The following is a 72,089-nucleotide window of genomic DNA, read 5'->3' on the forward strand; positions in this document are numbered from 1 at the left end:
GCCATGACAGAAAACGACGACAAAGAGCATATCAAGGTAATGGACAGAAGGAATTTGGACTGTACAGTACCAATGACGGCAGACCTAGCAGACCGCTTAGTGCGCTTAGGACAATCAGAAATAGCATGAGTGGAATCACCACAGTAGAAACACAGACCATTCAGACGTCTGTATTCCTGCCGTTCAACTCTAGTCATAGTCCTATCGCACTGCATAGGCTCAGGTTTAACCTCAGGCAGTACCGCCAAATGGTGCACAGATTTACGCTCGCGCAAGCGTCGACCGATCTGAATGGCCAAAGACAAAGACTCATTCAAACCAGCAGGCATAGGAAATCCCACCATGACATCCTTAAGAGCCTCAGAGAGACCCTTTCTGAACAAAGCTGCCAGCGCAGATTCATTCCACTGAGTGAGTACTGACCATTTCCTAAATTTCTGACAATATACTTCTATATCATCCTGACCCTGGCACAAAGCCAGCAAATTTTTCTCAGCCTGATCCACTGAATTAGGCTCATCGTACAGCAATCCGAGCGCCAGGAAAAACGCATCGACACTACTCAATGCAGGGTCTCCTGGCGCAAGAGAAAATGCCCAGTCTTGAGGGTCGCCGCGCAAAAAAGAAATAATAATCAAAACCTGTTGAATAGGATTACCAGAAGAATGAGGTTTCAAGGCCAGAAATAGCTTACAATTATTTTTGAAACTTAGAAACTTAGTTCTATCTCCAAAAAACAAATCAGGAATAGGAATTCTTGGTTCTAACATAGATTTCTGATCAATAGTATCTTGAATTTTTTGTACATTTATAACGAGATTATCCATTGAAGAGCACAGACCCTGAATATCCATGTCCACACCTGTGTCCAGAATCACCCAAATGTCTAGGGGAAAAAAAAAAAGTGAACACAGAGCAGAAAAAAAAAAAAATGATGTCAGAACTTTTTCTTTCCCTCTATTGAGAATCATTAGTTAGGCTCCTTGTACTGTTATGTTTGCTAATGACAGGTGTTATGAAGGCAATCCAGAAACACAGTGTGCTTAGCGATCAGAGCGCACACAGTGATCTGACAAATACCCAAAAATACAAGAACGAGCTCTGAGACGTGGAAACTCTGTAGACTGCACACCTGATCCTATCCTAAACACAACTAAAAGCGGCTGTGGATTGCGCCTAACAACTACCTAGGCAACTCGGCACAGCCTAAGAAACTAGCTAGCCTGGGCGTGGCCTAGCAGGCGATGTGAACAGACGTGCAACAGAGCTCTCCCGCTTCATTATCTCTGTATTAACCCCTTAGAGGCGCCGCCGAGCGCAAATCATACTCTCAGGAGTGCACATAGTCTCGGGGAGCGAGGTGTGACCCGAAGGAACGGAATCTTATCTGAGGATGACACGCAGGAGACAGAAGGAGCTGACAGCTGCGGGAAGCTCACAGGCCCAAGATGGCGCTGAGACTGCAGAGGAGGCGGCGAGGGCAAGCGCTGCTTATCAGAGGAAGATGGATGTGATTGCTAAGTTGGAGCGATTTGCCAGGTCAGAGGAGGCTGTAAATCTACAGTCAGAGGCTGGAAGTGTGGAGTCTGGAGCAGCTGGTGCCCCCGGAGATCAGCAGGAAGGAGGGGCTCAGCTACAGTGCAGTGGGTCAGACCAGGGATCTCCTACAAGGGCCGCAGGAGCTGTTCTGCCTGCACAGTCTGACATGCCAGAAATGGAGGAGCCGACTCTGAAGGACATATTTTCAGTGGTGATGTACTGTAAGTCTGCCCTGGGGGCTCTAAACCTACGAGCGGATGAATTAAAGGGAGAGATGGTCGCTTTAAACTCTGCTATGCGTAAAGTTGAAAAGAGAGTGGAAGAGGTGGAAGAAAGGGTTGGGAGTGCAGAAGATAGGATTGGTGAATTGTTAAACAGGGAAAAAAAGTATATTCAACGTATTGCTGATCTGGAGTTTAAGACTGATGACCTTGAAAACCGATCCCGCAGGAACAACCTAAGGATTGTGGGGGTCCCAGAAAAGGCGGAAGGGAGCAACCCCACGGCTTATATTGAGGCATGGCTAAAAAACGCTGTGGGTGGAGATGGCCTTACTAAGATGTTTGCCGTTGAAAGAGCGCACCGTGTGCCCACCAGACCCCTCCCCCCCGGCTCGGCCCCAAGAGTTATCTTGGCTAAAATTCTGAACTATCAGGACCGAGACATTTTGTTGAGGAAAGCCAGGAATTGTGATGAGCTGACCATTGATGGTAATCGGGTCTCCCTTTATCCGGATTACTCTGCGGCGGTCCAAAAGCTTCGGATGAAGTTTGGAGAGGTCAAGAGGAGGTTGCGAGACTTAGATGTCCGTTATTCAATGATTTACCCAGCAAAATTAAGGGTGGTGGCTCTGGATCGGGTGCATTTTTTCCAAAATCCAGAGGAGGCGTCACAATGGCTGGATCTCAATACTAAGCATGTCAAAACGGGGCAGACCCGCTGAAACTGATTTAAGTGCTACTGAGGCAATTGTTAACCCTTCACTGTTATGTTTGGTTTGATAGTTAACTGGTACTTATACTGTGACTTTATGGTATATTGATATCATCAGGTTGTGTTCGGCGGCGCAACGAAATTTGCATTTTGGCTATGGTGGGCGGGGGAGCTGAAGGAACGCAGAGTTTTTATCGTTAGGCTGTGAAACAGCGTTCCCAGATCTCAAATTGAGAGGGAGAGTTTATTTTGATATTCTAAGAGTAGAGAGGAGTTGGGTGGGCTTAAAGAGAGGGGAGAGATAGAGAGTTATTTCAGTTGGGAATTGGGGATGGGGGGGGAGGAGGGAGGGGGTGGGAGTTGGGGTTGAGACCTTAGGGAGCTTGAACTCATTCATTGTTTCTATAAGCTATAATGGGTGGGGAGGTTAAAATCCTAAGTTGGAATGTTAGGGGCCTTGCAAATGCTACTAAAAGAACAGCTATTTTCCAATATGTACTGAAACAGAGGCCTTCAGTGATATGTCTGCAGGAAACTCACCTAGTGAAGGAAAAGGTTGCTATTCTACAGAAGAGATGGGTGAGAAAGGCGTATCACTCAACGTTCTCAAATTATGCCAGAGGTGTGTCAATTTTGATACACGTTAGTGTTCCGTTTGAAGAGATTGAGGTAACCACCGATAAAGACGGCCAATTTGTGTTTTTAGTATGCAAGATATTTAACAGGTTAATTTGTATTGTGTCAATTTATATTCCACAACCATATTCCAAGAAAAAGATACAGGAGATTCTGGAAATTACGGGTAGGTGGGATGGGGTGCCCCTCCTTATAGTGGGGGATGTGAACAATATATCTAATGATCACTGGGACAAGGGTAGACATGCAGAGTTGAGAAGTGAAGGGAACTCTACTCCTTTTGGAAATTATCTAAGAGAAATAGGATGGATAGATTTGTGGCGGGTGCGTAATCCTAGGACATATGCCTACTCATGTTATTCAGCAACATACGGATCTTTATCTCGCATTGATGTGGCTTTGGGAAATGGGGGGGTGAATAATCTAATACATGAGGTGGAGTATAGGCCTAGAGTAATATCGGACCATAGCCCAGTACTGGTCTCTGTACAAATGACTGGGAAGAGTGGTCTGACGGGGTTGGGATGGAAATTTCACCCCTCCTGGCTACAGTATTTGGATATGGAACAGGTGGGAACTGAACTCGGGGAGTTTTTCAGGATAAATGAAGGGAGTGCGGGGAATCTTGTAGTGTGGGACACCATGAAGGCATACCTGAGAGGAATTTTATTCCGGGACATCTCGAGACATAAAACTAAGTCTAAAATTCAAGACAATGCAGTGATGGAGGAACTGAGGGTGGCGGAAGAGACACTGGCCTCTCAGAATTCAAGAGAAGCACAACTTCGTATGAGGGCGGCTCAGGTAGCGGTCGATGAACTCCATATGCGTAGGGCAGATAGGTTGAGAGCCTTTCAAAAGGAAACATTTTATTCTGAGGGAGAGAAGGTAGGACATTTGCTCTCGGTGGTGGTTTCTGCGCAGCGGGATTCTTCACATGTATACTCCATAAGAACAGAGGAAGGTAAAACGGTTACTCAGGGGGGGGAAATTTTAGACGTTTTTCGGAGATTTTATAGTAAATTATATTCCTCTAGGGTGGATAAAAGTCCTGAGGAAATGAATAGATATCTGAAAGAGGTTGACTTACCCAGACTAGGTAGAGAGGAAAGGGAGTGGATGGATAGACCGCTTGGGGAGGAAGAATTGAAGGCGGCTTTGGCGAATATGGCGGGGGGCAAGGCTCCGGGGACGGACGGTATCCCAGTAGAGGTTTATAAAATTCTTAATGCAGAGTTAATGCCCAAATTGGAGCGAGTGTTCTCTGAGTCGTTGGAGAGGGGAGTGCTGCCCCCATCAATGAGAGAGGCCATCGTGGTGGTTATTCCTAAAGCTGATAAAGATCCTCAACAGCCGGAGTCGTATAGACCAATTTCACTTCTAACGGCTGACATAAAGATTTTGGCGAAGGCCCTGGCGAACAGGCTGACCCAAGTGATCGATAAATTGATTCACCCAGACCAGTCTGGCTTTATGCCCAATAAATCCACGGCAATTAACTTGAGAAGGCTATTTTTAAATATGCAAATTCCTGCAGACAATGCCGGAAAAAGAGTTGTGGTGTCTTTAGATGCCCACAAGGCCTTTGATTGTGTGGAGTGGAGTTACTTGTGGTCGGTACTGGATCGCCTGGGGTTTGGTCCAAAATTCATCTCCTGGGTTAAGTTGCTGTACTCGTTCCCAATGGCAAAAATTAGAGTTAATAATAATTTGTCAGAGAGTTTCCCGCTGTTTAGGGGTACCAGACAGGGGTGTCCGCTGTCCCCGTTGCTCTTCGCTCTGGCCGTGGAGCCGTTAGCGGCTAAAATAAGAGGTGCTCAGGAGGTTAGAGGTTACATCTATGGTAGGAGGGAAGACAAAATTGCATTATATGCTGACGATAATTTGTTGTTCCTGGAGGATTCTGAAAGGTCCCTGTGCAATGCGGTTGCTTTGATTGAGGAGTTTGGTCGGTTTTCGGGTCTCACAATAAACTGGGATAAGTCTTGTATGTTGTTGATTGAGGGGGACAGTATGGGCAGTGGAGAGAGGGCGATAACCACAAAATTAAAGATTGTTCAAAAATTCAAATATTTGGGTATTCAGATTGCTCTTCCTCTAAGTACCTTTGAGGAACTGAATTTAAGTCCATTAATGCAGAAAATTCGTACCAAGATTGCGGCATGGAACAAATTACATTTATCGGTGGTTGGTAGGGTGAACCTCTTAAAGATGATTGTAATGCCACAGTTGTTGTACGTGCTACATAACTCTCCCATTTGGATTACACAATGCAGATTCCGTAAGATTAGGTCTTTGTTTGGGGAATTAATATGGGGAGGAAAGAGTCCTAGGTTTAAACAGGAGATACTTCAGAGGGCCAAAACAGAGGGGGGTCTTGCACTTCCTAATCCATGGCTATACTTCTTAGCAGCACAGTGTCAACATCTCAAAGGATGGGGGGAGGAGGCAGGGAGTGTGCAAATACCTAATAGCTTGAGGTTCTTACTACAGGCAGACGTTTTGAGTGACAGTTTGGAGGGAGGACAATTCAAAAAAATGGGTTCACATGGGTGCACTATCAAATTAATTCACAGAGTATGGGAAAAAGTCAAACTCATTAGGGAAGTGAGTGGGTTCACCAGATTCTCGCCTATTTGGGACAACATTTATCTACCGGAATTTAGGCAGAGGGAGGGTTTTCACTTTTGGTCTGCAGCAGGTATTAAATGGCTGGGGCAGCTGATAAGTCAGGGCAGACTTAAAACATTTGAGGAGTTGCAGGAAGAATTTCAGTTGCCACGGTCTGAATTGTTCCAGTATAATCGTATCTCTCATGCTTATCAGGCACAGAATAAAAGAGGAGCCATAGTGGTACAGATTGATCTCATGATCGACTATATCCTTAAGAATAGCTGCACGAAGGGGGCGATTTCAGAAATATATGGGTTTCTACTTTTTTCTTTCCTGGAAAAATATCCCATCCGAGCCAAAGGGAAATGGGAAGCTGAATTGGGAATAATTGACAATGATAGATGGGAGTCGGTCCTAGAATATGTGCCCAAGATATCAATGAGTGAACCAGGCAGGCTATCACAGTTATTCGTAATCCATAGGGCCTATAGAACCCCTGACAGGTTGTTCAAGGCTGGGCTTAGGCAGAACTCGGACTGCCCTCGGTGCTCACAATCCCAGGCGGGGATATTGCATATGATGTGGCAGTGCCCTAGACTGTCCTCCTTCTGGATAGTTGTTTTAAATCGTATTGAACTGGTGTATGGATGTTCTGTCCCTAGGGTTCCACTGACTTGCATATTGGGATATGTGGAGGAAATTGTTACGGACAACATGTTTAAAATAGCTATTGCACGATTGTTATTCATTGCTAGGAAATTGATCGCCAAATTTTGGATTAGAGAGGAACCTCCAACAAGAAGAGACTTTCTTAAGCAAGCGGAGCATATACTTACTTTGGAGAAAAGTATCTACACCAAAAGGAATAAGCTGGACATCTTCCACAAGCTGTGGCAACCGTGGATGGACTTGAATTAGGATGATAAATGAGAATATAGGGAACCTAGTATTCAATGGAAATATAACGGATGTTTATTCAAATGGTTGTATGATGATGGGAAGTGGGGTGGCTCTGGCTGAGGTCTCGGGTTGGGCAGGGTGGGGGGGCTCTGGGTCGGGGGGGAAAAAGTTATCTGTAAATGTTTAATGAAACATTGCCATGAGAAATATTCTGATTGTTTATTCTTTGCGGATAATAAAAATCTATCTGATAAAAAAAAAAAGAAACTAGCTAGCCTGAAGATAGAAAAATAGGCCTGACTTGCCCCAGAGAAATTCCCCAAAGGAAAAGGCAGCCCCCCACATATAATGACTGTGAGTAAGATGAAAAGACAAAACGTAGGGATGAAATAGATTCAGCAAAGTGGGGCCCGATATTCTAGGACAGAGCGAGGACAGTAAAGCGAACTTTGCAGTCTACAAAAAACCCTAAAGCAAAACCACGCAAAGGGGGCAAAAAAAACCCACCGTGCCGAACTAACGGCACGGCGGTACACCCTTTGCATCTCAGAGCTTCCAGCAAAACAAAAGACAAGCTGGACAGAAAAAAAGCAACAAAAAAGCAAAAAGCACTTAGCTATACAGAGCAGCAGGTCACAGGAACAATCAGGAGAAGCTCAGATCCAACACTGAAACATTGACAAGGAGCAAGGATAGCAGCATCAGGCGGAGTTAAGTAATGAAGCAGTTATTGAGCTCACCAGAACACCTGAGGGAGGAAGCTCAGGAGCTGCAGTACCACTTGTGACCACAGGAGTGAATTCAGCCACAGAATTCACAACAGTGAACTGCGTCACTTATCAAAGTTTGGCGGCTGCAGGATGTGCCTACGCAATTGTTACAAAGGGGACTGAGGGAAAAAAAACGAGCACGAATGTTGATCGGTGAACTGCGTCACCAATCAATGTTCGGCTGCTAAATGTGTGCACGGAGGCAGCGCAAAGGGGATGGAGGGGGGTAAACTGGGGGAAGGGGGATGGGGGAATTGGGGTGGATGAAGCGAGACGGGGCAGGGATCAGGGATCAACACTTATGTTTGTTGTCAGGTGGCACAAACAGGAGTGAAAAAAAAGAAAACTGCAGGCACGAGCTCTGATAAGTGAACTGCGTCACTTAACTAAGTTTGGCGGCTGCGGGATGTGCACACTGGGGTGGCGCAAGGGGAGGTGAAAAAAAGGAAACCAGCAGCCACAAGCTGGGGCTGAACTGCGTCACCAATCAACGCTCGGGAACTGCTAAATGTGAGCACAGAGGTGGCGCAAAGGGGGGTGGAGGGGGGTAAAAAGAGGGGGAAGGGGGATAGGGGATTGGGGTGGATGAAGATAGATCAGGCAAGGTTCAGGGTTTAACACGGTACTAGTCTCTCTTCTTTCTTCTTGTAGTTCCATGATGCCGATACAGTTGAATGCAGTGCGCACTGGGGGCCCCTCTGACTTATGGCCCGTAGTGTGGCTGTGTGGGCTGGGGCCCCCTGGAGGAGCGGGGACCTTTGTCTGCCAGCCTTAATAGCGTACAGTGTTAGATGCAGCTTGTGGCTAACACTGCCTGCTATTAAAATGAAATGAATATTCACCCTTCTCCATGCCCATGGGGGCGTGTGTTGTGAATTCTGTGGCCAAGCTCCCTCCTGTGGTCGTGAGTGGTACTTCGGCTGGTTCTGTCTATGAGCTTCCTTTGGTGGATGAGAGTGGTACTGCGGCTTCTGAGTTTCCTTCCTCAGGTGATGAGGTTAAGTCGTTAGGAGCTGCTCTATTTAACTCCACCTGGTGCTTTGATCCTGGCCTCCAGTCAATGTTCTAGTATTGGTCTTGCTTCCTCCTGGATCGTTCCTGTGGCCTGTCTTCCTGCATAAGCTAAGTTCTGCTTGTGTTACTTTTGTTTGCTATTTTTTCTGTCCAGCTTGCTATATTGGTTTTTCTTGCTTGCTGGAAGCTCTGAGACGCAGAGGGAGCACCTCCGTACCGTTAGTCGGTGCGGAGAGTCTTTTTGCCCCTCTGCGTGGTTGTTTGTAGGTTTTTGTGTTGACCGCAAAGCTATCTTTCCTATCCTCGGTCTATTCAGTAAGTCGGGCCTCACTTTGCTAAATCTATTTCATCTCTATGTTTGTATTTCATCTTTACTCACAGTCATTATATGTGGGGGGCTGCCTTTTCCTTTGGGGAATTTCTCTGAGGCAAGGTAGGCTTATTTTTCTATCTTCAGGGCTAGTTAGTTTCTCAGGCTGTGCCAAGTTGCATAGGGAGCGTTAGGCGCAATCCACGGCTACCTCTAGTGTGGTGTGATAGGATTAGGGATTGCGGTCAGCAGAGTTTCCACGTCTCAGAGCTCGTCCTATGTTTTTGGTCAATGTCAGGTCACTTTGTGTGCTCTGAACTTCAAGGTCCATTGTGGTTCTGAATTACCTGTTCATAACAGGCGTGGGTAAGGGTGAATATTCATTTCTTTTTAGCAGCGAGGACAGGCTTTAGCCACAGCAGATGGCCTCTGCCTCCTGTCACCCGCGGCTGCACCGCTTTCACCGGGGGCCCCCATAGCAGCTGCGTGGTGTGCCACTATTAGCGACACTCCACTGGCTGGGGGCCCCTGAAGCAGCGGGGGCCCTAGGCAGCTACTGGCCCTGTATGCCAGCAGGTGTGAGTGCCTGGGCCCACTGGAGAATCCTCCGGTTCTCTGGTGGGCTAGTCCAACCCTGGTTATATGGTAAATAAACACACAGCCAGAATAAAATCTTTTAATTGAAATAATCACACAGACTCCTTTATTGAATTTTTATTTACCATACTTACTGTATCGCCTAAACGCCGACTCCCTCGATCTCCTGCAACAAAAATAAAATAATAAACCAACATACCGTATATACTCGAGTATAAGCCGACCCGAGTATAAGCCGACCCCCTTAATTTTGCCACAAAAAACTGGGAAAACTTATTGACTTGAGTATAAGCCTAGGGTGGAAAATGCAGCAGCTACCGGTGAATTTCAAAAATAAAAATAGATGCTCCAAACCGTTCATTATGGCCCCATAGCTGTGCCATATAGTGCTCTGCACCGTTCATTATTGCCCCATAGATGCATTATAGAAAGGTGTGCCATATAGTGCTCTGCACCGTTCATTATTGCCCCATAGCTGTGCCATAAAGTGCTCTGCACCGTTCATTATTGCCCCATAGCTGTGCCATATAGTGCTCTGCACTGTTCATTATTGTCCCATAGCTGTGCCATATAGTGCTCTGCACAGTTCATTATTGCCCCATAGCTGTGCCATATAGTGCTCTGCAGCATTCATTATTGCCCCATAGCTGTGCCATATAGTGCTCTGCACCATTCATTATTGCCCCATAGCTGTGCCATATAGTGCTCTGCACCGTTCATTCTTGCTCCATAACTGTGCCATATAGTGCTCTGCACCGTTCATTCTTGCCCCATAGCTGTGCCATATAGTGCTCTGCACCGTTCATTTTTACCCCATAGCTGTGCCATATAGTGCTCTGCACCGTTCATTCTTGCCCCATAGCTGTGCCATATAGTGCTCTGCACCCTTCATTCTTGTCCCATAGCTATGCCATATAGAGCTCTGCACCGTTCATTTTTGCCCCAGAGATGCTTCGTATAAAGCTGTGCCATTGCTGCTGCTGCAATAACAAACAAAAAAATGCCATACTCACCTTTCTTGTTTGCAGCTCCCGGCGTCTTGTCCCGGCGTCTCTCCGCACTGACTGATCAGGCAGAGGGCGGCGCGCACACTATATGCTTCATCGGGCCCTCTGACCTGCACAGTCAGTGCGCAGAGACGCCGGGAAGATGGAGCGGCGCCCGGCGTGTGGAACGCGGACAGGTGAATTAAAAATACTCACCTATTCCCGGCGCTCCTGACGCTGTCCTTTCCTGTCACACTGTCTTCGGGTGCCGCAGCTCTTCCTGTCAGCGGTCACTGGCACCGCTCAGAGGAATGAATATGCGGCTCCACCCCTATGGGAGTGGAGTCCATATTCATTTCTCTAATGAGTGGTCCCACATGACCGCTGAACAGGGGAAGAGCTGCGGCACCCGGAGACAGTGTGACAGGCAGGGGCAGCATCAGGAGCGCCGGGACTAGGTGAGTATGCCTCAGCGCCCTCTCCCCCTCACCCGCTGACCCTGCCGCCCACCGTGACTCGAGTATAAGCCGAGAGGGGCACTTTCAGCCCAAAAACTTGGGCTGAAAATCTCGGCTTATACTCGAGTATATACGGTAAATACCTCCTGTCTGCTGTAGTCCATCACCGAGTTTCCCACCACGATCTCACGTGTAGAACAGTCACATCGGGATATGTGACCGCTCTACACAGCCTCCGGTGTTACATTGACAGGAGGTAATCCTCCTGCAGTGTTTCACTGAGGCTGCCGTCACACTAGCAGTATTTGGTCAGTATTTTACATCAGTATTTTGAAGCCAAACCCAGGAATGGGTGATAAATGCAGAAGTGGTGCATATGTTTCTATTATACTTTTCCTTTATTTGTTCCACTCCTGGTTTTGGCTTACAAATACTGATGTAAAATACTGACCTAATACTGATAGTGTGATGGCAGCCTGAGAGTTCACCGGAGTTCGTGCTCTCACTTATGGCACTACTGCATGAGAATTTTCTCACGCAGCTGTGCCGCAAGTGAGAACCGGAGCTGATTATCTGATGAACTCCAGTGAACTCTCACAGCAGCGCATTAATACACTACGGGAGGGATTACCTCCTGTCAGTGTATCGCCTGCGGCCGGGTAGAGTGGTCACTAGGGTTGAGCGAAACGGGTCGAGATTTTTCAAAAGTCGCCGACTTTTGGCAAGGTCGGGTTTCATGAAACCCGACCCGACCCCAGTGTGGGGTCGGCCATGAAGTCGGCGATCTTTTGAATCTGGAATTGGAATTCCGATACCGATTCCCGATATGATTAAGATATCGGGAATTGGTATCGGAATTCAGATTAAAGTGTAAAATAAAGAATTAAAATAAAAAATATCGCAATACTTACCCTCTGACGCGCCCTGGTACTAACCGGCAGTCTTCCTTCCTTAGAATCAGCCTTCCAGGACCTGGCGGTGACGTCGCGGTGACGTCGCGGCTTGTGATTGGCCGCGCGGCCGCCCATGTGACCGCTCGCGCGACCAATCAGAAGCCGTGACGTCACCGAAGGTCCTTCAAGCGCTGATTCTTAGGAAGGAAGGCTGTCGGAAGGAAGCAGGGCGCTTCCGAGGGTGAGTATATACCTATTAGGTATATACTCACCCTCGGAAGCGCCCTGCTTCCTTCCGACAGCCTTCCTTCCTAAGAATCAGCGCTTGAAGGACCTTCGGTGACGTCACGGCTTCTGATTGGTCGCGCGAGCGGTCACATGGGCGGCCGCGCGGCCAATCACAAGCCGCGACGTCACCGCGACGTCACCGCCAGGTCCTGGAAGGCTGATTCTAAGGAAGGAAGACTGCCGGTTAGTACCAGGGCGCGTCAGAGGGTAAGTATTGCGATATTTTTTATTTTAATTCTTTATTTTACACTAAAATATGGATTGCAGGGCCTGAAGGAGAGTTTCCGCTCCTTCAGACCCTGGGAACCATGGAAACCCAATGCACTGCATTGGGTTTCGAGTTTCGGACGACCCCGACCCCGACTTTTTTATAGGATCGGCCGATTTCACTCGACCCGACTTTTGAAAAAGTCGGGTTTCGTGAAACCCGACCCGATCCTATAAAAGTAAAGGTCGCTCATCCCTAGTGGTCACATCTCCCGATATGTTCCACACGTGAGATCGTTGTGGGAAAACCTGTCCCACGGCAGATCCTTTTATCAGCAGGTATGCACACAGCGCTAATATTCTATCTATGACCTCTTCAATATGGTTTTCATATAGATATACTTGAGCGTTTACTCTATCTGTACTATGCACTGACACTTTACTTTATACCTATTGGGCAATCTGATAGTCGGCACAGCCCTATACCTATTGGCTACTTAGCACCCCTCATAGGTATTAGTACATGGCCTTATATTAAATACATACCAGTAGTCTTTAGTAGGCACATTTACTATTCCCTGACTCTCTTATATCTCCTTGAGACTTCTCCACATATACTATTTGCTGAGATATATAAAGAAAATTTTTTTCACTGGCTACAGCTACGCCTTATTTTTGGTCATTTTTCTCTGTAATCCAGAGCCTGCGGTTGCATGTGCATTAGGCTACCAGTCTATTATTATTTTCTTCTATATGCATATATAGTGTTATACAATATGGATTGCTTTGGGTCCACTCTGTCGTGTTTTCATCCCCCTTGTTTTTTGTATATTTGAGTATTATTCGTATTTTTGTCTCTTAAATATTGTTAATAAAATTTCTCATATTTTATTCTTGGCATGTTACTTCCCTCTTTGCTTGGGTATACGTTCTTTCGGAGGTATGCCTTATATATTGATTGGTCTATAATTTTGGGTATCCCGAATTACATAAGAGCTGGCTGGACCACAGACCTGGAGGACACAGTACCCCGGCTGGGGACTACATCTAAGAACTGTGAGTAAAAGTGTGGAAACTGCACTCTGCTGTACCCTCTAAATTATTGCTGTGTCACTTGCCCTGCACTACAATATTCACCATTGACAATAACACCTTAAATGCCCTGGGACTAAGCTCTACCTGTGGAGAGCTGTAACAACTCTGCTGCATCACCATCAGCCCCAGCAGTCCCTTTAAGTAGCGTCTGCCATCCGTAGCCGAGTACCACAGGTGGCGTCATGAACAATTCCCCTATAAACTTTATTTTTCCCCTTTTGTTGACTTTTATTGGATGCCCAGGGCCACAGACCGGGTCATTGCTGCTGTGACACATGCCTTTAAGAACTGTCTGACCCGGCCCGAGTACCCCACGGTCCTAGCGGGCGCTCCACTGAGAAGCAGAATTGAATTCACCACAGCATGTGCTCACCAATTCAGGATTCCCATTGACTAACATTGCTTGAGCAATCCTTGGGGGTTTGGTGCAATTCTGTGCAGAAAAACGTTGCAGAACCGCAACGTGCGCACATAGTCATAGGCTGCTGAACCCAAACAGTGACACAGTAAAAAGGTCTCTGGTATGAACCCCGAACTTTACCATTTGGGTTCACTAATCCCTATTCCATACATTCAAATCATTCCTTTACATTAACACACCATTACTTACAGTTGTAAATGTTCAGTGCCAGCATTTTTGGGGACTGTAAAGCGCTGCGGAATATGTTAGCGCTATATAAAAATAAAGATTATTATTATTATTATTATTATTATTATTATTAATAAAGGTAAACTTGTATTTTTAATGCATTTGAAAACAATGGGTCTCTATAGAATCCACCACAGAATGTCAAAAACACTGACTGAAACACAGGACTACATTTGGTTCAAGTACTATAGAGTTTCTCCCTGTGACCTGCACTATTTATGGGATATTTAAGATCGTTTCTTTTCATATAAACTGCTACCGTAATTAACTAATGAAACTCAGACGAACGGCTTATTCATATTGCTATAAAGATCTCTTTTGTTAGGTCGTTTGCCATTGATTTTCTGATCACTTAGCAATGGATAAATGTACTGTGACATCATGAATATTGAATTCTTTGCTATAATATAAACTCATCAATAAAACACAATACTACACAGGAAGAATGTATTACCCAACAATGCCTATCAGTAAAGGAGGACTGAGTAGTAATACACTTCTTAATTAGCTAAACAAGGCGGGAGCAGCATACAATCCTGCTAAAGCTTGGATACTGTGTTTCTTAAAGGGGTATTCCTATTTTGTACATAAATTGCATTTCCACAGTCAAAGTTATAAATGCCTAGTAGACGTGGGTAGCAATATTGGGACCTGCATCTTTCTCGAGAATGGAGCGCTGACTTGCATCACTGTCAGCAGAGAGGTGGCTGAAAATTCTATTTACGAGGGGTATGTATAGGACTTCTGTATGAATAGGAATTCTCATATATGTATAGGAATTCTGATCATCCTTTCACTGACAGCAGCATGCACAGAGACACATTCTTGAGATAGATGCATGTGCCATTGACAGGATCTGCATAAACTATACTTTGATGGATTATCCTTTGACATGTTATAAATGTATGAGATTGGAATACCCTTTTAAAGAGAAACTGCAAAGTTTCTTAATTACAATAAATGGTATTATAAATGAGTCTAATGGGTTCAAAGTTGCTCATACAATTTAGCTGTTGGATGAGAGCTCATTGGGTTTTCAACTATTTCACCTGACTCCACCATACCCATAAAAGGGGAATAATATAGAGACCTCTGGTCAAGCTTATCTCCCATGAGAACAAAATGATTAGGCATGTTGAAAGCCAACTACCTGATACTTCTTTCCCTGAAATCTGAGCAAGGGGTAAAGTTGGATGAAAAAGATCCATATTAGATAGTTGGCTGGTTCCACCAAACGTGACGGGTTCAGACATGATTAATCTAATGTGTATGACCAGTCTACTGAGTGTATTCTAAGGAATAACTGAGGTGCTACCACTAATGAACAATCCAACTTTTATGATCCAATTTAGGAACAGGGCATTTTCTAATGATCATAGTTGACTTGAATTTGACAATCCTCATTCACATGTCATTGAGGCTGTACAGTAGTGCTATGAAGCTACATCAGGCTCTGCAGCTGTGCAATTCTACACAAAGTGTTAGAAAAGCACCAAGGCTCCTGCACAAATCGTCTTCTCCCTCCCTGCAGAGACGCCGGCGTATTCACTTACCCATCCATGCATCTCGTGTATGCTTCCTTCTAGGACCTGCGCATGGCACACAAGTCTCCTGGGAGGTGCCTTAGCAACTTCAGTATTCAGTCTGTTTCCTGCTACCAAGTTGTAAGGTCCCTGCACCTGTGCTGTGTCCAAACCTGTTCCATTCTGTCTTCTTGCCCTGTCTGAATTTGACCCTCTCCATCCGTCCCTGTCCAGACTGAACCTGAGCCTGTCTGTCCTGCCTGCATTCGGTCCTGCCTGCCCTGCTTGAATTGGTACCTGACTGCCCTGCTGCATGCTGTTCCTGAGTCCACACTTCCTCTACCAAGTCAGGAGCTGGATCTGTCTTGTCTGAACCTTTATATTACCCTCGCCAGTCTAGTCTAAACCTACACCTGTCCCTTATCCCATACCGGAAGCCATCCAGTGTTCCTGAACTCATCCGGTCCATTCCTGATCCGGGAACTTGTTCTGTCTACCAGCCGCACATTCCTCTGTGTTCTAGTTTCTTGCCAATCTTGCTTCCCTGCCCTTTGGAGGTCAGCTGTGGCTGCTTCGAGGTCTGCCCTGGAGTAGCACCTTGCATCCACCTGGGATCGAGTCTAACTACACCATCAGGGGCTCTAGTGTTTGCTTAGTTACTCCCGTCCAGGCTCTCCCTGGACCATTGCACAGCGATTCCACAACCACGTGTGTAACACAAAGTAATTCTTTTAGGAACTAAAGACCCTGTTCAAACAGCACATTAATGGAGCATGCCACATTTTTTCTGTAACTCATGAGTAATTTAGCATATAAGATGTTCCTGATAGAAAGTGGAAACATACCCAAGTACTGTAAAGGTCCAACACACTTTATAAGTGTGCAATTATGGCTCAGAACCTAGCAGGCCTGTAATATGGCAGTGCTAATGAACTTTTATAATTTAGTTATCTTTTTTTACATGAGACTTTTAAAAAAAATAAATGTTATATATTAGCAGAGTCTGTTTTTTAATTATCAGCTTTTACTTTATCAAAGTTACACTAAGGTTACGGTATATATTTTTTTAAATAAGATCATTTTTATTGATTATTAGATTTTATAAACAATAACATACAATATATATTATAGTACAAACACAATAAACTTTATAAACAAATGTAACCGTTAAAGTTTATATAGTCCTATACCTGTCAAGGTAGTCCATGCCAATCAAAATTTTTAACTTTGTCCAAATGAAGATTTTCCCAAAGACTGGTGATATGCTATTAAATACAAGTATTATACCAAAACTAGGATTAGTTGTATGTTCAGTAACAACATGCTTATGAACAGAAAATAAATGTACCATATCTATATGTCCTCAATATACAATATTTAAAAAGACGAACTAGCCAAACAGTCTAGTACAATTATTTTGAGTAGGTCCACAGATGTTAGCTCAGGGGTGACCTGCCACTGTTCCTATATACAGGTCCTTCTCAAAAAATTAGCATATAGTGTTAAATTTCATTATTTACCATAATGTAATGATTACAATTAAACTTTCATATATTATAGATTCATTATCCACCAACTGAAATTTGTCAGGTCTTTTATTGTTTTAATACTGATGATTTTGGCACACAACTCCTGATAACCCAAAAAACCTGTCTCAATAAATTAGCATATTTCACCCATCCAATCAAATAAAAGTGTTTTTTAATAACAAACAAAAAAACCAACAAATAATAATGTTCAGTTATGCACTCAATACTTGGTCGGGAATCCTCTGGCAGAAATGACTGCTTCAATGCGGCGTGGCATGGAGGCAATCAGCCTGTGACACTGCTGAGATGTTATGGAGGCCCAGGATGCTTCAATAGCGGCCTTAAGCTCATCCAGAGTGTTGGGTCTTGCGTCTCTCAACTTTCTCTTCACAATATCCCACAGATTCTCTATGGGGTTCAGGTCAGGAGAGTTGGCAGGCCAATTGAGCACAGTAATACCATGGTCAGTAAACCATTTACCAGTGGTTTTGGCACTGTGAGCAGGTGCCAGGTCGTGCTGAAAAATGAAATCTTCATCTCCATAAAGCATTTCAGCCGATGGAAGCATGAAGTGCTCCAAAATCTCCTGATTGCTAGCTGCATTGACCCTGCCCTTGATGAAACACAGTGGACCAACACCAGCAGCTGACATGGCACCCCACACCATCACTGACTGTGGGTACTTGACACTGGACTTCAGGCATTTTGGCATTTCCTTCTCCCCAGTCTTCCTCCAGACTCTGGCACCTTGATTTCCGAATGACATGCAAAATTTGCTTTCATCAGAAAAAAGTACTTGGGACCACTTAGCAACAGTCCAGTGCTGCTTCTCTGTAGCCCAGGTCAGGCGCCTCTGCCGCTGTTTATGGTTCAAAAGTGGCTTTACCTGGGGAATGCGGCACCTGTAGCTCATTTCCTGCACACGCCTGTGCACGGTGGCTCTGGATGTTTCCACACCAGACTCAGTCCACTGCTTCCTCAGGTTCCCCAAGGTCTGGAATCGGTCCTTCTCCACAATCTTCCTCAGGGTCCGGTCTCCTCTTCTCGTTGTACAGCGTTTTCTGCCACATTGTTTCCTTCCAACAGACTTACCATTGAGGTGCCTTGATACAGCACTCTGGGAACAGCCTATTTGTTGAGAAATTTCTTTCTGGGTCTTACCCTCTTGCTTGAGGGTGTCAGTGATGGCCTTCTTGACATCTGTCAGGTCGCTAGTCTTACCCATGATGGGGGTTTTGAGTAATGAACCAGGCAGGGAGTTTATAAAAGCCTCAGGTATCTTTTGCATGTGTTTAGAGTTAATTAGTTGATTCAGAAGATTAGGGTAATAGGTCGTTTAGAGAACCTTTTCTTGATATGCTAATTTATTGAGACAGGTTTTTTGGGTTATCAGGAGTTGTATGCCAAAATCATCAGTATTAAAACAATAAAAGACCTGACAAATTTCAGTTGGTGGATAATGAATCTATAATATATGAAAGTTTAATTGTAATCATTACATTATGGTAAATAATGAAATTTAACACTATATGCTAATTTTTTGAGAAGGACCTGTATTTATAAACCTTTTTATTGAGTTCCTTTTAATGTAAGCACCTCTCTCCAGGCATATAGTATTACTAATTTTAGCTTTCAATTCATCCAATGTTGGTTGATTACTGTCTAACCAGTGCAATGTTAAGAATTTCCTGGCCAGAAACAGCATCCTCAGAATCGCAGTAGTCACAGGGAATCTTAAATTTATCCCCACCCCCAAAAGGCCCAGTATGCACACCCTAGGATCAAGTTGTATGTGTATCCAAAATACTCATTCAATCAGGGAGGTCACCCCCACCCAGTAGTGGCCACATTCAACACATCAACACATTCCCATAGCATATGCATCAGATGGGTCCCTTTCATACCGCATCTTCAGTCCGAGCCCCAATTTTCAACTATATATTAGGTGTCTTATATATCCTGTGGATATGGAAAATATGGAACATTCTTTGGGACTCAGAGATAGTATACAGTGGTGCTCAAAAGTTTAAATACCACAGCAGAATTTTTGCTTTCTTGGCCTTTTTTCAGAGAATATAAATGATGACACCAAAACTTTTTTCTCCACTCATGGTTAGTGGTTGGGTGAAACCATTTATTGTCAATCTACTGTGTTTTCTCTTTTTAAATCATAATGACAACCCAAAACATCCAAATTACCCCAATCAAAAGTTTACATACCCCATTTCTTAATACCGTGTATTTCGCCCTCTAACAGCAATGACAGCTTGAAGTATTTTGCGGTAGTTGTGGATGAGGTTCTTTATTTTCTCAGATGGTAAAGCTGCCCACTCTTCTTGGCAAAAATCCTCCAGTTCATGTAAATTCATGGGCTGTTTATCATGAACTGCGCACTTGAGATCTCTCCAGAGTGGCTCAATGATATAGAGGTCAGGAGACTAAGATGGTCACTCCAGAACCTTCACTTTGTTCTGCTGTAGCCAATGACAGGTCGACTTGCCCTTGAGTTTTGGATCGCTGTCATGTTGGAACGTCCAAGTACATCCTATGTGCAGCTTCCAGGCTAATGAGTGCAAATTTGCCTCCAGTATTTGCTGACAATGTGCTGCACTCATCTTTCCTTCAACTTTGACCAAGTTTCCTGTGCCTTGGTAGCTCACACATCCCCAAAACATCAGTGATCCAACTCCATGCTTTACAGTAGGAATGGTGTTCCTTTCACCATAGGCCTTATTGACCTCTCTCAAAATGTAACATTTATGGTTATGGCCAAAAAGTTCAATTTTGGTCTCATCACTCCAAATTACCTTGTTCCAAAAGTTTTGAGGCTTGTCTCTGTGCTGTTTTGCATATTGTAGGAGAGACTTTGTTGCATTTGTGCAGTAAAGGATTTCTTCTGGCGACTCGACCATGCAGTACATTTTTCTTCAAGTGCCTCCTTATTGTGCATCTTGAAACAACCAGACTGCTAGTTTTCAAAGAGTCCTGTATTTCAGATGATGTTATTTGTGGGTTTTTCTTTGCATCCTGAACAATTTTCTTGGCAGTTGTGGGCAAATGTTTTCTTGGTCTACCTGACCATGGTTTTGTTTTTACAGAGCCCCTAATTTTCCATTTGTTAATCACAGTTTGAACACTGCTGACTGGTATTATCAATTCCTTGGGTATCTTTTTGTATCCCTTTCCTGTTTTTTACAGTTCAACTACCTTTTCCCCTAGATCCATTGACAATTCTTTTGCGTTCCCCATGACTTACAATCCTGAAAGGTCAGTGGCTGGATGAAAGATGCAAAAGTCTGTCTGGATCCCAGAAACTCACACAGCTTTTATGCACACACAGTGATTATAAGCAAACAGGTCACAGGTGAGGATGTTACCTTTAGTAGCAATTCAAACCTATTTGTGTAAATGTCTGTGCATGTTATCAGGCCAAAATTACCAGAGTATGTGAACTTGGATGTTTTGGGTTGTCACTATGACTTAAAAAAAGAAAACACATAGTTTGACAATAAATTGCTTCACCCAACCACTAACCACGAGTGGAGAAAAAGTTTTGGTGTTATCATTCATATTCTCTGAAAAAAGGCCAGGAAAGCAAACATTCTGCCGAGGTACAGTATTTAAACTTTTGAGAACAACTGTAGGCATTGTTTCTAGTATTTCATTACATTGTTCTTCAGATATGGGGCCAACATCCTCTTCTCACTTTAATCTGACCAACATGGGATGCTTATCTAGATATAAGGGTAATAATATCCTGAAAATTGAGAAAATAAGGCCCTTTGTATTAGATGCTGTAGCGATGAAATCTAAGACATAGTGATTAGTGATATCTATATTAGTAGTTTTAATTTGTGACTGGAAGAATGTAAGCCCGCAAGGGCAGGGTCCTCGCCCCTCAGTATCAGTCCGTCATTGTTAGTTTGTTTACTGTAAGTGATATCTGTAACTTGTATGTAACCCCTTCTCATGTACAGCATCATGGAATCAATGGTGCTATATAAATAAATAATAATAATAATAGTGAAAATCGAGGAGTTGTGGCATAAGGATCATTTTCAAAAGATTATTTCTTCCCACTGGAGACATTTTGAGGCGACACCATGTATCCACAATATACCTAAATGTTAACAGTGGGGATGTAAATTATGTGAATGAAAGTCCTGAGGGTTAGCACAGAATATTACCCCCAAATATTTAAAAAAGTTTACTATTTGAATTTGTGTATGCTCCAATGAGTATTTCCCTGGAAGAGGATCAACGGCAAAAGTACCGATTTGCTCCAGTTAATTAGAAGGTTGACCTTTTCCCATATGTTTTAATTAAGTCCTTTACTGATCCTATAGCAGTGTCTAGGTCCCCCCCAAAAAAACATATCATCCGTGTATACAGAGATTTTCATCTCTTTTGACCCTCACCGAAAGCCAGAGACTGCAGGATTATTTTATATCAAACAGCCACCTAGAGGTACCATTCTGGATGGCATTGTTTGAAAGAATTAGGGCCCAGCATGAATACGAAAGAAAAAATATTAGCCAACTCAACAATTGTCAAGTGAGTAACTATTCTGAAACAACAGGCCGCAAAAAAACTAATTTAACAACATGTATGTTAGTCTTTATGGCATGCATACATGATGTTAAAAAATCCAGCCTCCTCCAACCACTTCAGCTGGCCATTCCATCTCCAATATTGGTGTATTTTTCACACCAAATTTCCAATTGTATAGGTTAAAACCAAGAAAGCGCCTGATGGTACAGAAAATTCAGTGGCTCAGAAAACATAATAACTACCTTGATAAACCCAAAAAGAATATGAAGGCTCATTTGGAGAACTTGATTCTGATGAGGAGATATACACTCATTGATGGCTAGATCTGTAGATAGGTGGTGTCCAGAACTTCCTAAGGCTAGGTACACATTAGCGTTTTTTGCGCAGCATATCATCTGCATGCGCAAATGCATGCAAACACATGATTATGCTCTGGTTTTACTCTGCATCATCTTACGCATGACAAAAAAAAATCCCTGCTGCATGTGCATGCATGTAAATGCGTTTTGGCATGTGTTTACAATGTTTATGCGCATGGTGGAGGTGGTGAAATTATTTCCTGGGCATTAGCAATCTGAAGTACACATGCGTATCGAACTCATGCGTACGGATGTCCTTGCATACCAATGAATTCCCATAAACAGTAATATGCAAATTGCCTCTTCTGAGAAAAAGAGGACTTAAACTCTATAGCGCCACCTGTTGGAAGTAGCGATCCTACAACTCACAATCAACTCTTTAACGAGTCGTGCAATATGACTTAGGATAAATGCCAAATCAGTATCTCAATTTGGGCTGCTCTTTTATTTTGATTCATGCATGAGGTATAAGAGCGTAGCCCAGCATTTACAGCTTGGAATTGAAGTTTCAATGAGGATGTGATAGTTAAGGGAGCGATGAAATCCTTCTTAGCTGTGAGACCTCATAACTCATGCCACACCGCAGATAGACAGTAATGCATTGATTTGACGTACTCATCCACAATGTTCCGCATGCGCATGATTGCGCAATATTTGATGCATCAAAAATGCAACATAATTTCAAAGTTGAAAAGTACATACTTATCTATCCATACTATATATATCTATATATATCTATGTATATTGTGTATGTGCGTATATATATACAGTGGGGCAAAAAAGTATTTAGTCAGTCAGCAATAGTGCAAGTTCCACCACTTAAAAAGATGAGAGGCGTCTGTAATTTACATCATAGGTAGACCTCAACTATGGGAGACAAACTGAGAAAAAAAAATCCAGAAAATCACATTGTCTGTTTTTTTAACAATTTATTTGCATATTATGGTGGAAAATAAGTATTTGGTCAGAAACAAACAATCAAGATTTCTGGCTCTCACAGACCTGTAACTTCTTCTTTAAGAGTCTCCTCTTTCCTCCACTCATTACCTGTAGTAATGGCACCTGTTTAAACTTGTTATCAGTATAAAAAGACACCTGTGCACACCCTCAAACAGTCTGACTCCAAACTCCACTATGGTGAAGACCAAAGAGCTGTCAAAGGACACCAAAAACAAAATTGTAGCCCTGCACCAGGCTGGGAAGACTGAATCTGCAATAGCCAACCAGCTTGGAGTGAAGAAATCAACAGTGGGAGCAATAATTAGAAAATGGAAGACATACAAGACCACTGATAATCTCCCTCGATCTGGGGCTCCACGCAAAATCCCACCCCGTGGGGTCAGAATGATCACAAGAACGGTGAGCAAAAATCCCAGAACCACGCGGGGGGACCTAGTGAATGAACTGCAGAGAGCTGGGACCAATGTAACAAGGCCTACCATAAGTAACACACTACGCCACCATGGACTCAGATCCTGCAGTGCCAGACGTGTCCCACTGCTTAAGCCAGTACATGTCCGAGCCCGTCTGAAGTTTGCTAGAGAGCATTTGGATGATCCAGAAGAGTTTTGGGAGAATGTCCTATGGTCTGATGAAACCAAACTGGAACTGTTTGGTAGAAACACAACTTGTCGTGTTTGGAGGAAAAAGAATACTGAGTTGCATCCATCAAACACCATACCTACTGTAAAGCATGGTGGTGGAAACATCATGCTTTGGGGCTGTTTCTCTGCAAAGGGGCCAGGACGACTGATCCGGGTACATGAAAGAATAAATGGGGCCATGTATCGTGAGATTTTGAGTGCAAACCTCCTTCCATCAGCAAGGGCATTGAAGATGAAACGTGGCTGGGTCTTTCAACATGACAATGATCCAAAGCACACAGCCAGGGCAACGAAGGAGTGGCTTCGTAAGAAGCATTTCAAGGTCCTGGAGTGGCCTAGCCAGTCTTCAGATCTCAACCCTATAGAAAACCTTTGGAGGGAGTTGAAAGTCCGTGTTGCCAAGCGAAAAGCCAAAAACATCACTGCTCTAGAGGAGATCTGCATAGAGGAATGGGCCAACATACCAACAACAGTGTGTGGCAACCTTGTGAAGACTTACAGAAAACGTTTGACCTCTGTCATTGCCAACAAAGGATATATTACAAAGTATTGAGATGAAATTTTGTTTCTGACCAAATACTTATTTTCCACCATAATATGCAAATAAAATGTTAAAAAAAACAGACAATGTGATTTTCTGGATTTTTTTTTCTCAGTTTGTCTCCCATAGCTGAGGTCTACCTATGATGTAAATTACAGACGCCTCTCATCTTTTTAAGTGGTGGAACTTGCACTATTGCTGACTGACTAAATACTTTTTTGCCCCACTGTATATATATATATATATATATATATGAATGTAGTCACACTAATAAGCATCCTTATATACACTATACATCTATACATACGCACACATATACAGTACATTTATATATACATGTAGTCGCACTAATAACCATCTTTATCTATATATATAAGAGGCATCGTAATTACTCGCTAATCCCGCCCCCTGCACAGAAGCTCTGCCCCCCACCACATCACCACACACAATCCTGCCCCCCACCACATCACCACACACAATCCCGCCCCCCACCCCATCACCACACACAATCCCGCCCCCCACCCCATCACCACACACAATCCCTCCCTCACCCCATCACCACACACAATCCCGACCCCAACCACATCACCACACACAATCCTGCCCCCCACCACATCACCACACACAATCCCACCCCCCACCACATCACCACACACAATCCCACCCCCACCACATCACCACACACAATCCCGCCCCCCACCCCATCACCACACACAATCCCACCCCCCACCACATCACCAAACACAATCCTGCCCCCAACCCCATCACCACACATAATCCCGCCCCCACCACATCACCACACACAATCCCGCCCCCCACCACATCACCACACACAATCCCGCCCCAAAAACACACATAATCCCGCCCCCATGCCCCATCACCACCCATAATCCTGCCCCCGCCCCATCACCACCCATAATCCCTCCCCCCGCCCCATCACCACCCATAATCCCTCCCCCATCACCACCCATAATCCCTCCCCCCGCCCCATCACCACCCATAATCCCACCCCTCGACCCCATCACCACCCATAATCCCGCCCCCGGCCCCATCACCACCCATAATCCCGCTCCCCCGCCCCATCAAAACCCATAATAAGTCAAGGAAAGATCTTTGAAAATGATGAAAATGACTATACATTTAATTGTGTTTAACTTAATTTATGTTTCGTTATGAAATTTGTTTAGATGCTGGAATGAATAAAAAATGCACATCTTACTGAATCCAGTTTGTTTTTTATTTTATACTGTGAATAAAATGTATTATTAGTATTATTCAGATTTTTAATGATTATTGTTATTAACTTCATTTTAAGTTAATTTACCACCTGCTTAAGCGCTATTGAATGCTGTAATTATTTACTTTAGTTTAATCACCAGCAGCATTAATTAGATAGCAATGAGCATGCCAAGCGTTAGCTGGCTGGAGACAGCTAGTATACGCATATACACTTACACATATACATTTATATATATGTAGTCACACTAATAACCATCCTTATTTACACATATACATCTATACATATACACACGTATACATTTATATATACGTAATCACACTAATAAGCATCCTTATATACACATATACATCTATATATACACATGTATACATTTATATATATATATATATATATATATATACTAGCTGAAGAGCCCGGCGTTGCCTGGGCATAGTAAATATCTGTGGTTAGTTATAGCACCTCACGTCTCTTATTTTCCCATCATGCCTCTCATTTTCTCCCTCACTCCTCTTATTTTCTCCCTCACTCCTCTCATTCCCCCCAACACTTGTCATTTCGACCTCACATCTGTCATTTTCCGATCACTCCACTATTTTCCCTCACTCCTCTCATTTTGCACTCACACCTTTTCATTTTCACCTCACACCCCTCATTTTCACCTCAGTATATACATGTTTGTCATCTCCCTTATATATAGTATACACCTGTATGTCTTCTCTTGTATAAAGTATATACCTATATGTCATCTCCCCTGTAAATAGTATATACCTGCTGTATGTCATCTCCTCCTGTATATTGTATATACCCATGTGTCATCTCCTATATTATATACCTGTATGTCATCTCTTCTGTTTATACTATACTGTATACCTGTATGTCATCTCCTCCTATATATAGTATATACCTGTATGTCATCTCCTGTATATAGTATATACCTGTATGTCAACTCCCCTGTATATAGTATATACCTGCTGTATGTCATCTCCTCTATATACCTATGTTATCTCCTCTTTTATATAGTATATACCTGTATGTCATCTCCTCCTGTATATAGTATGTACCTGTAAGTCATCTCCTCCTGTATATAGTATATACCTGTGTATCATCTGCTCCTGTATATAATATATACCTGTGTGTCATCTCCTCCAGTATATAGTATATACCTGTATGTTATCTCCTCCTGTATATAGTATATACCTGTGTGTCATCTCCACTGTATATAGTATATACCTGAGTGTCATCGCCCCTCTATATAGTATGTACCTGTATGTCATCTCCCCTGTATATAGTATATACCAGGTTGTCATCTCCTCCTGTATATAGTATATACCTGCGTGTCATGTCCTCCTGTATATAGTATATACCTGTATGTCATCTCCTCCTGTATATAGTATACACCTGTGTGTCATCTCCCCTGTATATAGTATATATGTGTGTGTCATCTCCTCCTGTATGTAGTATATACCTGTGTGTCATCTCCTCCTGTATATAGTATATACCTGTATGTCATCTCCTCCTGTACAATAAGGAGCCGTGCTAGTGGCAGCCCATTGCAGCAGCAATAGTTTTGTTTTGTTTTAGTTTTGTTTTGTTTTATTTTGTTTTGTGTTACTTTTACTTTATTTTATTTTGGAATTATTTTTGTTATGTGTGAACATTTTTCTTTCTGAACCTCAGCTTTTTTGGTACTCCTAAGGAATTTTCTTTTCCCCAGTACCTTCTCCTTCTGAATTTGGATCCGCTGGAATGCTTCCCTTGAATTTATGCTGAACCCTTGGATTTATGCTGAACCCTTGGATTTCCCCTTGGCTGGTTGCTTCTGAACCTGGGATCCTCTGATTTGTTTTCCCTGGATGCATACTGCTACCCACAGCTTTCTGGATGTATGCTTCTGATCCTTGGCTCCCCTGGAAGGTTTCCCTTGGATGTTTGCTGCTACCCGCAGCTATCTGGATTTACAGTGCATTTGTGATCACCTTGCAACCTAGGACTGGTATTATATGCACCTACTGCCAGGCGGCCACTACCTGTCTGGGAATTGGCACAGCTATGTCTGGAGGAGTGCACTGTATACCTCCCTACACGGACAGGCTTAGTGCGACTAACATGGGCAAGGTTTTGATTGATGTCCCTAAGTCTGTTCATAAACGCGTTGCTTACTCAAGGGGCCGACTTCTGGAGCTGCGCAGGCTAATGCCTTCTCCTGCGGTGGGTAGACCACGTGTCCCGTGTGAGGTAAGGCGACCCTACAGAGGCTGCAGAGCGGGCAAAAAACTTAAGGCAAGGCGAAGACGGTTTAAACCTGTAGTTCCGTCCATCATCATGGGGAATGTTCAATCACTGGGTAATAAGTCAGATGAACTGCTGGTATTAATACGGACCCAGAGGGAATACAAGGAATGCAGTTTGATATGTTTTACTGAAACATGGTTACGTGGCGAGATCGCGGACTCAAGTGTCTCAGTACCAGGATTTCACATGGTCCGGGCGGATAGAGACACTATGAAGAGCGGCAAAAAAAAGGGTGGTGGAGTTATACTCTACATAAACAATGGTTGGTGCAATCAGGGGCATGTGACTGTAAGGGAGTGCCATTGTTGTCCGAACATTGAATTGCTAGCTGTTGGCCTCAGACCTTACTATATTCCTAGAGAATTCTCGCTTGTTATTGCAATAGTGTTGTACATACCACCAACTGCAAACCATGAGGCTGCAGGTGAAGTGCTGTCAGGAGTCATTGCCCGGCTCCAGATGAAACACCCCAACTCGCTTACTGTAATCTCTGGGGATTTTAACCGGGCTAAAATGTCTACTGCCTTACCAAAATTCTATCAATTTGTTAAATGTACAACACGTGACAAAATTACGTTGGACTTACTCTATGCGAATGTCAAGAATGCTTATTCATCCTCTACCCTGCCGCCCTTGGGGAAGTCTGATCACAATCTTGTACTATTGTCACCAGTCTACCAACCTGTTGTTAGTACACAGCCTGCTAAGATTAAATCAGTTCCAATGTGGAGTCCAACAAATGAACAGGCTTTACAGGATTGCTTTCATCTTACAGACTGGGATGTGCTGCTTGGGACAATGGACGAGTATACAAATGTTAATGAAGTGGTTGGTAGAGTGACTGACTACATTAACTTCTGCACTGATATGTTGGTGCCGACTAAAAAGATTAGGTGTTTTGCAAACAACAAGCCATGGATAACAAAGGAATTGAAGCATTTGCTCAACAGGAAAAAAAAGGCATTTAAACTGGGTGGGTGACAAAGAGGAAATTAAAATGATACAGCATGAATTGAAGCATAAAATAAAGGAGGCCCAGGAAGCCTTCAGAATTAAACTTGAAAATAAACTGTCCCACAATAATACCAGAGAGGTTTGGGCAGGTATGAAATTACTGACTGGGCTTAAGCTGAGGCCTGAAAATGATCCAGGAACAATGGACAAGGCTAATGAGATGAATGAGTATTTCAATAGATTTAGCAGTACATGTGTAATGCCAACTGATAGTGGATGGGAACTAGGTGCAAACTAATATTAATAATAATAATAATAATTTTTATTTATATAGCGCCAACATATTCCGCAGCGCTTTACAAATTATAGAGGGGACTTGTACATACAATAGACATTACAGCATAACAGAAATACAGTTCAAAACAGATACCAAGAGGAGTGAGGGCCCTGCTCGCAAGCTTACAAACTATGAGGAAAAGGGGAGACACAAGAGGTGGATGGTAACAATTGCTATAGTTATTCGGACCGGCCATAGTGTAAGGCTCGGGTGTTCATGTAAAGCTGCATGAACCAGTTAACTGCCTAAGCATGTAGCAGTACAGACACAGAGGGCTATTAACTGCATAAAGTGAATGAGAACATAGTGCGAGGAATCTGTTTTTTTTTTTTATTTTTTTTTTTTTAAATAGGCCACACAGGGATCGTTAGGTTAATGCATTGAGGCGGTAGGCCAGTCTGAACAAATGAGTTTTTAGGGCACGCTTAAAACTGTGGGGATTGGGAATTAATCGTATTAACCTAGGTAGTGCATTCCAAAGAATCGGCGCAGCACGTGTAAAGTCTTGGAGACGGGAGTGGGAGGTTCTGATTACTGAGGATGCTAACCTGAGGTCATCAGCGGAGCAGAGGGCACGGGAAGGGTGGTAGACTGAGACCAGAGAGGAGATGTAGGGTGGTGCTGAGCCATGGAGCGCTTTGTGGATGAGGGTAGTAGTTTTGTACTGGATTCTGGAGTGGATGGGTAGCCAGTGTAATGACTGGCACAAGGTAGAGGCATTGGTGTAACGGTTGGTGAGGAATATGATCCTGGCAGCAGCATTCAGGACAGATTGGAGCGGGGAAAGTTTGGTAAGAGGGAGGCCGATTAGTAGAGAGTTACAATAGTCCAGACGAGAATGAATAAGTGAAACAGTAAGAGTTTTTGCAGAGTCGAAAGTAAGAAAAGGGCGAATTCTAGAAATGTTTTTGAGATGCAGGTAAGAAGAGCGAGCCAATGATCGGATGTGGGGGGTGAATGAAAGGTCAGAATCAAGGATGACCCCAAGGCAGCGGGCATGTTGCTTTGGAGTAATGGTGGAACCGCACACGGAGATGGCAATGTCAGCCAAAGGTAGGTTAGTAGAGGGAGAGAACACGAGGAGTTCAGTTTTTGACAGGTTTAGTTTCAGATAGAGGGAGGACATGATGCTAGAGACAGCGGTAAGACAATCACTGGTGTTTTCTAATAAGGCAGGCGTGAGATCGGCAGATGAAGTAACATAGTAACATAGTAACATAGTTAGTAAGGCCGAAAAAAGACATTTGTCCATCCAGTTCAGCCTATATTCCATCATAATAAATCCCCAGATCTACGTCCTTCTACAGAACCTAATTGTATGATACAATATTGTTCTGCTCCAGGAAGACATCCAGGCCTCTCTTGAACCCCTCGACTGAGTTCGCCATCACCACCTCCTCAGACAAGCAATTCCAGATTCTCACTGCCCTAACAGTAAAGAATCCTCTTCTATGTTGGTGGAAAAACCTTCTCTCCTCCAGACGCAAAGAATGCCCCCTTGTGCCCGTCACCTTCCTTGGTATAAACAGATCCTCAGCGAGATATTTGTATTGTCCCCTTATATACTTATACATGGTTATTAGATCGCCCCTCAGTCGTCTTTTTTCTAGACTAAATAATCCTAATTTCGCTAATCTATCTGGGTATTGTAGTTCTCCCATCCCCTTTATTAATTTTGTTGCCCTCCTTTGTACTCTCTCTAGTTCCATTATATCCTTCCTGAGCACCGGTGCCCAAAACTGGACACAGTACTCCATGTGCGGTCTAACTAGGGATTTGTACAGAGGCAGTATAATGCTCTCATCATGTGTATCCAGACCTCTTTTAATGCACCCCATGATCCTGTTTGCCTTGGCAGCTGCTGCCTGGCACTGGCTGCTCCAGGTAAGTTTATCATTAACTAGGATCCCCAAGTCCTTCTCCCTGTCAGATTTACCCAGTGGTTTCCCGTTCAGTGTGTAATGGTGACATTGATTCCTTCTTCCCATGTGTATAACCTTACATTTATCATTGTTAAACCTCATCTGCCACCTTTCAGCCCAAGTTTCCAACTTATCCAGATCCATCTGTAGCAGAATACTATCTTCTCTTGTATTAACTGCTTTACATAGTTTTGTATCATCTGCAAATATCGATATTTTACTGTGTAAACCTTCTACCAGATCATTAATGAATATGTTGAAGAGAACAGGTCCCAATACTGACCCCTGCGGCACCCCACTGGTCACAGCGACCCAGTTAGAGACTATACCATTTATAACCACCCTCTGCTTTCTATCACTAAGCCAGTTACTAACCCATTTACACACAATTTCCCCCAGACCAAGCATTCTCATTTTGTGTACCAACCTCTTGTGCGGCACGGTATCAAACGCTTTGGAAAAATCGAGATATACCACGTCCAATGACTCACCGTGGTCCAGCCTATAGCTTACCTCTTCATAAAAACTGATTAGATTGGTTTGACAGGAGCGATTTCTCATAAACCCATGCTGATATGGAGTTAAACAGTTATTCTCATTGAGATAATCCAGAATAACATCCCTCAGAAACCCTTCAAATATTTTACCAACAATAGAGGTTAGACTTACTGGCCTATAATTTCCAGGTTCACTTTTAGAGCCCTTTTTGAATATTGGCACCACATTTGCTATGCGCCAATCCTGCGGAACAGACCCTGTCGCTATAGAGTCCCTAAAAATAAGAAATAATGGTTTATCTATTACATTACTTAGTTCTCTTAGTACTCGTGGGTGTATGCCATCCGGACCCGGAGATTTATCTATTTTAATCTTATTTAGCCGGTTTCGCACCTCTTCTTGGGTTAGACTGGTGACCCTTAATATAGGGTTTTCATTGTTTCTTGGGATTTCACCTAGCATTTCATTTTCCACCGTGAATACCGTGGAGAAGAAGGTGTTTAATATGTTAGCTTTTTCCTCGTCATCTACAACCATTCTTTCCTCACTATTTTTTAAGGGGCCTACATTTTCAGTTTTTATTCTTTTACTATTGATATAGTTGAATAACAGTTTGGGATTAGTTTTACTCTCCTTAGCAATGTGCTTCTCTGTTTCCTTTTTGGCAGCTTTAATTAGTTTTTTAGATAAAGTATTTTTCTCCCTATAGTTTTTTAGAGCTTCAATGGTGCCATCCTGCTTTAGTAGTGCAAATGCTTTCTTTTTACTGTTAATTGCCTGTCTTACTTCTTTGTTTAGCCACATTGGGTTTTTCCTATTTCTAGTCCTTTTATTCCCACAAGGTATAAACCGCTTACACTGCCTATTTAGGATGTTCTTAAACATTTCCCATTTATTATCTGTATTCTTATTTCTGAGGATATTGTCCCAGTCTACCAGATTAAGGGCATCTCTAAGCTGGTCAAACTTTGCCTTCCTAAAGTTCAGTGTTTTTGTGACTCCCTGACAAGTCCCCCTAGTGAAAGACAGGTGAAACTGTACAATATTGTGGTCGCTATTTCCTAGATGCCCGACCACCTGCAGATTTGTTATTCTGTCAGGTCTATTAGATAGTATTAGGTCTAAAAGTGCTGCTCCTCTGGTTGGATTCTGCACCAATTGTGAAAGATAATTTTTCTTGGTTATTAGCAGAAACCTGTTGCCTTTATGGGTTTCACAGGTTTCTGTTTCCCAGTTAATATCCGGGTAGGTAAAGTCCCCCATAACCAGGACCTCATTATGGGTTGCAGCTTCATCTATCTGCTTTAGAAGTAGACTTTCCATGGTTTCTGTTATATTTGGGGGTTTGTAACAGACCCCAATGAGAATTTTGTTACCATTTTTCCCTCCATGAATTTCGACCCATATGGACTCGACATCCTCATTTCCTTCGCTAATATCCTCCCATAAAGTGGACTTTAGACAAGACTTTACATAGAGACAAACCCCTCCTCCTCTCCGATTTTTACGATCCTTTCTAAACAGACTGTAACCCTGTAAGTTAACTGCCCAGTCATAGCTTTCATCTAACCATGTCTCGGTTATTCCCACTATGTCAAAGTTACCTGTAGATATTTCTGCTTCTAGTTCTTCCATCTTGTTTGTCAGGCTTCTGGCGTTTGCGAGCATGCAGTTTAGAGGATTTTGTTTTGTTCCAATCTCCTCGCTGTGGATTGTTTTAGAAATGTTCTTACCTCCCTTCTGAGTATGTTTTCCTGGATCTTCTTTGTTCAAGTCTAATGTTTTTCTTCCCGTCCCCTCTTCTTCTAGTTTAACGCCCTCCTGATGAGTGTAAGGATTCTTCTGGCGAATGTGTGTTTCCCAGGTTTGTTGAGGTGTAGTCCGTCTCTGGCGAGGAGTCCATCGTACAAGTAATTCACACCGTGGTCCAGGAATCCGAATCCTTGTTGTCTGCACCATCGTCTTAGCCAGTTGTTTGCATCAAGGATCCTGTTCCATCTCCTGGTGCCATGCCCGTCTACTGGAAGGATAGAAGAAAAAACTACCTGTGCATCCAGTTCCTTTACTTTCTTCCCCAACTCTTCAAAGTCTTTGCAGATTGTCGGTAGGTCCTTCCTTGCCGTGTCATTGGTGCCAACATGTATCAGAAGAAATGGGTGGACGTCCTTGGAGTTGAAGAGCTTTGGTATCCTATCGGTCACATCCTTGATCATCGCACCTGGAAGGCAGCATACTTCTCTTGCCGTTATGTCCGGTCTGCAGATGGCTGCTTCTGTGCCTCTCAGTAGTGAGTCTCCCACCACCACCACTCTTCATTGCTTCTTGGCTGTACTTTTTGCTGTCACTTGTTGCTGTGTGCCCTTTTCTTTTTTGCTTGTTGGTATTGCTTCATCCTTAGGTGTGCCATCTTCATCCTCTACAAAGATTTGATATCGGTTCTTCAGTTGTGTGGTTGGTGATTTCTCCATGGTCTTCTTGCTTCTTTTGGTCACATGCTTCCACTCATCTGCTTTTGGAGGTTCTCTGACACTTTTTTCACCTTCTGTGACCAGTAGAGATGCTTCTGTTCTGTCTAGAAAGTCTTCATTCTCTTTGATGAGTTTCAAAGTTGCTATTCTTTCTTCCAGACCCCGCACCTTTTCTTCTAAAAGGGCCACTAGTCTACACTTCTGACAGGTGAAATTTAATTCTTCTTCTGGTCGATCTGTGAACATGTAGCACATGCTGCAGCTCACCATGTAGGTTGTCACATCTGCCATGTTGCTCCTAGATCCTGCTGACTTGCTGTGTGTTTTCCTTCTTGTGTAATCTACTCAGCCAAGCTCTCTTGCAATAATGTCCTACAGGCAAAAATTCAACCCACGATCTTCCAGCTTAGGGAGACTCTTCGCTTTTCCCAGAAGGCACCTGGAATATGCAAATTAGCCTCCTCAAGCTTGAATCCCTGGTTTAGTGTATAATTGGGTGTCGTCAGCATAGAGATGGTACTGGAAACCAAATCTACTGATTGTTTGTCCAATAGGGGCAGTGTACAAAGAGAAAAGGAGGGGGCCTAGGACTGATCCTTGAGGAACACCAACAGTAAGGGGAAGGTGAGAGGAGGAGGAACCAGCAAAACATACAGTGAAGGATCGGTCAGAGAGATAGGAGGAGAACCAGGAGAGAACGGTGTCCTTGAGGCCGATGGAGCGAAGCATAGTGAGGAGGAGCTGATGATCCACAGTGTCGAATGCTGCAGAGAGATCCAAGAGAATTAGCATGGAGTAGTGAGTAGTGACCATTAGATTTAGCTGTTAGTAGGTCATTAGAGACTTTAGTGAGGGCAGTTTCAGTAGAGTGTAAAGAGCGGAAGCCAGATTGAAGAGGGTCGAGAAGAGAGTTATCTGAGAGATAGTGGGTAAGACGGGAGTGGACCAGGCGTTCGAGGAGTTTAGAGATGAAGGGAAGATTAGAGACAGGTCTATAATTAGCGGCACAGTTTTGGTCGAGGGATGGTTTTTTAAGTAATGGATGTATGATGGCATGCTTAAATGAGGAGGGAAAAATACTGGAAGTGAGGGAAAGGTTGAATATTTTTGTTAGGTGAGAGGTGACAGCCGGGGAAAGGGACTGGAGGAGATGTGACGGAATGGGGTCACTGGTGCAAGTGGTCGGGCGAGAAGATGCAAGGAGCCTGCTTACTTCTTCTTCTGTAACTGCTTCAAAGTCAGAGAGTGAACTAGATGCAGTGGGGGAGGGAGGACAGTGCATGGTATGAAGAGATTGGGAGATGATTTCCTGTCGAATGTGGTCAATTTTTTCTTTGAAATAATTGGCCAGATCGTCAGCACGGAGATCCGTGGTTGGGGCCTGCGCTCTTGGGTTGAGTAGGGACTGGAACGTGTCAAAGAGATGTTTAGGGTTATTGGACAGGGAGGTGATGAGGGTGTTGAAGTAGGTTTGTTTGGAGAGGTGAAGGGCAGAATTGTATGTCTTTAGCATGAATTTATAATGGATGAAATCTTCGGGTAGATTAGATTTTCTCCACAGACGTTCTGCGCACCTGGAGCACTGCTGCAGGAACCGTGTTTGCAGCGTGTGCCACGGTTGTTGCCATCTGTGTCGAGTTGTTTTATGTATAGGAGGAGCAGCTTCATCCAGAGCACTTTGCAGGGTTTCATTGTAATGCTTCAGAGCAGAATCAGGACATGAGATGGAGAAGATTGGGGCCAATGATGACTGCAAGTTCTTCATAAGTTTCTGGGTGTTAATGGCCTGTATGTTTCTATAAGTGTGGAAAGTGGGGGTGACCTTAGCGGGATGGCAGTTCTTGATAGAGAATGAAAGAATGTTGTGGTCAGAAAGTGGGAGAGGGGAGTTTGTGAAATCATCCATTGAGCAAAGCCGGGAGAAGACCAAGTCAAGGGAGTTTCCATCTTCATGCGTTGGCGAGTTAGTATGCTGCGAGAGACCGAAAGAGGAGGATAGAGCTAAAAGGTGAGAAGCAGATGGGGAGAGGGGAGAGGCAATAGGGATGTTGAAATCACCCATGATAATGGTGGGGGTGTCACAGGAGAGAAAGTGTGGAAGCCAGGTGGCAAAGTGATCCAGGAACTGATGAGAGGGGCCGGGAGGACGATACACCACCGCCACTCGCATGGAGAAGGGGACGTAGAGTCTGACCACATGGACCTCAAAGGAAGGGAAGACAAGTGAGGGTACTTGGGGGATAACTTGGAAAGTACATTTTGGTGAAAGGAGCAGACCAACGCCTCCGCCTGCTCTGTTGTCCGATCTTGGGGTATGAGAAAAATGTAGTCCACCATATGAAAGAGCAGCAGCAGCTGCAACATCGATATTGGAGGATGAGCAGACCTATTTTAGAGTATCCGAAAATGATGTGAGGAGGCAGTTTAAGTCACTTAACATTGGTAAAGCTGCAGGACATGATGGACTCAGCTCACGTGTCCTTAAAGTTTGTGCAGACCAGCTGTGTACTGTCTTTATGCGCCTATTTAATGGAAGTCTACAAACACAGAGGGTACCAGTGGTATGGAAAACTTCCTGTCTGGTGCCGGTACCCAAGACTTCTTCTCCTGCAACCCTAAATGACTATCGTCCTGTAGCCTTAACATCTCACGCTATGAAGGCCTTGGAAAGATTAGTGCTAAGACCGAGAGTCAATGCTTTTATCGATCCCCTTCAGTTTGCTTACCGACATAGATTGGGGGTGGATGATGCTATCCTTTCTCTGTTACATAGGGTACATTCATTTCTGGAGACTGACGGAACCACGGTGCGAGCGATGTTCTTCGATTTCTCGAGTGCATTTAACTCCCTGCAGCCACTTTTACTACACAAAAAGATGACTGATATGAAGGTTGAGGAGGGGATGAGAAATTGGATAACTGACTACCTATCAGATCGGCCACAGTTTGTACAGATGGGAGCAGTGGTGTCAAGCAGATTATTGAGCAGTGTAGGTGCCCCCCAGGGAACGGTGCTTGCGCCCTTTCTATTCACACTGTATACTTCAGACTTTCAGTATAAATCTGAAATTTGCCACCTTCAAAAATTTTCGGATGACTCTGTGGTTGTGGGATGCATTAGGGGAGATCAGGGGGATGAGGAATTTAGAAGGGTGGTGTCGAATTTCGTGGATTGGTGCAATGGTAACTATCTACAACTAAATGTTAAGAAAACTAAGGAGTTGGTGGCCAACTATAGCAGGATAAAGATGGAATGTTTACCGATCACTATTGCTGGTCAGGAGGTAGAGCAGGTGGAGAGTTACAAATATTTGGGGGTCCATTTGGATAGCAAACTGGACTGGAGATGCCACTCAGAGTTTGTCTACAAGAAGGGGATGAGCAGACTGTATTTCCTAAGGAAACTGAGGTCTTTTAATGTGTGTAGCAAAATGTTAGAAATGTTCTACCAATCTGTGGTGGCAAGTGCCATCTTTTTTGCAATCACGTGCTGGGGTAGTAGTGTGCGGGCCTCTGATGCTAATAAGCTGAATAAGATTATTAAGAAGGCAAGTTCTGCTGTGGGCTGCAATCTGGACTCTTTTGGGGAGGTAGTGGAGAAAAGAACTCTGAGAAAGTGTATGGCAATTATGAACAATAATGCACATCCACTATATGAGCTATTCATGAGACAGAAGAGCACCTTCAGTAACCGGCTAATACTTCTGAGGTGTAAGAAGGAAAAATATAGGAAATCGTTTGTGCCAACTGCCATGGGAATGTACAACAATAACATTAGGGTTAAACCACCAAGGTGAATGTCTACTTATTTCTCTACATTTCAGTTCACTTGTTGTGTATGTCCTATTCTAATGTATAATGTTCTTCTGTCAACAAACTGTCATGTCAACTATGTAATTCCTTTATGATTTTTATGATTTAAGTCGTGCTGCTGTGATACCATAATTTCCCACGGGATCAATAAAGTGTATCGTATCGTATCGTATCGTATCGTATATAGTATATATGTGTGTCATCTCCTCCTGTATATAATATATACCTGTAAGTCATCTCCTCATGTATATAGTATATACCTGTGTCATCTGCTCCTGTATATAGTATATACCTGTGTCATCTGCTCCTGTATATAGTACATACCTGTGTGTAATCTCCTCCTGTATATAGTATATATCTGTGTGTCATCTCCTCCTGTATTAGACCGCATTCACACATTATTTGGTCAGTATTTTTACCTCAGTATTGTAAGCTAAATTGGCAGCCTGATAAATCCCCAGCCAACAGGAAGCCCTCCCCCCTGGCAGTATATATTAGCTCACACATACACATAATACACAGGTCATGTGACTGACAGCTGCTGTATTTCCTATATGGTACATTTGTTGCTCTTGTAGTTTGTCTGCTTATTGATCAGATTTTTATTTTTGAAGGATAATACCAGACTTGTGTGTGTTTTAGGGTGAGTTTCATGTGTCAAGTTCTGTGTGTTGAGTTGAATGTGGCGACATGCATGTAGCGACTTTTGTGAGATGAGTTTTGTGTGGCGACATGCGTGTAGCAACTTTTTGTGTGTTGAGTTGCATGTGACAGGTTAGTGTAGCAAGTTGTGTGCAGCAAGTTTTGCGCATGGCGAGTTTTGCGCGTGGCGAGTTTTATGTCTGGTGCATTTTGAGTATGTGCAAGTTTTGTGTGAGGCAACTTTTGCATGTGTTGCAACTTTTGTGCATGTGGCAAGTTTTGCGTGTGGCGAGTTTTCCATGAGGTGAGTTTTGCACGTGTGGCGAGTTTTGCGTGAGCCTAGTTTTGCATGTGGCGAGTGTTGCGCGTGGCGAGTTTTGAGCGGCGACTTTTGTGTTTCGACTTTTATGTGGCGAGGTTGGTGTATGTGTGGTGAAATGTGTGCTGTGGGTGGTATGTGTGTTCAAGCACGTGGTAGTTTGTGGCGCCTTTTGTGTGTGTGTTCATATCCCCGTTTGTGGTGAGTATCCCATGTCGGGGCCCCACCTTAGCAACTGTATGGTATATACTATTTGGCGCCATTGCTCTCATTCTTTAAGTCCCCCTTGTTCACATCTGGCAGCTGTCAATTTGCCTCCAAAACTTTTCCCTTCACTTTTTCCCCATTATGTAAATAGGGGCAAAATTGTTTGGTGAATTGGAAAGCGCGGGGTTAAAATTTCACCTCACAACATAGCCTATGACGCTCTCAGGGTCCAGACGTGTGACTGTGCAAAATTTTGTTGCTGTAGCTGCGACGCCTCCAACACTTTTCCTTTCACTTTTTCCCCATTATGTAGATAGGGGCAAAATTGTTTAGTGAATTGGAACACGCAGGGTTAAAATTTCGCCTCACAACATAGCCTATGACGCTCTCGGGGTCCAGACGTGTGACTATGCAAAATTTTGTGGCTGTAGCTGCGACGGTGCAGATGCCAATCCCGGAAATACACACACACACACACATACACACACACATTCAGCTTTATATATTAGATGTAGTCACACTAATAAGCATCCTTATATACACATATACATCTATGCATACACACACGTATACATTCATATATATGTAATCACACTAATAACCATCCTTATATACACATATACATCTATACATATACACTCGTATACATTTATATACGGTACAGACCAAAAGTTTGGACACACCTCATTTAAAGATTTTTCTGTATTTTCATGACTATGAAAATTGTACATTCACACTGAAGGCATCAAAACTATGAATTAACACATGTGGAATTATATACTTAACAAAAAAGTGTGAAGCAACTGAAAATATGTCTTATATTCTAGGTTCTTCAAAGTAGCCACCTCTTGCTTTGATGACTGCTTTGCACACCCTTGGCATTCTCTTGATGAGCTTCAAGTGGTAGCCATTAACCCCTTCATGACCAGGGGATTTTTTGTTTTTCCGTGTTCGTTTTTCGCTCCCCTCCTTCCCACAGCCATAACTTTTTATTTTTCCGTCAATTTGGCCATGTGAGGGCTTATTTTTTGTGGGACGAGTTGTACTTTTGAACGACATCATTGGTTTTAGCATGTCGTGTACTAGAAAACGGGAAAAAAATTCCAAGTGCGGTGAAATTGCAAAAAAAGTGCAATCCCACATTGGTTTTTTGTTTGGCTTTTTTGCTAGGTTCACTAAATGCTAAAAATGACCTGCCATTATGATTATCCAGGTCATTACGAGTTCATAGACACCAAACATGACTAGGTTATTTTTTATCTAGGTGGTGAAAAAAAATTCCAAACTTTGCTAAAAAAAAAAAAAAAAAAGTTGCGCCATTTTCCGATACTCGTAGCGTCTCCATTTTTCATCATCTGGGGTCGGTTGAGGGCTTATTTTTTGCGTGCCGAGATGACGTTTCTAATGATAGCATTTCGGTGCAGATACGTTCTTTTGATCGCCCGTTATTGCATTTTAATGCAATGTCGCGGCGACCAAAAAAACGTAATTCTGGCGTTTCGAATTTTTTTCCCGCTACGCTGTTTAGCGATCAGGTTAAAAAATTTTTTTAATTGATAGATCGGGCGATTCTGAGCGCGGCGATACCAAATATGCGTAGATTTGATATTTTTTTATTGATTTATTTTGATTGGGGCGAAAGGGGGGTGATTTAAACTTTTATGTTTTTTTTATTTTTTTCACATTTTTTTAAACTTTTTTTTTTAACTTTTGCCATGCTTCAATAGCCTCCATGAGAGGCTAGAAGCAGGCATAGCACGATCCGCTCTGCTACATAGCAGCGATCTGCTGATCGCTGCTATGTAGCAGAATTGCACGTGTGCTGTGAGCGCCGACCACAGGGTGGCGCTCACAGCGACGGGCAATCAGTAACCATAGAGGTCTCAAGGACCTCTATGGTTACCATTCACAAGCATCGCCGACCCCCGATCATGTGACGGGGGTCGGCGATGACGTCATTTCCGGCCGCCCGGCCGGAAGCGGTAGTTAAATGCCGCTGTCTGCGTTTGACAGCGGCATTTAACTAGTTAATAGGTGTGGGCAGATCGCGATTCTGCCCGCGCCTATTACGGGCACATGTCAGCTGTTCATGTCCCGGCTTTGATGCGGGCTCACCGCGGAGCCCTGCATCAAAGCAGGGGAGCCGGCATCAGACGGTATAGTACGTCCGATGCCGGTAAGGGGTTAAAACTTCAAATCCAAGCTGTAAATGCTGATGCCTCATGCATGGACCATGGCTGACAGCTTCTGGCCATTACAACAGCTTCTACTATTGGTCAATTGATCAGTCAACTACCTGTGTTACTATTCTAACATTTTTCTATCAATAGTAGTCTATGAATCTGGTGTTTAACCTATGTGAGTTTGGTTGGAATAATAAAAAAATAATTGGAGGTGTGGCATGAGTTATGAGGTCTCACAGCTAAGAAGGCTTTCACCGCTCCCTTAACTATCACATCCTCATTGAAACTTCAATTCCAAGCTGTAAATGATGGGCCACGCTCTTATACCTCATGCATGAATCAAAATAAAAGAGCAGCCCAAGGTTAAGTTAAATATTTTATCGCCTTAAGGGCACACTAGACAATACTCTATATACACACTGGTTAAATATATACAGTAGAATGGTCAGATATGCAAATACAATAGAGGAAGGACAAACCATATAAGCTGAATATATAGTCATTTTACAGTTAGATTGAAGGCCAGGCTTGTGGGAGAGGGGCTGCCACATTGGAGACTTATGGTCCCCTTTTGTGTGTGACTTCTCCTCACAGGATGTGTCCTTGGGAGTTGGACCTCTCAGAGAAAAAAACAATAGGATATGCTGCACACAAAGATTTAAAGGTACCGTCACACTGAGCGACGCTGCAGCGATATAGACAACGAGACGATCGCTGGAGCGTCGCTGTTTAGGTCGCTGTAGAGACGTCAAACACAATTACTCCAGAACGATGCAGGAGCGATCCAGTGACGTACTTATCGTTCTCGCTGGTTGTTAGCTCCATGTAAAACGTTGCTGGCATTGTTGCTTTGATGTCAAACATGACGATACACGCCGACCTGACGACCAAATAAAGTTCTGGACTTCTAGCTCTGACCAGCGATGGCACAGTGGGATCCAGATCGCTGCTGTGTGTCAAACACAACGAGATCGCTATCCAGGACGCTGCAGCGTCACAGATCGTTGTCATTCTCGTTGCAAAGTTGCTGAGTGTGATGGTACCTTAACTCTCTGGGTCACTCCCATCCTGCCCTCTGGGCTTGATCTAAATCCCATCTCCTGGAAGTTTGGAGATAAATGTCCCAAAACCTATGAAAGGTTTGGATCCACATGGGGTCTTTGTGTAGAAGGTTGCATAACCCCACTAGCTAGCTGGTATGCAACCTTCTACACAAAGACCCCCTGTGGATCCAAACCTTTCATAGGTTTCCCATGCAGTGGGAGAATCATAACCCACTGCATGGGGTAGGTCTCAAGCCTTGCCTGTATCTGTCGTCTCCCATTCTGCTTTGACCGCTGTGGGTGCTGATGAGCATGGATGTTGGTCCCAGCATCTTGTTCAGGCTCATGCTATTCGTCTGGTTACATGTGTCAGCATGTGCTCAGGGTCAGCTGCTAGCCGTTAGAATTTCGGCACCTCCAGAGAGGAGTTTGTTTTTGTGGATTCAGGGCTGGCGCAATGCCACTAGAATTCTGGCACCTCCAGAGAGGAGATGTTTGAGTGCTGTTGCTGACTGTCTGACCACTGTTGCTATCTGCTTCGTTAGTGGGCTTCGATCCTGTGTGAAGTTAACAGGGAACGTGTCTAGCACCATATCTTTTGTTGCTGTGTGCGAGTGACACAGCTCTATTGCTGAGCATCTGCTTTGTTACTGTGTGCGATGGACACAGCTCTTTTGCAGAGCATCAGCTTCCTTACTGTGTGGGAGTGACACTATCTCTTGTGCTGCTCACTGAGTCACGTGAAACTCACTGTGAGCTAGCAATCGCTCACTGCATTCTCTGCCATTGTTCACATTAGCTGCAGTTTTACATCTCTGCACGGTGGACCCCGGGTTGCCATTGCACTTCCTCTTTAAATCTATTTAGTGCAACCCGCCAACCCTAAGGCCGGTTTCACACATCAGTGGCTCCGGTATGTGAGGTGACAGTTTCCTCACGTACCGGAGCCACTGACACACGTAGACACAGTTAAATCAATGCATCTGTGCAGATGTCATTGATTTTTTGCAGACCGTGTCTCCGTGTGCCAAACACGGAGACATGTCAGTGTTCGTGGGAGCGCACGGATTACACAGACCCATTAAAGTCAATGGGTCTGTGTAAAACACGTACCGCACACGGACATTGTCCGTGTGCAGTCCATGTGCCGTGCAGGAGACAGCGCTACTGTAAGCGCTGTCCCCCACACTGGTGCTTAAGCCGCGATTCATATCACCCCTGCAGCAGCGTTTGCTGTAGAGAAGATATGAATAATCGTGTTTAAAATAAAGCTCCATGACAACACCCCCCTCCCACCCCCTGTGCGCCCCCCCCCCCGCTGTTATTAAAATACTCACCCGGCTCCCTCGCTGGCTGGCGCTGCTTCCTGTCCTGGCCGCACCTTCTACTGTATGAGCGGTCACGTGGGGCCGCCCATTACAATCATGAATATGCGGCTCCACCTCCCATAACTCTCTGTAGGCCCTGCTTTTCCATTGACTCCCATTTTGTTCGTTATTCGAAATGAGTATGCGAGTATCTGAGTATTTGAACAACGAGCATCTGAGCATTTTAGCGCTCGCTCATCTTTAACCCCTTCACGACCTTGCCCTTTTCCGTTTTTGCGTTCTCGTTTTTCGCTCCCTCCTTCCCAGAGTCATAACTTTTTTATATTTCCGTCTATATGGCCATGTGAGGGCTTTTTTTTGCAGGACAAGTTGCACTTTTCAACGACATCATTGGTTTTAGCATGTCGTGTACTAGAAAACAGGAAAAAATTCCAAGTGCGGTGAAATTGCAAAAAAAGTGCAATCCCACACTTGTTTTTTGCTTGGCTGTTTTGCTCGGTTCACTAAATGCTAAAACTGGTCTGCAATTTTGATTCCCCAGGTCATTACGAGTTCATAGACACCAAACATGACTAGGTTACATTTTATCTAAGTGGTAAAAAAAAATTCCAAACTTTGCTAAAAAAAAAAAAATTGCGCAATTTTTCGTTACCCGTAGCATCTCCACTTTTCGTGATCTGGGGTCAGGTGAGGGCTTATTTTTTGCGTGCCAAGCTGGCGTTTTTAATTATGCTATTTTGGTGCAGATATGTTCTTTTGATCGCCCGTTATTACACTTTAATGCAATGTCGTGGCGACCAATAAAAGTAATTCTGGCGTTTCGAATTTTTTTCTTGCTACGCCATTTAGCGATCTGGTTAATGCTTATTTTTATTGATAGATCGGGCGATTCTGAACGCGGCGATACAAAATATGTGTAGGTTTGAATTTTTTTTATTGTCTTATTTTGGATGGGGCGAAAGGGGGGTGATTTAAACTTTTATATTTTTTTATTTTTTTCATATTTTTTAAAACACTTTTTTTTTCTATTGCAATGCTTCAATAGCCTCCATGGGAGGCTAGAAGCTGGAACCACTCGTTCGGTTCTGCTACATAGCAGCGATCATCAGATCGCTGCTATGTAGCTGAAATGCAGGCTTACTATGAGCGCCGACCACAGTGGGGCGCTCACAGCAGGCCGGCATCAGTAACCATAGAGGTCTCAAGGATCTCTATGGTTACCATCCTGATGCATCACCGACCCCTGATGCGATCAACTCCGGCCGCGCCGCCGGAAGCGCCGGTTAAATGCCGCTGTCAGCGTTTGACAGCGGCATTTAACTGGTTAATAGCGGCGGGTGAATCGCGATTTCACCCGCCGCTATTGCGTGCACATGTCCGCTGTTCAAAACAGCTGACATGTCCCGGCTTTGAGGCGGGCTCAGCTGATTTTGGCCTAGGAAACAGGTTCTGGTGCAATATGCAAAATTTTAGATGTTTTTATCGTTCTTGTCTAGGTTTTTTTGTTTCTTGCTTAATAAAGATATACATTGTTTCAGCTTAGGAAGTGATCTTTCGCACATCTTTCCTCTTTTTTTGAATTGCAGCTTACAACATATATGTGACTCAGTCATGTATATAATCCTTTACAGGCACATCCAATTGGTCCTGGGTTTTATACAATCTTTCAGCATCCAGAAAGGGAAGAACAGTTGATCATGTTCAACTGAAAACTGATATTTTTTCTCCAGCAATTTTTTTTTTAAATATTCCCTTTATCTGACAATCTGATGCCACTGCTATTTGTTCTTTGTTATTGAAGGAGTTCAGGTAACCTAGGGCGCTAACTTTCGGCCCACACTTCACCGGCACTTCCTTTTCTGTTTATCTCCTAACACCAAATGACCTCCGCTGGCAGGTGGAAACAAGTCATCCACTTGGATCACAGTCGTCACAAACGTGGAAGTCGCAAGTAGAGAAACTGTAGACACATAACATACTGAGTTAAACCTGACAAGATTTTACGAAGACATGGAGAAAACGATAAACAAGAACCCTATCCACATACACAACCCATTCAAACATATTTACCGTATATCTCATGTATAAATCGCTCCGACATCGGGCTGCAATGCTCTGACAGGCCACAGCCTCCCGACCCAAGTATGACTGCTGCATAGAAATATATGAAACATACGCTTGGGTCAGGAGAAGCCACAGTCAGTCTGTGCATTGGGTCCGATCTCGGTCCATCTGACTGGCCCCTACACACAGCGCAACCTGGCTCTCTAGTCATAGACATTTCAGCATTTTCCAGACTGAATTCATCTTGTAATGAACGTCCATATTTTTGCCTCCTTCTACCTAAACAGAACTGAGATTATCTGTGATCCATTTGATCACAGATCTACAATAAGATAACATTGTGGTCACACAAGGTATTCCGCTATAAAGCTTTTATGGTAAAAAAAGGAAAAATAAACATCTTTGAAAAACTGCCAATAACAAGGAACACGTCCAAAGTGTCTGAGGCAAAATCAAATTACGGCCTTGCCTGAATGTTACTTGAGCAGCAGCCAGATATTAGCTGAATTCAGGCCCATAGACGATAAATCAAAAACACATATAACGCTGTGAATATGTACAATTTATATGTGTCTTGAAGCTGCTATGGAATAATAAGTGAGGTTGAAAAATTTTTCGTAACTTTGATCCTTGTGCAGAGAAATAATTGGCGGGCTCATTAAGGTGAATCGTGGTCGGACTGTCTGTCAAACTTGTCAGTATAACCCTTTTAATACCACCAGTGCAACATGCCTATGATTGATTTGCCAACCACTACCACTAGAAATGAGCGAACCCAAACTTTTAAGATTGTGGCTCGTACCGGACACCTAGACTTTTCCCTGATGTCCGTTGTACCATTCGGGTATAAATGATGAATAAAGTTTGTTGAAAGGCTGCAGCGCAACAAATCAACAAGCTTTTAAGCTGAAGGCACTTCCGCAGCATTCACAGCCATGCCAAGTATTGGCATGTCTGTGATTGGCCAACACACCACGTGACCTAATAAAGCCTTGTGCACAGTGACCTAATACAGCCTGATGCATAGTAGCCATATACAGCCTGATGTTCAGAGACCTAATACAGCCTGGTGCCGAGTACCTGTAATACAGCCATGTGCACAATGACTTAATACAACCTGGTGCAGAGTGGCCAAATACAACCAGGTGCCGAGTACTCGTAATACAGCCTGGTGCACAGTAACCTAATACAGACTGGTGCCGAGTACCCATAATACAGCCTGGTGCTCAGTGCCCTAATACAGCATGGTGAAAATTCACCGTAATACAGCTAGATGCACAATGACCTAATACAGCCTGATGCCGAGTACCTGTAATACAGCCTGGGGCGCAGTGACCTATACAGCCTGGTGCAGAGTACCTGTAATACAGCATGGTGCTCAGCGGTCTAATAGAGCCTGGTGCAGAGTACCTGTAATACAGCATGGTGCTCAGCGGTCTAATAGAGCCTGGTGCAGAGTACCTGTAATACAGCATGGTGCTCAGCGGTCTAATAGAGCCTGGTGCAGAGTACCTGTAATACAGCCTGGTGCAGAGTAGCTAAATACAACCTGGTGCTGAGTACTCGTAATACAGCCTGGTGCACAGTAAACTAATATAGACTGGTGCCGAGTACCCATAATACAGCCTGGTGCTCAGTGACCTAGTACAGCATGGTGCAAATTCACCGTAATACAGCTAGATGCACAATGACCTAACACAGCCTGGTGCACAGTGACCTAATACAGTATGGTGCCGAGTACCCATAATACAGCATGGTGCACAGTGGCCTAATGCAGCCTGGTGCAGAGTACCTGTACTACAGCCTGGTGCACAGTGACCTAATACAGCCTGGTGCCGAGTACCCTTAATACAGCCTGGTGCTCAGTGACCTAATACAGCATGGCGCTCAGTGACCTAATACAGCATGGTGCAAATTCACCGTAATACAGCTAGATGCACAGTAACCTAATACAGGCTGGTGCACAGTGACCTAATACAGCCTGGTGCCGAGTACCCATAATACAGTCTGATGCACAGTGACCTAATACAGGGTGGTGCAGAGTACCTGTAATACAGCATGGTGCTCAGTGTCATAATACAGCCTGGTGCAGAGTAGCCAAATACAACCTGGTGCTGAGTACTCATAAAACAGGCTGGTGCACAGTGACCTAGTACAGCCTAGTGCACAGTAACCTAATATAGACTGGTGCCGAGTACCCATAATAGAGCCTGGTGCTCAGTGACCTAATACAGCATGGTGCAAATTCACCGTTATGCAGTTAGATGCACAATGACCTAATACAGCCTGATGCCGAGTACGTGTAATACAGCCTGGGGCACAGTGACCTATACAGCCTGGTGCAGAGTACCTTTAATACAGCATGGTGCACAGTGACCTAATACAGCCTGGTGCATAATACTCGTAATACAGCTTGGTGCTCAGTGACCTAATACAGCATGGTGCAAATTCCCCGTGTGATGGTGTGATATACTATGTGGGTATCATTTTGTGTATATTTATATTTTACTGATTTTATAGTGTTCTCTTGTTGCCCTGTATGATTCCGTGTTCCCCATATGTTAGGGCTGGCAGAACGCACAAGTAAATATAGAGATGTTATTTGGTGCGTTCGCAGCCCGGGGTCCACCGTGCAGGAAAAGAACCTGCTGCTGGCAAACGGCGGCACAATATGGCGGTAGAAGCGAACTCTGTTGCTTCACAGAGTCACTATAAAGAAAGGACTGTGTCCAGTTAAACTCCACAGCAATACACAGAAACTGCTGAGCAGATAGCAGCTTGTGGTAACATAGTAACATAGTAACATAGTTAGTAAGGCCGAAAAAAGACATTTGTCCATCCAGTTCAGCCTATATTCCATCATAATAAATCCCCAGATCTACGTCCTTCTACAGAACCTAATTGCATGATACAATATTGTTCTGCTCCAGGAAGACATCCAGGCCTCTCTTGAACCCCTCGACTGAGTTCGCCATCACCACCTCCTCAGGCAATCAATTCCAGATTCTCACTGCCCTAACAGTAAAGAATCCTCTTCTATGTTGGTGGAAAAACCTTCTCTCCTCCAGACGCAAAGAATGCCCCCTTGTGCCCGTCACCTTCCTTGGTATAAACAGATCCTCAGCGAGATATTTGTATTGTCCCCTTATATACTTATACATGGTTATTAGATCGCCCCTCAGTCGTCTTTTTTCTAGACTAAATAATCCTAATTTCGCTAATCTATCTGGATATTGTAGTTCTCCCATCCCCTTTATTAATTTTGTTGCCCTCCTTTGTACTCTCTCTAGTTCCATTATATCCTTCCTGAGCACCGGTGCCCAAAACTGGACACAGTACTCCATGTGCGGTCTAACTAGGGATTTGTACAGAGGCAGTATAATGCTCTCATCATGTGTATCCAGACCTCTATTAATGCACCCCATGATCCTGTTTGCCTTGGCAGCTGCTGCCTGGCACTGGCTGCTCCAGGTAAGTTTATCATTAACTAGGATCCCCAAGTCCTTCTCCCTGTCAGATTTACCCAGTGGTTTCCCGTTCAGTGTGTAATGGTGATATTGATTCCTTCTTCCCATGTGTATAACCTTACATTTATCATTGTTAAACCTCATCTGCCACCTTTCAGCCCAAGTTTCCAACTTATCCAGATCCATCTGTAGCAGAATACTATCTTCTCTTGTATTAACTGCTTTACATAGTTTTGTATCATCTGCAAATATCGATATTTTATTGTGTAAACCTTCTACCAGATCATTAATGAATATGTTGAAGAGAACAGGTCCCAATACTGACCCCTGCGGTACCCCACTGGTCACAGCGACCCAGTTAGAGACTATACCATTTATAACCACCCTCTGCTTTCTATCACTAAGCCAGTTACTAACCCATTTACACACATTTTCCCCCAGACCAAGCATTCTCATTTTGTGTACCAACCTCTTGTGCGGCACGGTATCAAACGCTTTGGAAAAATCGAGATATACCACGTCCAATGACTCACCGTGGTCCAGCCTATAGCTTACCTCTTCATAAAAACTGATTAGATTGGTTTGACAGGAGCGATTTCTCATAAACCCATGCTGATATGGAGTTAAACAGTTATTCTCATTGAGATAATCCAGAATAACATCCCTCAGAAACCCTTCAAATATTTTACCAACAATAGAGGTTAGACTTACTGGCCTATAATTTCCAGGTTCACTTTTAGAGCCCTTTTTGAATATTGGCACCACATTTGCTATGCGCCAATCCTGCGGAACAGACCCTGTCGCTATAGAGTCCCTAAAAATAAGAAATAATGGTTTATCTATTACATTACTTAGTTCTCTTAGTACTCGTGGGTGTATGCCATCCGGACCCGGAGATTTATCTATTTTAATCTTATTTAGCCGGTTTCGCACCTCTTCTTGGGTTAGATTGGTGACCCTTAATATAGGGTTTTCATAGTTTCTTGGGATTTCACCTAGCATTTCATTTTCCACCGTGAATACCGTGGAGAAGAAGGTGTTTAATATGTTAGCTTTTTCCTCGTCATCTACAACCATTCTTTCCTCACTATTTTTTAAGGGGCCTACATTTTCAGTTTTTATTCTTTTACTATTGATATAGTTGAAGAACAGTTTGGGATTAGTTTTACTCTCCTTAGCAATGTGCTTCTCTGTTTCCTTTTTGGCAGCTTTAATTAGTTTTTTAGATAAAGTATTTTTCTCCCTATAGTTTTTTAGAGCTTCAATGGTGCCATCCTGCTTTAGTAGTGCAAATGCTTTCTTTTTACTGTTAATTGCCTGTCTTACTTCTTTGTTTAGCCACATTGGGTTTTTCCTATTTCTAGTCCTTTTATTCCCACAAGGTATAAACCGCTTACACTGCCTATTTAGGATGTTCTTAAACATTTCCCAATTATTATCTGTATTCTTATTTCTGAGGATATTGTCCCAGTCTACCAGATTAAGGGCATCTCTAAGCTGGTCAAACTTTGCCTTCCTAAAGTTCATTGTTTTTGTGACTCCCTGACAAGTCCCCCTAGTGAAAGACAGGTGAAACTGTACAATATTGTGGTCGCTATTTCCTAGATGCCCGACCACCTGCAGATTTGTTATTCTGTCAGGTCTATTAGATAGTATTAGGTCTAAAAGTGCTGCTCCTCTGGTTGGATTCTGCACCAATTGTGAAAGATAATTTTTCTTGGTTATTAGCAGAAACCTGTTGCCTTTATGGGTTTCACAGGTTTCTGTTTCCCAGTTAATATCCGGGTAGTTAAAGTCCCCCATAACCAGGACCTCATTATGGGTTGCAGCTTCATCTATCTGCTTTAGAAGTAGACTTTCCATGGTTTCTGTTATATTTGGGGGTTTGTAACAGACCCCAATGAGAATTTTGTTACCATTTTTCCCTCCATGAATTTCGACCCATATGGACTCGACATCCTCATTTCCTTCGCTAATATCCTCCCTTAAAGTGGACTTTAGACAAGACTTTACATAGAGACAAACCCCTCCTCTCCGATTTTTACGATCCTTTCTAAACAGACTGTAACCCTGTAAGTTAACTGCCCAGTCATAGCTTTCATCTAACCATGTCTCGGTTATTCCCACTATGTCAAAGTGACCTGTAGATATTTCTGCTTCTAGTTCTTCCATCTTGTTTGTCAGGCTTCTGGCGTTTGCGAGCATGCAGTTTAGAGGATTTTGTTTTGTTCCAATCTCCTCGCTGTGGATTGTTTTAGAAATGTTCTTACCTCCCTTCTGAGTATGTTTTCCTGGATCTTCTTTGTTCAAGTCTAATGTTTTTCTTCCCCTCCCCTCTTCTTCTAGTTTAACGCCCTCCTGATGAGTGTAGCGAGTCTTCTGGCGAATGTGTGTTTCCCAGGTTTGTTGAGGTGTAGTCCGTCTCTGACGAGGAGTCCATCGTACAAGTAATTCACACCGTGGTCCAGGATTCCGAATCCTTGTTGTCTGCACCATCGTCTTAGCCAGTTGTTTGCATCAAGGATCCTGTTCCATCTCCTGGTGCCATGCCCGTCTACTAGAAGGATAGAAGAAAAAACTACCTGTGCATTCAGTTCCTTTACTTTCTTCCCCAACTCTTCAAAGTCTTTGCAGATTGTCGGTAGGTCCTTCCTTGCCGTGTCATTGGTGCCAACATGTATCAGAAGAAATGGGTGGACGTCCTTGGAGCTGAAGAGCTTTGGTATCCTATCGGTCACATCCTTGATCATCGCACCTGGAAGGCAGCATACTTCTCTTGCGGTTATGTCCGGTCTGCAGATGGCTGCTTCTGTGCCTCTCAGTAGTGAGTCTCCCACCACCACCACTCTTCGTTGCTTCTTGGCTGTACTTTTTGCTGTCACTTGTTGTTGTGTGCCCTTTTCTTTTTTGCTTGCTGGTATTGCTTCATCCTTAGGTGTGCCATCTTCATCCTCTACAAAGATTTGATATCGGTTCTTCAGTTGTGTGGTTGGTGATTTCTCCATGGTCTTCTTGCTTCTTTTGGTCACATGCTTCCACTCATCTGCTTTTGGAGGTTCTCTGACACTTTTTTCACCTTCTGTGACCAGTAGAGATGCTTCTGTTCTGTCTAGAAAGTCTTCATTCTCTTTGATGAGTTTCAAAATTGCTATTCTTTCTTCCAAACCCCGCACCTTTTCTTCTAAAAGGGCCACTAGTCTACACTTCTGACAGGTGAAATTTGATTCTTCTTCTGGTCGATCTGTGAACATGTAGCACATGCTGCAGCTCACCATGTAGGTTGTCACATCTGCCATGTTGCTCCTAGATCCTGCTGACTTGCTGTGTGTTATCCTTCTTATGTAATCTACTCAGCCAAGCTCTCTTGCAATGATGTCCTACAGGCAAAGATTCGTAAGGCGCCGTAAGGCGCGCGGTTTGGTGATGCTTTCCAAGCAGCTGGTCCCGGCCGTACCCAACGATCTTCTAGCTTAGGGAGACTCTTTGCTTTTCCCAGAAGGCACCTGGAATATGCAAATTAGCCTCCTCAAGCTTGAATCCTTGGTTTGGTGATGCTTTCCAAGCAGCTGGTCCCGGCTGTACCCAACGATCTTCTAGCTTAGGGAGACTCTTTGCTTTTCCCAGAAGGCACCTGGAATATGCAAATTAGCCTCCTCAAGCTTGAATCCCTGGTTTGGTGATGCTTTCCAAGCAGCTGGTCCCGGCTGTACCCAACGATCTTCTAGCTTAGGGAGACTCTTCGCTCTTCCCAGAAGGCACCTGGAATATGCAAATTAGCCTCTTCAAGCTTGAATCCCTGGTTTGGTGATGCTTTCCAAGCAGCTGGTCCCGGCTGTACCCAACGATCTTCTAGCTTAGGGAGACTCTTTGCTTTTCCCAGAAGGCACCTGGAATATGCAAATTAGCCTCCTCAAGCTTGGATCCCTGGTTTGGTGATGCTTTCCAAGCAGATGGTCCCGGCTGTACCCAACGATCTTCTAGCTTAGGGAGACTCTTCGCTCTTCCCAGAAGGCACCTGGAATATGCAAATTAGCCTCTTCAAGCTTGAATCCCTGGTTTGGTGATGCTTTCCAAGCAGCTGGTCCCGGCTGTACCCAACGATCTTCTAGCTTAGGGAGACTCTTCGCTCTTCCCAGAAGGCACCTGGAATATGCAAATTAGCCTCTTCAAGCTTGAATCCCTGGTTTGGTGATGCTTTCCAAGCAGCTGGTCCCGGCTGTACCCAACGATCTTCTAGCTTAGGGAGACTCTTTGCTTTTCCCAGAAGGCACCTGGAATATGCAAATTAGCCTCCTCAAGCTTGAATCCCTGGTTTGGTGATGCTTTCCAAGCAGCTGGTCCCGGCTGTACCCAACGATCTTCTAGCTTAGGGAGACTCTTCGCTCTTCCCAGAAGGCACCTGGAATATGCAAATTAGCCTCCTCAAGCTTGAATCCCTGGTTTGGTGATGCTTTCCAAGCAGCTGGTCCCGGCTGTACCCAACGATCTTCTAGCTTAGGGAGACTCTTCGCTCTTCCCAGAAGGCACCTGGAATATGCAAATTAGCCTCTTCAAGCTTGAATCCCTGGTTTGGTGATGCTTTCCAAGCAGCTGGTCCCGGCTGTACCCAACGATCTTCTAGCTTAGGGAGACTCTTCGCTCTTCCCAGAAGGCACCTGGAATATGCAAATTAGCCTCTTCAAGCTTGAATCCCTGGTTTGGTGATGCTTTCCAAGCAGCTGGTCCCGGCTGTACCCAACGATCTTCTAGCTTAGGGAGACTCTTCGCTCTTCCCAGAAGGCACCTGGAATATGCAAATTAGCCTCCTCAAGCTTGAATCCCTGGTTTGGGGATGCTTTCCAAGCAGCTGGTCCCGGCTGTACCCAACGATCTTCTAGCTTAGGGAGACTCTTCGCTCTTCCCAGAAGGCACCTGGAATATGCAAATTAGCCTCTTCAAGCTTGAATCCCGTGGTCACGCAGTCCAGGAGGCAAACATACAATCTCCTCACCAGAGAAGCCGGTATTCTAGTGGCTTATTTCAGCCGGGTCCCTAAATACACACAAGCGTGACTACACTGGCGCAAAACTCATGTCATGCATTGATACTAGCGCATGGCCGTGCGGCCATGCGAACCTTATATAGCTGCAGCACGTACAGGACCTTCCTAGAAGGACCAATGAGAGGCTGCCACAGAGCCTGAGGAACTACAGGACCTTCCTGGAGAACCAATGGGTCTTGCTGCAGTATCTAAGCATGTGACCCTCGATCTCCAATGAGAGATCTTACCCTGGGCATGCTAAGAAGGGGAAAAGCAGGACTTAGTCCCAAAAGCATCTGCTCGCCGCTGCCCAACACTGGCTTCAATGGCAGAAGCTGGAAAAGCAGCAGTAACCCTTTGCACAGAGTCAGACTGAGCGAGATGCTGGGACCGACGTCTCCGCTGAGCAGGCTCCACTGCGGCAGGAGAAGAATGGGAGATCGCAGCGGAGATGGCCTGAGATTCCCCCTGTGCAGAGGCGGGAACTCGACCCCTAACATTACCCCCCCTAGGGCCCCCCCCTTGGACCTCGCTACGCTCAAAGGCAGCAATGAGCTGCGGAGCCCGAATGTGCTCAGCAGGCTCCCAGGACCTGTCCTCAGGACCATAACCCTTCCAGTCCACCAAATAAAACCATGTACCACCTTGCACCCCAAAATAGCGTTCACCTCGTAATCGTCCGTAGACGAACCCGATGTCCCAGCAGATAACTCGGAAAACCGGGACATGTATACGGGTTTCAAGAGGGACACATGAAAGGTGTCGGTGATACCCAGGCGTGGAGGAAGGGCTAAACGATAGACCACAGGGTTAACCTGTTCGAGGACCTTGAAAGGTCCCAAGTAGCGAGGTGCAAACTTAGTGGACTCAACTCGCAGCCTGATGTTACAGGCGGAGAGCCACACCAAGTCGCCAGGAGCAAAAGTCGAAGTGGGGCGCCGATGTGCATCGGCGGAGGACCTCATTCTCTCCTTGGAGGCCCAAATGGCATCCTGAGTGCGGTCCCAAATATCCCGTGCTTCCACAGCCCAGTCTGCCACCCTAGAGTCGGCAGAAGACACGGGCATAGGCACAGGAACCCGCAGATGCTGACCAAAGTTAAGGAGGAATGGGGGTTTGTCCAGTGGAGTCGGCTACGGCATTGTTCAGCGCAAACTCCGCCCACGATAGCAAGGATGCCCAGTCATCCTGCCTGGCTGAGACAAAATGTCGCAGATATGTGACCAAGGTCTGGTTGGTCCTCTCTACCAACCCATTCGTCTCGGGATGATATGCGGAAGAGAGATTTAACTCAATACCGAGAAGACGACAAAGTTCCCTCCAGAACCGAGACGCAAACTGGGGACCCCGGTCACTGACAATTTTGTCCGGCATACCGTGTAGGCGGAAGATGTGTTTCATGAACAACGCTGCCAAGGCCCGTGCAGAAGGTAACTGTGGAAGCGGCACCAAATGCACCATTTTAGAAAAATGATCGTTGAGAACCCAAATGATGGTACAGCCACGAGACTTGGGCAAACCCACCACAAAGTCCATCCCGACCATCTCCCAGGGCCTGTCTGCCACCGGCAAGGGATAGAGTAACCCAGCTGGCCATTGTCGAGGAGACTTATTTTTGGTGCAGGAGACACACACCTGAATATAATCTCTGACATCACGGACCATATGTGGCCACCAGTACGTCCTCACCAGCAGCTCAGATGTCCTTTGTCCCAAAGTGTCCACCCACCCTGGACGAATGAGCCAATAGAGAACCTCCGGTTGCAAATTAATGGGTACAAAAGTCTTGCCCAGAGGCAGACTCTAGCGACACCAGAGCTACGGTTCTCAGGTTCTCAGAAGGGACAATAAGCCGAGGCTCCCCTTCCTCCTCCTCAGATGACACAACAGAGTGAGAGAGGGCGTCAGCACGAATGTTCCTTTCCCCAGTGAGATAATGGAGGGTGAAGTGGAACCGGGAGAAGAACAAGGACCATCTGGCCTGGCGAGAATTTAGCCGCTGGGCTGTTTGCAAATATAACAAATTTTTGTGGTCCGTGAAGACTTGAAAGGGAAAGCGAGCCCCCTCCAAAAGATGCCTCCACTCCGGGAAAGCAAACTTCATCGCTAGCAACTCCCTGTCTCCGATGGAATAATTCCTCTCTGCTGGTGTGAAGGTCTTGGAGAAGAAGAAGCAAGGATGCTTCCGACCTTGAGCATCTTTTTGGAAGAGGACTGCTCCTGCACCAACGGATGAGGCATCCACCTCCATTATAAACGGCTTATCAACATCGGGATGATGTGGGATGGGAGCGCTAGCAAAATGAGACTTAATAGAAGTGAAGGCCCTGGAGACTTCTTCAGACCACAATTTGAGATTTGCTCCCTTCTTGGTGAGGGCTACCAAGGGAGTTACCAAAGTTGAGAAGTGGGGAATGAACTGGCGGTAATAATTAATGAACCCCATAAAACGCTGCACCGCTTTAAGAGAATGGGGTTCTTGCCGGTCCATCACAGCCTGTAGTTTGGCAGGATCCATAGCCAATCCCTGGGTGGAGATGATATCGCCCAGGAAAGGTAAAGACTCCTGCTCAAACATACACTTCTCCAACTTTGCATAAAGGGAATTTGCCCGTAAGAGGTCGAAGACTCTGCCAACATCTCTCCGGTGGGAGTCAATATCTGGAGAGAAGATGAGAATATCATCCAGATAGACTATGACCGAGGTGGAGAGCATATCCCGGAAGATGTCGTTGACAAAGTCTTGGAAAACGGCTGGGGCATTGCAGAGCCCGAAAGGCATCACCAGATACTCATAGTGCCCATCCCTGGTTTTAACTGTCTCTTCCCTTAAATTTTATACATTTTGGTAAAAAAAATGTTGGTAGAGAATTAGCCTGTTTCTGTACATTTTAAGCAGGTTGAAAAGACTGGGTTAATACACTCCATAGCCGTATTCAGGCCACAGCCTTACACATATTGGAACATGGTCACACGCTAAGAGCTCTGTAGCACTGCCTGTCACCTGAGTAATACACTCCACAGACCTCATCACTCTCTGGGACAAATCCTGTAATTACTCCATTGTTGCTCAAAACCATACAAAAAGTAAATTCTGTCTGGTTGGTTAGTATCCAGAACAAGTGCATAGGCTTGTGCAGATTTGTCAATGGCACTCCTGTTGCTTTCCCTTGAGGAGACAGCTTCCAAGTAAAATGAGGCTTGCACATGTTCCTGACATCGGTTTCAGGCCTGACATACTGACCGCAATACAGGCCCTCGCTTGCATACACTGTATTCAGAATTTAATTCTAATGTTTTTGGTGTCCGGTAGAATCCAATTTGCTGACATTGAGCATACAGATCCCTCACTTAATGTATTATATTCACCTTACAGTGGCTTCACGCCCTATAAAACTAGCTCCATTGGGATCTTTTGGTCGAAACTAACTGTTGAGCTCACAAAACTCAGGTTTTTGCCCTCTGAAAATGTCAAGTGAGGGCCGCATAATGACCTAGCGGTGGACATGGTGGTGCCGCGCAAAGCCCCCCCAAAAATTAGGTTTGTTTGGTAGGTCTTCTTATAAATCCGGAAAACTGGCACAATAGCATGACATTATTCCCACATACCATATGTGAGTCAGAAAGGCATGCAGGCATTTTCTCAATTCTGTTCACATTTAGTTTTTAGCACTTTCCTATCTATTTCATCTTTTTTCTCAGGCCCTCAGTCCTGTTTGTTGGTTTCAGCAGAAAAATATTCAGCTTCCCATTGACTTGCATTTAATTCGTTATTCGGTATGAATACACTGATATTAGAATATTTATGCCAATTTTCCCGAATATGAATATTTCACTGTTTGCTTATCACTACTTATAAATTCTAAGCCTTGCTGCTGTTATTATCCATGCACTCATTGACCGATTCATGCTTTTTATGGTCACCTGTACTCCAAAATTCCTCAAAGCTGGCAGTGTTACTTTGCGTTATTCCACAGTTTGTTGCTACCACGTAGAATAAATATTTTTTGTGACCAATTCAAATTCCTTTTATATTCTACTATAATACCTCTCTTATCTGCAGTTCATCAATAGTGAGGTATGGCATTGGGAATAGATTATGACACACATCTAGTCAGGGATTACTGCCTTATAAATTCTAAGCCTTGATGATGTCGCTTTTTTCATATTCTCATTTACTGATTCATGTTTGTTACAGTAATCTGTAATCAGAAATTCATCAAACTTGCCAGTGTTACTTGCGTTCCTCTCCTCCAGACGCAAAGAATGCCCCCTTGTGCCCGTCACCTTCCTTGGTATAAACAGATCCTCAGCGAGATATTTGTATTGTCCCCTTATATACTTATACATGGTTATTAGATCGCCCCTCAGTCGTCTTTTTTCTAGACTAAATAATCCTAATTTCGCTAATCTATCTGGGTATTGTAGTTCTCCCATCCCCTTTATTAATTTTGTTGCCCTCCTTTGTACTCTCTCTAGTTCCATTATATCCTTCATGAGCACCGGTGCCCAAAACTGGACACAGTACTCCATGTGCGGTCTAACTAGGGATTTGTACAGAGGCAGTATAATGCTCTCATCATGTGTATCCAGACCTCTTTTAATGCACCCCATGATCCTGTTTGCCTTGGCAGCTGCTGCCTGGCACTGGCTGCTCCAGGTAAGTTTATCATTAACTAGGATCCCCAAGTCCTTCTCCCTGTCAGATTTACCCAGTGGTTTCCCATTCAGTGTGTAATGGTGATATTGATTCCTTCTTCCCATGTGTATAACCTTACATTTATCATTGTTAAACCTCATCTGCCACCTTTCAGCCCAAGTTTCCAACTTATCCAGATCCATCTGTAGCAGAATACTATCTTCTCTTGTATTAACTGCTTTACATAGTTTTGTATCATCTGCAAATATCGATATTTTACTGTGTAAACCTTCTACCAGATCATTAATGAATATGTTGAAGAGAACAGGTCCCAATACTGACCCCTGCGGTACCCCACTGGTCACAGCGACCCAGTTAGAGACTATACCATTTATAACCACCCTCTGCTTTCTATCACTAAGCTAGTTACTAACCCATTTACACACATTTTCCCCCAGACCAAGCATTCTCATTTTATGTACCAACCTCTTGTGCGGCACGGTATCAAACGCTTTGGAAAAATCGAGATATACCACGTCCAATGACTCACCGTGGTCCAGCCTATAGCTTACCTCTTCATAAAAACTGATTAGATTGGTTTGACAGGAGCGATTTCTCATAAACCCATGCTGATATGGAGTTAAACAGTTATTCTCATTGAGATAATCCAGAATAACATCCCTCAGAAACCCTTCAAATATTTTACCAACAATAGAGGTTAGACTTACTGGCCTATAATTTCCAGGTTCACTTTTAGAGCCCTTTTTGAATATTGGCACCACATTTGCTATGCGCCAGTCCTGCGGAACAGACCCCGTCGCTATAGAGTCCCTAAAAATAAGAAATAATGGTTTATCTATTACATTACTTAGTTCCCTTAGTACTCGTGGGTGTATGCCATCCGGACCCGGAGATTTATCTATTTTAATCTTATTTAGCCGATTTCGCACCTCTTCTTGGGTTAGATTGGTGACCCTTAATATAGGGTTTTCATTGTTTCTTGGGATTTCACCTAGCATTTCATTTTCCACCGTGAATACCGTGGAGAAGAAGGTGTTTAATATGTTAGCTTTTTCCTCGTCATCTACAACCATTCTTTCCTCACTATTTTTTAAGGGGCCTACATTTTCAGTTTTTATTCTTTTACTATTGATATAGTTATAGAACAATTTGGGATTAGTTTTACTCTCCTTAGCAATGTGCTTCTCTGTTTCCTTTTTGGCAGCTTTAATTAGTTTTTTAGATAAAGTATTTTTCTCCCTATAGTTTTTTAGAGCTTCAATGGTGCCATCCTGCTTTAGTAGTGCAAATGCTTTCTTTTTACTGTTAATTGCCTGTCTTACTTCTTTGTTTAGCCACATTGGGTTTTTCCTATTTCTAGTCCTTTTATTCCCACAAGGTATAAACCGCTTACACTGCCTATTTAGGATGTTCTTAAACATTTCCCATTTATTATCTGTATTCTTATTTCTGAGGATATTGTCCCAGTCTACCAGATTAAGGGCATCTCTAAGCTGGTCAAACTTTGCCTTCCTAAAGTTCAGTGTTTTTGTGACTCCCTGACAAGTCCCCCTAGTGAAAGACAGGTGAAACTGTACAATATTGTGGTCGCTATTTCCTAGATGCCCAACCACCTGCAGATTTGCTATTCTGTCAGGTCTATTAGATAGTATTAGGTCTAAAAGTGCTGCTCCTCTGGTTGGATTCTGCACCAATTGTGAAAGATAATTTTTCTTGGTTATTAGCAGAAACCTGTTGCCTTTATGGGTTTCACAGGTTTCTGTTTCCCAGTTAATATCCGGGTAGTTAAAGTCCCCCATAACCAGGACCTCATTATGGGTTGCAGCTTCATCTATCTGCTTTAGAAGTAGACTTTCCATGGTTTCTGTTATATTTGGGGGTTTGTAACAGACCCCAATGAGAATTTTGTTACCATTTTTCCCTCCATGAATTTCGACCCATATAGACTCGACATCCTCATTTCCTTCGCTAATATCCTCCCTTAAAGTGGACTTTAGACAAGACTTTACATAGAGACAAACCCCTCCTCCTCTCCGATTTTTACGATCCTTTCTAAACAGACTGTAACCCTGTAAGTTAACTGCCCAGTCATAGCTTTCATCTAACCATTTCTCGGTTATTCCCACTATGTCAAAGTTACCTGTAGATATTTCTGCTTCTAGTTCTTCCATCTTGCTGTCAGGCTTCTGGCGTTTGCGAGCATGCAGTTTAGAGGATTTTGTTTTGTTCCAATCTCCTCGCTGTGGATTCTCTTCTATATTCTTCAATAATATCTCATCTGCAATTTGTCTAATGTGAGGTGTTGCAGTAGGTAAAGACAGGCCTGTTGTTAGGGATTATTGCCTTATAAATTGTAAGCCTTTGTGCTGTTTTTCTCCATGCACTTATTGACCGATTTATGCTTTTTACGGTCATCTGTACTCAGACATTCATCAAAGCTGGCATTGTTACTTTTCACTGTTCCACAGTTTGTTGCTGCAACCTACAAGAATATTTTTTTTAGGGCAGATTCAAATTCCTTCTATATTCTACAATAATACCTCTCTTATCTGCAATTAGTCAACTGGGAGGTATGGAAGGAGGAATAATGTATGACAGGCTTCTAGTCAGGGATTACTACTTTGTAAATTCTAAGCTTTGCTGCTTTGTTTTCCATGTACTCATTGACCGATTCATGTTTTTTATGGTTATTATCTGTACTCACAAAATTCATCAAAGCAGGCAAAATTATCTAACTTAATATATCTATACACAGTTGCTCTGTATGTAAGAGGTAATGGCGGGAGACTTTACACAGCTGTAGCTGAAATTACCACTTCTGAACTCTCCTGTGCTTTTTTCCATCTATTTCTGGGTTGTTCTTGAAGTATGTTTGTGGTCATTGTCCTGCTGAAAACCCATGACCTAGGATGCAAACCCAACATTCTGACTCTACATTGCTCTACATTGTGACCCAAGATAATTTGGGGATCTTCACATTTCACGATGCCTTGCACACAGTGTAGGTACCCAGTGCAAGAGGCAGAAAAACAAACACAACATTTCTTTAAATCTCTACCATATTTTACTGTAACTATTTTGTTCTTTTATTTTTATGCCTTATTCCACTTACAGTAAACAGTTGAGTTGCGTGCTTTACCAAAAATCTCTATCTTGGTCTCATGTGTTCAGCAGACACCTGCTGGCCCTCTAACAATACAAAGGGCCATCTGAGGGCCCACTACAAATAATTATGACCACCTGATGGCCCTGAAAAAAAAATTGTGATTGCGTGTGAACAGAGCCAAAGAATATTTTTCTCTTATTTATGTTTCTTAACATTTTTCCAGTCAAGTACATTATAACCCCTTTCTGACATATGACGTACTATCCCGTCGAGGTGGGGTGGGCCCGTATGACCACCGACGGGATAGTACATCATAGTGATTTCGGCCCGGTGTCAGCTGCCTATCGCAGCTGACATCCGGCGCTATGTGCCAGGAGCGGTCACGGACCGCTCCCGGCACATTAACCCCCGGCACACCGCGATCATGTTTGAGGTACAAGGAAGCATCGCGCAGGGAGGGGTCTCCCTGCGTGCTTCCCTGAGCCCCCCGAGGGTCTCTTACCTCCTTCCTCGATGCAGGCCCTGGATCCAAAATGGCCGCGGCATCCGAGTCCTGCAGGGAGGGAGGTGGCTTCACAGTGCCTGCTCAGATCAGGCACTGTGAAGCCTGGAGCTGTGCATGTCAGATCACTGATCTGACACAGTGCACAGCAAAGTGTAAGATCAGTGATCTTACACTATAACATGATGCCCCCCCACCGGGGCAATGTTATAGTGTAAAAAAAAAAAAATTCACATGTGTAAAAAACATTAAAAAAATTCCCCAAAAAATTCCCCTCACCCCCCAAAAAATATTGTTCCTATAAATACATTTCCTTATCTAAATAAAAAAAACCAAACAATAAAAGTACACATATTTAGTATTGCCACGTCCATAACGACCCCACCTATAAAACTGGTCCACTAGTTAACCCCTTCAGTGAATGCGGTAAAAAAAAAAACGAGGCAAAAACAATGCTTTATTATCATATCGCCAAACAAAAAGTGGAATAACACGCGATCAAACAGACGGATATAAATAACCATGGTACGGCTTAAAACGTCATCTTGTCCCGCAATAACGAGCCACCAAACAGCATCATCAGCGAAAAAATAAAAAAGTTATAGTCCTCAGAATAAAGCGATGCAAAAATATTTATTTTTTCTATAAAATAGTTTTTATCGTATAAAAGCACCAAAACATAAAAAAAATATAAATGAGGTATCGCTGTAATCGTACTGACCCGAAGAATAAAACTGCTTTATCCATTTTACCAAACGCGGAATGGTATAAACGCCTCCCTCAAAAGAAATTCATGAATAGCTGGTTTTCGGTCATTCTGCCTCACAAAAATCAGAATAAAAAGCGATCAAAAAAGTCACGTGCCCGAAAATGTTACCAATAAAAACGTCAACTCGTCCCGCAAAAAACAAGGCCTCACATGACTCTGTGGACCAAAATATGGAAAAATTATAGCTCTCAAAATGTGGTAACGCAAAAAAATTTTTTGCAATAAAAAGCGTCTTTCAGTGTGTGACGGCTGCCAATCATAAAAATCCGCTAAAAAACCCGCTATAAAAGTTAATCAAACCTCCCTTCATCACCCCCTTTGTTAGGGAAAAATTAAAAAATAAAAAAAAATGTATTTATTTCCATTTTCCTATTGGGGCTAGGGTTAGGGCTAGGGTTAGGGTTAGGGCTGGGCTTAGGGTTAGGGTTATGGTTAGGGCTGGGGTTATGGTTAGGGCTAGGGTTAGGGTAGGGCTAGGGTTAGGGCTAGGGTTAGGGCTAGGGTTAAGGTTGGGGCTAGGGTTAAGGCTACAGTTAGGGTTGGGGCTAAAGTTAGGGTTGGGGCTAAAGTTAGGGTTAGGGTTGGGGCTAAAGTTAGGGTTGAGGTTTGGATTACATTTACGGTTGGGAATAGGGTTGGGATTAGGGTTAGGGGTGTGTTTAGGGTTACCGTTGAGATTAGAGTTAGTAGTGTGTTTGGATTAGGATTTCAGTTATAATTGGGGGGTTTCCACTGTTTAGGCACATCAGGGGCTCTCCAAACGCGACATGGCGTCCGATCTCAATTCCAGCCAATTCTGCGTTGAAAAAGTAAAACAGTGCTCCTTCCCTTCCGAGCTCTCCCGTGTGCCCAAACAGGGGTTTACCCCAACATATGGGGTATCCTCGTACTCAGGACAAATTGGACAACAATTTTTAAGGTCCAATTTCTCCTGTTACCCTTGGAAAAATACAAAATTGGGGGCTAAAAAATAATTTTTGTGAAAAAAATTTTTTTTTTATTTGCACGGCTCTGCGTTATAAACTGTAGTGAAACACTTGGGGGTTCAAAGCTCTCACAACACATCTAGATGAGTTCCTTAGGGGGTCTACTTTCCAAAATGGTGTCACTTGTGGGGGGTTTCTACTGTTTAGGTACATTAAGGGCTCTGCAAACGCAATGTGACGCCTGCAGACCATTCCATCTAAGTCTGCATTCCAAATGGCGCTCCGTCCCTTCAGAGCCCTCCCATGCACCCAAACGGTGGTTCCCCCCCACATATGGGGTATCAGCGTACTCAGGACAAATTGGACAACAACCTTTGGGTCCAATTTCTCCTGTTACCCTTGGAAAAATACAAAACTGGGGGCTAAAATATAATTTTTGTGGGAAAAAATTTTTGCTTTATTTTTACGGCTCTGCATTATAAACTTCTGTGAAGCCCTTGTTGGGTCAAAGTGCTCACCAGTCACCACACATCTAAATAAGTTCCTTAGGGGGTCTACTTTCCAAAATGGTGTCACTTGTAGGGGGTTTCAATGTTTAGGCACATCAGTGGCTCTCCAAATGCAACATGGCGTCCCATCTCAATTCCTGTCAATTTTGCCTTGAAAAGTCAAATGGCGCTCCTTCCCTTCCGAGCTCTCCCATGCGCCCAAACAGTGGTTTACCCCCACATATGTGGTATCAGCGTACTCAGGACAAATTGTACAACAACTTCTGGGGTCCAATTTCTTCTCTTACCCTTGGGAAAATAAAAAATTGGGGGCGAAAGATAATTTTTGTGAAAAAATATGATTTTTTTATTTTTACGGTTCTGCATTATAAACTTCTGTGAAGCACTTGGTGGGTCAAAGTGCTCACCACACCTCTAGATAAGCTCCTTAGGGGGTCTACTTTCCAAAATGGTGTCACTTGTGGGGGGTTTCAATGTTTAGGCACATCAGTGGCTCTCCAAACGTAACATGGCGTCCCATCTCAATTCCAGTCAATTTTGCATTGAAAAATCAAGTGGCGCTCCTTCTCTTCCGAGCTCTGTCATGTGCCCAAACAGTAGTTTACCTCCACATATGGGGTATCGTTGTACTCAGGACAAATTGTACAAAAACTATTGGGGTCCATTTCCTCCTGTTACCCTTGGTAAAATAAAACAAATTGGGTCTGAATTAAATTTTTTGTGAAAAAAAGTTAAATGTTCATTTTTATTTATGCATTCCAAAAATTCCTGTGAAACACCTGAAGGTTTAATAAACTTCTTGAATATGGTTTTGAGCACCTTGAGGGGTGCAGTTTATAGAATGGTGTCACACTTGGGTATTTTTGTCAGGGTCGTCACGACAATACCCTTCCTTCACCAGTCATTCCAAATTAGATTAAAAGCAGTGGTATCGGAATGAAGAATGAGTCAGACAAAATTCTGGTTCAAACTCATTGCATGCTCGTGTGTCTACATAGTGTAGCAACGTCACAGCAACTGACTTTATTTTCTAATACACAACATTATATGATCTATTGGGGGAAGGTGTGCTGAGGGCGGGGATAGGCAGGGTTTAAGCAATGTATCTAGTATTCAGTCTTTCTGGTTGGCTCTGACATCATCTGATGGATCTTCCCTTCTCCACGTCGCTTTAAGTTTCCATTTCACCAGAAACGATACTTTAGCTTCAGAAACGAAAGTAGCCTTTTGGCAAGAACAAAAACTAGGGCAAAGGTGAATACTGGCAGCCATCTTAAATACAATTACCTATGCATTAGCAAGCATAAGGGGAAAAACTTATTGTTTCACAGCATAAGAATATATAAAAGTACAAAAGAGTATAAAGATATATATTTTCACCTTGACAATCCCCCCTAAACACTAAGTTTTTCCCTAAAAAGAAAGATCCTTCGAGACTGTCCATGTGATGGGGAAAGGGGAGGTGGATTTCTTCATCCAGACACCTCAGAAGCTCTCCCCTTGTGAGAGGCCTCCTGGCAGCTGAACCCTTCACTAGTCTCACATGGAGTTCTCCTGCTGTCCCTAAACTAAATCTCTTAGCAACATCTGAGAGTAAGGGGTTTTGTCTATCTTCTTGAGGGGGACATACTTGGGGATCTCCCCTGGATCAGTACCATCGTACTCTGGTGAGTCTACTTCTTGGTTGAGGAAGGTGCCAGTCGGAGTTGCCTCAGTGATAACCTTTTTATACAGGGGAATAACACAACAGAGAATTATCGATGTAACAACAAGAAGGGCAATCAGTACTAGACAAGCTTGTTGGAGGAATCCTTTGAGCCCACCCAACCAGCCGGAAAAGAAAGATGTGTCTACTCCAGCATTAGATTTTAATTCTGCTGCTAACCCATTTATCTTTTTAAGTGCTATCATGGTCTTTCCATTTACCCCAGAGTTCTGAGGGATATAGGTACAAAATTCCTCTCCCACCATCCCACAGACTCCTCCTTTCTCAGCTAAGATCATATCAAGGGCTAGTCGGTTTTTGAGGGTCATTCTAGTGTTAAGGCCCAATTCCTCAACTATACCTTGGAAAGCATCACAGATAAAATTGACAAACCTTTGTTCACTGTAATATATGTAATTGATCCCATCAACATTTTTTATTAATCTGCACTTGTGGATTAAAGAAGCAAAGCTAGCATAGATCTGGTTCTGGGCTTTAAATTGGTCAGGCACCCCCCTTGGCACTCCAATGCCATCGACATATACCAATGGATCTTCTTCATAACTCATGTGGAGCTGATCGAGACTTCTCCTCTTTCTGGTATATTCATCAGGTGTCTCTGGATCCCAAGGTAAAATCTTGAACTGCATAGCTAATTTAACAAGGGTGCATTGACCTGTCCAGGCATTAGGCAACCTAGGACGGAGCTTACCATCTCCACATAACCAATAAATATCGTACATATACTGTGTATGATTAGCTAGCAAGTCAGTATCCAGGGAACTGTTCTCTTTGCATAAACCTGTCTCGAAGACCCCTACTGGTGTACCTGTAGTGTCGTGGGTATTATAGCAGGTATAATTATCAGCTAATACGGTTATCCCTCCTGGGACCTTTAGTTTAGGTGCTTCATGAATTAGTGGGACATAATCTGAGCAATCAGTGGGCTTTAAACCCTTCAACAGATTCATAACGCAGGCAGTAGTATTAAGTATATCCAATATATCCCAAATTTGATCATCTGGATAATCTGTGGCCCTAACCAATTTATCCCACATTTGTATAACTGACAATTTTATTGGCTATACCCATCTATACTACTAATCTTTTATGATATTGTACAAACTTATTATTCAAGGATATTGGGGAATTTAGACTGTCCCATGCGGTTACCAATATTATTATATGGAAATACGAAAAACTAAAACATTATGTCCCCTTATTTGCTACTAGTCTGTTTGACCAGCTTGCAGTGCGATACGTGGATCCATGTCGGCCTTCCTTCCAGCTTTACTGACATAGGAGTAACGAGGAGGACCTGATAGGGACCGTCATACAGGGGTTCTAGTCCGTGTTTTCTGACATGCCTTTTCACGACCATAAAACCACCAGGCTTCAAATTGTGACAAGTATCGGTTTCTGCTGAATCTGGAAGGGAAGAAGAAACTAAAACATGGGTGTTAGCAACATTTTTACTAAGCTAAATAACATATTGAACAGCACGGTAAGTTTCTTCTGACAACTACTGAGACTGAAAATTTGCAACTGAGAACCTAGCACCAAACAATATCTCATATGGGGACAGGCCATATTTTGCAATAGGGGTAGTACGAATATATAAGAGCCCTGGCCATGGAGTCATAGTCTCCTGCATCATTTTGGTCAATTGTCCCTTCAGTGTGCCGTTCAGCCTCCTAACTTTCCCACTGGATTGTGGATGGTACGGAGTATGGAGGGCTACAGTGGATCCAAGCATTGTCAGAACCTCCTGATACACATGAGAAGGAAAGGCCGGGTCTTGGTCACCTTCAACAACTTCTGGAACACCATATCTGCATATAACTTCCATCACCAGTTTCTTTGCTGTGGTCTTTGCAGTCACGTAGGTAACGGGGAATACTTCTGGCCAATTGGAGAACATGTCGACAACCACCAGACAATATTCATACCTTCCAGACTTAGGCAACGTGATGAGATCCACCTGGAGCTTTTGGAAAGGATAGTCGAGCTTAGCAAGGTGCTTCGGGGTTACACGTTGAAGTTGACCGGGATTGCAGGTCTGACAGATACCTCGATGTGTGGGCCCATGCGCCCACGTGGCAATAGCAGGGTACATCCGCTTAGGGAGACACACAAGTTGGTCATTTTTTCCAGCGACCATTGTCCATACGTGCTCCATCAGCTTTCCACTGTTTCACTTCTTCCTTTGGAGACATTCTCTGCATCGTCATTAAGCGGTCTCGCGGGGTCCGGCAGAAAACCACAGTCTGGCATAGATCATCAGGTTCCTGTAGAGTCAGTGTTTCTTGTAACTGTTTACGCTGAGAGCGTGTGGTCACCATAGCTGGTATGGTCAATTCAACGGGTAGGAGAGCAGCGGCTTTTGCTTGCATATCCGCAAAGGCGTTAACGCCAGTCTGTGGACTGTTCCATAGTACCGTGCTCCTTAACTTTGATAATGGCCACCTGAATAGGTAATTCGATTGAGTCCATGAGGGTTTTAACAGCTTCAACATTCTTCACTGAGTCCCGGCGGTAGTAACAAATCCTCGATTGGCCCATAGGGCTCCGAAACCATGAGCAATACCAAATGCATACTGTGAGTCCGTGTATATTAGCCCGCCTGTCTTTGGCCAGAACACATGCAGTAGACAGATCCTGAAGTTCTGCTTCTTGTGCTGACAGTGAGGGAGGGAGGGAGTGCAGCTCCGGGCACTACAGTATCTTCCGTAGTAACAGTGTATCCTGTGTGGAATCTGCCAAACTCATCACCAAATCCTGAACAGTCTTTCAGGGCCTTGTAGAGAGGTAGCATTATGCGGGATGTGTCCGGTATTCACTGACAACAATAAGTACATAGTCCAAGGAAACGCTGGAGCTCAGTCACATCTTTTGTAGCTGACGGTTATTTTTCTTTCTTCTGTGAGGTGTCTGGCACCCTGAAGGAGACAGTGACCCAAAAATATCACTTGACCAAGGCAGAACCGAAGTTTCGAGGCCGAAACCCGACAGTTCAGATCTGTCAGATACTTGCGAAAACTAACAGTGGCAACAATGGCTTCCTGCTCTGTCTGTGCACACAACAAAAGATTACCCACATACTGAAGCAGCGTGACATAAGGATATTCTAACTGACAGGGTTAAACACACTCGCCCATATTTTTTTGGCAAACTGATTGGGAAAGGGCGTGTAAGATACACATCTCATTATTATTATTATTATTATACATTTTTATAGCGCCATTTATTCCATGGCGCTTTACATGTGAATACGGGGCAAATATAGACAAATACATTAAACATGAGCAGATAACAAGGCACACGAGTACATAAGGAGGGAGGACCCTGCCCGCGAGGGCTCACAGTCTGCAGGGGGTGGGTGATTATATTCATCTGCATAGGGGTTATATAACGTAAATACCATCTGACCATCATCTTGGAATTATATTCTGGAGCGGAACTGTGATAATAAAATTGCCCCCAGTAAATTTACCGGACATGAGGGAGAGATTACAAACTGAGCAGTAACTTCAGGGAAAGGGTCCCACAGGGATAGGTTTTGTAAAAGTATATTTATTGGGTCTGCCATCTACTTTAATTAAAACAAGCTCTTGATCTGAGAATTGACATGGCGGGGCTTGGGAGGGAGATTCCCAGACATAGGGTTAAAATGGATATTGGAGTATGAGACTGGATTTGTGTAAGGGAGGGGGGCTGGAGCTGGAGCCCGGGCCACTGATAAGGAACGAGCTGTGTCCTTGAAGCTGCGAGCTGCGGTGGGGGCTACAGAGCGCAGCTGCTGATACAGAATGGGTTAAGTTCTTCTGGAAACTTTGTACTACTTTCAATGCATCGTCCAGAGTGGAATTCTGTCAGGTCTAATTGACATTATTACCTCTTTCAATTCAGATTTAAAACTCGGACATCAAAGCTACCACAAAAACGTGTAAATGGGCTTTATTATACAGTGAAAACCCCAGATCTTTAAACACTACCATAAGACGCCCATAGAACTTCTCGGCAGTCTAGGATATATTGGTGCTTTGGGGTTAAGGGGCACAGAGCTTACAGTCGGGAGAAGAGACTTAATTTCCTGGGGAGGGACCATATTACCTAACAGGGAGCCCCCCTGTACCAAATTTCTTATTGTTTGCTTTCCCAACACATTAATCTCAGTCACTTTCTCAGTTCCTTCTTGCACCCCAAAACATCCAGTTTTTTTTTTTTCAACGTAACAATCTAAAACAAAACACCATATTTTACTTTAAACTTACAATAATTCTTACTACACAAGGAGAGGACGCAGCGACTCGACCCCCTCTATACCAGAAACACGGAACAGATAAGATCACAGCATTCCTCAACACAAAAGAAGAAAGGCACAGCGCAGCGGTTTGACCCCTCCCATTGGGTGTCTCGGAAAACCACACAGAGTAACGGAATACAGCAGTTCTCAGACTTAATTAATTTCTACAAAACCTTCACACAACTCATATGCCAGAACACCCTAGAAAAACTAATGATTGAGGTATTTTATAACCAAACATGGGCTCTGCATCCTTTCATCTTTCCTCTCCATCAACCTTTTTCCATTCCATTCCATGTTCTTTAAACCTCACGCAACTCGCAGATGAGCTTGCGTTTGTTCTAACAGTCCTTTATCTTTCAATATGCCCTTTTTGTTCTCTATGAGATTGTGCCATGTAGACGGCTGCAATCTCCCTGTCGAGGGCAATCCTACATGCTTGTACAACCTCTCAACATTCTTGACTGCCTTCTTGCCCTCCCGTGACTCTACTATTGTCTTGACTTCCAAAGCATCCTCACTTAACTCGTGGGGCACGGACTTCTTCTGCTATAAGAGACGCAACATGACTCGCAGAATACTACGCCCTTCTGCAGTAGGCCGCTGACAGCGACAACAATACAGGGTCCTTAACACGGAGCTTCTCGTTCAACGTGCTATGAATAAAGAGCCTCGCGCTCAATATTTTTCCCTAACCTGAACACCAGTGATTACAGTCTGTCCTGTCACGATATTCTAAACGTTGGGAGGCTGTCTCCTAGTGAGACCCCTCCACTGTGTTTCTGGTGGTCCCCCTCTTGGGACGTCTTAATTACCGATATGTGCGTGCAATATCACAGAGGCTACGTCTCCTATCCCTTTCTCTCAGCCGCCCCCAATCCACAACTTCTTCAATCTTTCACTCTATCACTACTAGACAATAGTCACGGGTAGGGTGGTTGAATGGAGTACAATGACCGGTGGAGGAGGTGTGGTGTACACGAGGACGCGCAGAGTGCGACATCTCTCAGTTGCTGGTTCGAAGCGTGGCACGGGATCGCGCTCGGTCTCATCACTCGACCGGTCACTCCCCAGACCCAAGGAGACAACAGACAAACCAATAACGGCTGAAACACTAGCAAGTGTGACACATACATAGTATGTGATCTCCACTTACCGTGTTTGGAGGGTGATCAGTCCTCGAGGTCAGCCACTACGGGTGTCGTCCACGGACGTCCAGGCATGGGTCCAGGGGGTCTCGGATCGCCGGCCACGCGCCACGTTGGTTGCGCCAAATTGTCGGGGTCGTCACGACAATACCCTTCCTTCACCAGTCATTCCAAATCAGAATAAAAGCATTGGTACCGGATAAGAATGAGTCAAAGGCTGGTTCAAACTCATTGCATGCTCGTGTGTCTACATAGTGTAGCAACGTCATAGCAAATGAATTTATTTTCTAATACACAACATTATATGATCTATTGGGGGAAGGTGTGCAGAGGGCAGGGATAGGCAGGGTTTAACCAATGTATCTAGTATTCAGTCTTTCTGGTTGGCTCTGACATCATCTGATGGATCTTCCCTTCTCCACATCGCTTTAAGTTTCCATTTAACCAGAAACGATACTTTAGCTTCAGAAACGAAAGTAGCCTTTTGGCAAGAACAAAAACTAGGGCAAAGGTGAATACTGGCAGCCATCTTAAATACAATTACATATGCATTAGCAAGCATAAGGGGAAAAACTTATTGTTTCACAGCATAAGAATATATAAAAGTACAAAAGAGTATAAAGATATATATATTTTCACCTTGACATTTTCTATCATATAGACCCC

This window comes from Ranitomeya imitator, chromosome 2 (assembly GCF_032444005.1).
Source record: "Ranitomeya imitator isolate aRanImi1 chromosome 2, aRanImi1.pri, whole genome shotgun sequence".
Classification (NCBI taxonomy): Eukaryota; Metazoa; Chordata; class Amphibia; order Anura; family Dendrobatidae; genus Ranitomeya; species Ranitomeya imitator.